At 36.7% G+C, this 70342-nt stretch overlaps 8 protein-coding genes, 1 non-coding gene and 1 pseudogene across 11 annotated transcripts; 1 reads left to right on the top strand and 9 right to left on the bottom strand.

Annotated features, from left to right (window-relative positions):
• Positions 1-3349: 3349 nt before the first annotated feature.
• PNSB1 (NDH-dependent cyclic electron flow 1) lies at positions 3350-6723 on the bottom strand. 2 transcript variants are annotated; one of them, XM_086640642.1, is made up of 7 exons: positions 6054-6723; positions 5454-5599; positions 5325-5369; positions 4807-5064; positions 4578-4683; positions 4372-4457; positions 3350-3638 (listed from the first exon to the last, which is right to left on the bottom strand). In XM_086640642.1, the coding sequence occupies exons 1-7, from the start codon at positions 6651-6653 to the stop codon at positions 3473-3475; spliced, it is 1407 nt and encodes a 468-aa protein (XP_086496768.1). In that variant the 5' UTR covers positions 6654-6723; the 3' UTR covers positions 3350-3472. The 2 variants fall into 2 exon arrangements, with proteins under 2 accessions (XP_086496768.1, XP_086496766.1); XM_086640640.1 differs by having other exon boundaries at positions 5325-5452; positions 5537-5599.
• Positions 6724-7214: 491 nt separating this feature from the next.
• LOC147540061 (protein SMAX1-LIKE 7-like) lies at positions 7215-12930 on the bottom strand. Of its 2 annotated transcripts, none has more exons than XM_086640431.1 (3): positions 11401-12930; positions 9864-10134; positions 7215-9352 (listed from the first exon to the last, which is right to left on the bottom strand). In XM_086640431.1, the coding sequence occupies exons 1-3, from the start codon at positions 12624-12626 to the stop codon at positions 7442-7444; spliced, it is 3408 nt and encodes a 1135-aa protein (XP_086496557.1). In that variant the 5' UTR covers positions 12627-12930; the 3' UTR covers positions 7215-7441. The 2 variants fall into 2 exon arrangements, with proteins under 2 accessions (XP_086496557.1, XP_086496558.1); XM_086640432.1 differs by having other exon boundaries at positions 9864-10110; positions 11401-12880.
• A 14875-nt stretch (positions 12931-27805) lies between these two features.
• Positions 27806-37170, bottom strand: LOC147540060 (chaperone protein ClpB3, mitochondrial-like). The gene is made up of 12 exons (XM_086644755.1): positions 36529-37170; positions 34734-35372; positions 33854-34072; positions 33541-33778; positions 32786-32981; positions 32574-32628; positions 31782-31932; positions 30766-31074; positions 30222-30487; positions 29207-30136; positions 28496-28815; positions 27806-28034 (listed from the first exon to the last, which is right to left on the bottom strand). Exons 2-11 carry the CDS (start codon positions 35070-35072, stop codon positions 28522-28524), a joined length of 2997 nt encoding a protein of 998 aa, XP_086500881.1. The 5' UTR covers positions 35073-35372; positions 36529-37170; the 3' UTR covers positions 27806-28034; positions 28496-28521.
• Positions 37171-37603: 433 nt separating this feature from the next.
• FIP1[V] (FIP1[V]-like protein) lies at positions 37604-52102 on the bottom strand. Its single transcript, XM_086644754.1, has 9 exons — positions 50660-52102; positions 49307-49521; positions 45120-45246; positions 44955-45023; positions 44152-44301; positions 43842-43943; positions 43389-43735; positions 41610-43284; positions 37604-39069 (listed from the first exon to the last, which is right to left on the bottom strand). The coding sequence occupies exons 1-9, from the start codon at positions 51542-51544 to the stop codon at positions 38395-38397; spliced, it is 4245 nt and encodes a 1414-aa protein (XP_086500880.1). The 5' UTR covers positions 51545-52102; the 3' UTR covers positions 37604-38394.
• A 666-nt stretch (positions 52103-52768) lies between these two features.
• TRNAS-AGA (transfer RNA serine (anticodon AGA)) lies at positions 52769-52850 on the bottom strand. Its single transcript has one exon. It is a non-coding gene; the product is annotated as a tRNA-Ser (tRNA).
• Positions 52851-53380: 530 nt separating this feature from the next.
• LOC147540057 (PMP3 family protein At4g30650-like) lies at positions 53381-53905 on the top strand. The gene is made up of 2 exons (XM_086644100.1): positions 53381-53534; positions 53635-53905. The coding sequence occupies exons 1-2, from the start codon at positions 53448-53450 to the stop codon at positions 53764-53766; spliced, it is 219 nt and encodes a 72-aa protein (XP_086500226.1). The 5' UTR covers positions 53381-53447; the 3' UTR covers positions 53767-53905.
• A 1936-nt stretch (positions 53906-55841) lies between these two features.
• LOC147540056 (shikimate O-hydroxycinnamoyltransferase-like) lies at positions 55842-57546 on the bottom strand (annotated as a pseudogene).
• Positions 57547-58635: 1089 nt separating this feature from the next.
• Positions 58636-60832, bottom strand: LOC147540055 (shikimate O-hydroxycinnamoyltransferase-like). Its single transcript, XM_086639432.1, has 3 exons — positions 60275-60832; positions 59139-60035; positions 58636-58696 (listed from the first exon to the last, which is right to left on the bottom strand). Exons 1-2 carry the CDS (start codon positions 60680-60682, stop codon positions 59157-59159), a joined length of 1287 nt encoding a protein of 428 aa, XP_086495558.1. The 5' UTR covers positions 60683-60832; the 3' UTR covers positions 58636-58696; positions 59139-59156.
• A 1817-nt stretch (positions 60833-62649) lies between these two features.
• Positions 62650-64734, bottom strand: LOC147540054 (shikimate O-hydroxycinnamoyltransferase-like). Its single transcript, XM_086641399.1, has 2 exons — positions 64244-64734; positions 62650-63664 (listed from the first exon to the last, which is right to left on the bottom strand). The coding sequence occupies exons 1-2, from the start codon at positions 64649-64651 to the stop codon at positions 62786-62788; spliced, it is 1287 nt and encodes a 428-aa protein (XP_086497525.1). The 5' UTR covers positions 64652-64734; the 3' UTR covers positions 62650-62785.
• Positions 64735-65989: 1255 nt separating this feature from the next.
• On the bottom strand, positions 65990-69976 carry LOC147540053 (shikimate O-hydroxycinnamoyltransferase-like). Its single transcript, XM_086642445.1, has 3 exons — positions 69756-69976; positions 67764-68195; positions 65990-67002 (listed from the first exon to the last, which is right to left on the bottom strand). The coding sequence occupies exons 2-3, from the start codon at positions 68169-68171 to the stop codon at positions 66121-66123; spliced, it is 1290 nt and encodes a 429-aa protein (XP_086498571.1). The 5' UTR covers positions 68172-68195; positions 69756-69976; the 3' UTR covers positions 65990-66120.
• Positions 69977-70342: the final 366 nt, after the last annotated feature.

Genomic DNA, 70342 nt, shown 5'->3' with positions numbered 1-70342 from the left:
ACTCGTGCATAGCTATCCACCTGGTTAGAAAAGTACCTGTTTACCTCCATGCGAAAATACGTATAATCGACCCAACTATGTACAAATCAAATAGATTTTACACTTACAACCTAATGGTATTTAAGAGGCAATAACAACTCTAACCAAGAAAATGAACACTACAATTAGTAGATAATAAGAAAATGTGGAGTACATCTTTTATTTTAACAAGAAAAGGAAATAATTAATCTTTTAATAGAAAGAAAGGGCTACCAATAAGACAGATCATATCATGTTTAGGTTGAGGTAATGTGGTCTATATAGTTTCTGCTTTTTACTCGTACTAGTTGTGTACGTAACACTAAATTTTTAAAAGATTCCAGTTCTGTATAGCGAAATATCTATATTAAAAATTAACAATAAATTGATATCCTTAACCTTGAGGCCAAGAGTATGCAAAAAATTAATCTCTCAAATCCCACCATGTTATAGTCATTGTCGGTAATCAATGTTTTTTTTTTTTTTTTTTTGGAAGTCGACTACGATCAACGTATGTCGTTACATCTGGCATTGATACATCAAAGATGTGATACGCTCAATAACTGCCCACTCAAACTGAAACAAGACCGGGCCTATAGCCCAACAAGATAATGGCCTAAAGCCCAACTACATTATTTACACCCTAATAATCCCAAAATTAAATACCAAAGATTCCACCTTCTCTGGGGATTCGAACCTGAGACCTCCAGGGATTTCTGGAGTTTATGTCAACACCTTGGAACCACTTGGGCTGCCAACCGTTGACATCGGTAATCAATGTTAGACCTACAAATGACTAGGGATTACATCAACTTTTGAAACAAGGAAGTTTTTCTTCCCAAATTTACAAAAGATCCAAAGTATATTTATCCCTCATTTAATATTTTCATTAGCATGGATGAGAGGAAAAGTCATATATGAGGGTGGATCGACTTTATTACACAGTATAGTATTTGCAAACTACTTGGTTATAACTTAGTCAAGGTGTCAACACCATTGAAGAAAACACAATCAAATAGCCAACCAACATTCCAATTTCCACATCATGGTTCAATGCTAGAAATCTTCCAAAGTTGAAATCGAATAGATATCACATATTACCATATTGGGACAGGACTGGACAAAGTACACACGTCCCATATTGGGGCAAAAAATTATCTACGACCTTTTGTAGAGAAAAAATATTTACGTTTCTTCGCATAATAGAGTGTTTAGTTTTGACCATTAAAACTTGCCCACAATTAGTTGAGGTGTGACCCACAAAGAGATTTTGTTTGGACCAAACCACAACTTAGAAATTCCTTATGAAGAATCACAAATAATTTATAAAGTCTCATCTCGTTATTAAATAGGAGCGCAAACGACATTGTTTATGTGATTTTACAATTAATAATATGAATTCTAGTATCTAGGTTATATTTTGTTTACAAAATGGCTATTGTTTTGATACCTTTTAGATGTGATGTCGTAGAAAGATCAAGAAAACAAGTTGCACAAAACACATGTATATATCCTTGTGAAACATATGGGTTAATTCTTGAAGAGGAATTGCCAACCGAATCAAAATCACAACATATTTGATTTTAAAGAATTTGCATAACATTTGATTTTAAAGTTATTGTTTTCATATATACTAGTACTATATTTAGGTAGCGTGCATATTTCATGTAAATAGTAATGATTAGAATGAGCAAGCATTGTAGAAAATATGTCAAATATTGGGGTTGATGGAGAGTTTTCAGGCTATGATTGCATGGTTTTAAAATTGGTTGGTCATCTCAATTGTCTAAATCGTTTTGATTGTTCTTGCTCCTTTTCAGGACCACCAACATGAATGCTCCTAGCCTCCTGGATCCGTGTTCAACAAAAAAGCTACTACTAATATTGGGAAGGAGTTCGATTTAAAAGAATGTGCACCCATTTCAGTTGGATGGTAACATATGTATCTCTTTATCGAAAATACGTCCCGTGATAAATCTTACCTGACCTACTTAAAAGAAATAAAATCTTCGATTTAGAGTTTTTCTTTTTAGAAATTGACTTCGATCTACGATACTCACTACAATGACATTGATACATCAAAGATGTGTTAAACACGATAACTGCCGAACTCAAACTCTAACAAAGAACATGCCTATAACCCAACCAAATCATGGCCTAAAGCCCAACAACATTATTTATACCTTAATAACCTAAGTTCAATAAACCATGGAAACCACCTCCTATAAGAATCGAACCTGGGACCTCTAGGATTTAGGAGTTTATGTCAACACATTGGACCAATTGAACAACCAATTGTTGACTCGATTTTAGAGGTTGAGATAACTTTCAAGTGCTCACTTATTATTCGATTAGAGGTCATCGAGGATTTCGTGTGTGTGTGTGTGGAAATATCTTGGAATAGTGGTGACTTTATGTCATGTTGTTTTACAGGTCCTCTGTGGACTTAGAATGCAGTCTAGTCAGAAGTGATGGAGATAGTGAATACTATTTAATATCGTGTGGAATGTGATTAGGGGATAATAGTGATATTCCAAGAAAGAGAAAGAATAAAAAAGAAAATATAGACGTAAACATTTGGAGAGAACGAAAAAGTATTTTGGGAAAAAGTTTGAGAACCACATACTTCTGAACACATTACGGACTTACCGATTGAAAATGCTCTGTTTAGAGTTTCCATAATTCCATGGGTATTAATTTTTCGGTTTCGTTAGAATAAATGTAGTAGGGTTGAATCATACCCTATTTGAATCCTTATAGTTTCTATAATTCATCATGTTCTACTTATTAATTTTTCAGTAACTGTATCATACCAAATACTCCATAATAGAGCACCAACACCATACATCCTTTGCGAAGTTGTTTAACATAATTAATAAACGACATTCCTTCGGTAAATCTAAGGTGGTTTTTGTTTTTGAGTGTTTGAATTTGAATTGTCTGAGTTCGACTTCTTTTCATCTGAGTAGTCCAAGTTTGGTTTGTTTTAGTTAGTCAAACAATAGTTATTTTAGGTTATTTCAGGTAATGGAGTCTTATTTCAAACTTATTTTTATGTCTGACTGAATTAGACGCAAAATCAGTCCGAGGCAACTATTGAGATGAGTTAGACAAACAAAAACAAACTAAAGAGACATATGCATGCCATCCTCACCTTTCAAATTCTATGTCACATTCATTATCAACTTTGGTGAATCCATTTGACATATAAAATTAGGTTTTCGTGGTTTCATTTAGTTTACCCTTGCTTGTGAAGCCAATACGCATTGATCCAAATATGATGGTTTAGGGGGGATGATCTTCTTAAGTTGATCACTCTTACACAAAAAGATAGACCGAATTCATACCGATCCCAAGACCTTGATTTCACTTATGACATTGTTTAGAGAACATAGAAGTAATAGGATATACATTTTGAACATAGATAATATTCGGAAAAAAAAAACCCTCCAATTTATGCATAGGCTAATAACCCTTCAAAAATCTGAAGTGAACTTTTTACAGATTCTACGTCGATATCAATCAATTTACCTGTCTTGGATGGAATTACTACACATCTTTTCTCTGCTGCATTGGGAACAAATAGTTTCCCTTTGTCTTCAGACCCGAATAATGCAATACTGCAAAATTATATCACAAGATCTTATTATATACTCTTAATACTCAAAAAGTACTTATTATTATTGTGTTCGAGTTAAGAAGCTAAGGTAGTGTTTGTTTTTGTTTCCACGTCAGATAGTGATTCTGACTAAAGGTCTGAATTGACTGAAGCCAGATTTCATAATGTTTGTTTTTGTCTCATTCGAACTCATTTTGGGTCCATTTGGGTCAGATGAGTCATATTCAGACAACGAGCAAAAAAACAGACACTGTAGTTCCTATCGACCGATTCACCTTAATATTAGTGACTCTGAGATCAAATAGGGATTAGGGTTAGCCTGGATCAATCCCATGGCTTACACATAATTTGCTTTCTCTGTAGTACACAAATGGGTATTGTTTATGCATATTTACATATATACACACATATATGTAAGAGTTGGTGAAAACCCGACCGAGTTAATTAGAATCCGTGGTGGTGCCGTGGTGAGGGGGTCAGGGATCAGCCAATGGCCGATCCTAAGTCATCCCACCCGCAACTGCTCAGGTTGCAGATACATAATATTTCTTTTAACAACAATTGGAAACATGATTCTAGAACAAATTTTTCGTTATCATTTGTCTGTCATACAATTTCAAGCATGTTATGTGAGACTAGACATTTCTGTTAAATAGTGATCAAACTTCCTTATAATTTGGTCATATCAATTGAAGAGTTGAAGCAAATGGAGTGAAATTTGAATGTTTACATACCTTGGTTTCTCTCGTGCATTCGCAAGTTGTATGGCAGCTGTGTTAGTAGCTATAACTCCAACAGAATCATTGATCAATGCTGCCAACTGATAGAAAAGTGAAGTATAAGACATATTTTCCAAATAAGTCGCAAGAGTATATATATATATATATATATATATATATATATATATATATGAATTTGCGAGACAGAATCATCGATTAACCTGTCCAGGAGTGGTAATGAACAAAATACAGGCATCATCTCCAACTATTTCCTCCACATCGTCTCTTTCTTTCTCGTGAGGAATGACGAAGACGGGTTTCACTCCCCTGATCTCAAGATATTGACATAAGCAAACCATATAAGGCAATAAATAATCTTTAAATTGATTTAGTCTATTAAAATTTCGAAAATTCGAATATTTTGTAGTTATTAAAGAAGAATATTTCTACCTTATTGCTTCTGCTATATCTTTCCACACTTGAATTGGTAACAAACTATCAGTATCTCCCCTAGATTGCATTGAAGCTTGTGAATCTGATTCTATTCCATGAATTACAATGAATTTCCCTTTCTCTGCACCTGCATTTTTGTATTTCTTTTCTACTACTTCCTTCAATTTCCTCGAAATAGATAATTTCAATGGTGGAACTGGTTGTCTGGGTACTTTGTTCCTTGGTCTCCCTAACCAATCAAGCATCTGTTCATACCTATACATATATATATACATGATGACATTCAGTCAATTTAAAGCTGAAAAACTTAGTCCTTTTTTATGCTAAATCAGATGTGAAATCTGACTCAAGGTCTGAATTGTCTCCAGTCGCACTAATTGTTCTTTCTGACTTGTGATGTCCGACTCGTCTAGTTAGGTTATGTGGGTTGATTTTGAGTTCATTTGATTCAGAAGAGTCAGATTATGAGAATGTTTAAAAAAACAAACACGACTAAATAGGAGAAAAGAACTTACATGTTGAAACCACCCTCTGACAAGTTCAATCTCTCAGGTGTAAATGTTTCAGATAGAATTAGTCCTGCTCCTACTGCATTCACATTTGGGTAAACATAACTGACTGTATCTCGAGCAGACGTCATAAATGTTTCAGATAGAATTAGTCCTGCTCCTACTGCATTCACATTTGGGTAAACATAACTGACTGTATCTCGAGCAGACGTCATAAACAAGAATGACGCGTGCCCAAATCCAGCTAGTTTCGTTGATAAGATCATGTCATAGTAACGACCCTGTCATTTAACAAAAAAAAAAAGAACATCAATAGTGTTATAGGATTGTCTGGATCAGCCTTTCAAATTGTTAGTGACACTGTCTGCTTTCGCACTTTAGGGCCACACGAGTTTAAGATGCGTTACCAGGAAAGAGTGCCTAGTAGTATTTTATAAGGGCACCACAGTTTGTTTCCCAGCAATGTGGGATTGGTTTAGACCAGACTCTTCGAAGACTACATCACAACAGAGACTCGTGTTGATAAAGTGTTATAGGGTTGTCCAGACTAGCCTCTCGAGCTGCTAACGATATTGTTCACTTTGGCAATTCCGAGCTTCTCTGCTCCACTCACTAGCAAAAGGATCCTAATCCCTTATAAAGGTAACCGTGCTTCGTTCCCAACCGATGTGGGATTGGTTTACAATTTTGTACTAATTAAAGCGCGGAGCAAGAGCTTATAGTACTAAGACAAACCTTTAGAATTCCGATCATGTCGGTATACTCAGCCGGGTCGGGAAAATCTTCATCAGGATCATATGCATCTGCCCATCTCACATTCTTGTTTAGCTCATAAGTTTGTTTCCCTCTAGGAGAAGCAACAATATCCACTTGAACACCTGGGTATCTGTCTTTGATCAATTGAATTACAGGAAAAAACAGTAGATTTTCATAAACTCCACCAGAGATAACACAACAACATCTTCGAACATCGCCTCGAACTTTTGATCCAATTGAAGCAACTTCAGGCATGAAACCAGGTGGGAATTTGAGAAATCCATATGGGTTGTCTGGATTATCAGGTGGTCTTGAGTCTTCTTCTTGTTTTCCTTCTGTGAATAATGAACCATTTACCATGTCAGGATCATCTCCATAGTCAAATGGGTCAAGCCATGGATTCTTTTTCTTTGCATTTATTGTGAAAGTTGATCTTCTGCAACTACTCTCTAATGGATGTACCACAGAGAAGGAAAGGGTGTTCAAAAATTGCTTTGTGAGAAATGAATGTGGGGAGGAAGATGATGAAGATGAGAGAAAAGGGGAGGTGGGATTGTTAGTCAGATAAGTTGTAGCCATTAATGAGGAATTCTATTACTGTTTTTTTTGCAGTTCTCTTTATCTTTCTCTTTTCAAAATTTGGTTTATCTGGTTGTATGAATTTTGGTGTGAGAAGTCCAAGTTGTTTGGATGTTGGATGTGTGGAAGAGGGTTGGATAATGGTACTTCTCTCTCTCTCTCTCTCTCTCTCTACATGGTTACTAGAACAAAACAAGATGGTGACTGTTTTTCCTTTAACTCAGACCTGGGTTAGATTCTTCTGAATCCGACTTGTTTTACTCGATGACATCCTTTCAAAATATTTACTCTTACTTCAAACTTATTTACGTCTACAACGATGAGGTGACATAGAAAGTAAACTGAAATAATATCCCATTCTTTACTCAAATGGACTCAAAATTACACTAAATTAGTCATTCAGGCGAAGCAGAGGAATTAAACAACATTATGAAAGCAACTCAAGTAAGATCATCCAGACCATTTGTACAAGTCAGATCTGAATTAAAGAAAAAAAAAAGACATAAGAGTATAAGACTGCTTTTGGTCCTCAAATAAAAAAAAGTGAGGATGAGATAGAGAGAGGCTGAACTATGTCCATGGCAACTTTATTTATCAGTAAAAACTTGAATTACAGCTAGTCAGAAATATAAGAGAAACACAACCTTATTGCTAAAACCCAATAAAAGTATGAGACTTTAACAGTAGGCAAAAACAACACATTTACATATACATACTATAAACTACAGTTACATCTAAATATATATATATATAATTTACAAGACCAAGCAATTCCTATCCACATATAATCAGTTCAGAACAATTCTTGCAGGAAGACAAATACCAGATACTTTCTCCTCCGTCGACAGATTCTCACAAACGACAAGTTTCAAAACAGACCCGGATGGGACTTCTTGAAGGCGCTGCTTAATCTCAGCAAAGCTCCTCCCAAGGACTTGCTTTACCCAATCTTCTATTGCTTTCTTGTTCTCAGATACCCATGTTGCTGCTAATATCTGCTCCATGACTTTCAAATCAATCTCCAGTGAAGCTCCGTTGGGTTCAAATTTACTCTGAAAACTCTTGTCTATCTCGTTTAATATTTCACCTGCAAGAGCATCAAAATCAAAAGGCTTGAAAACTACGCTTCTGTCAACTTGATCGAAGAAATCTTCCCACTTAGACTCTGAGTTTTCAGACGAAGGGTTGCTCTCGACATTTACTAAACTCTCATCATTTTCTTCAATCAATTCGGCTGGTTGATTCAAATCCAGAGGCTTATTTAGTATCTTGCATGCTCGTTTAGTCATTTCGAAGATTTCAGAGTGGTGGGTGTCTTTCTCGTTGAGTGTCAGCTTTCTTTTGTTCATAAATGTTCTTGAAGTGACATAGATATTTGAATGTTTGCATATGGTGTTGGTCTCGGGAACAACTCGTTCAATCAAAATCTTCATTTGCCGATATTCGGCTCTCAGAATTTTTTCTTCAGAAAACTTCATTTGTTTGTTCGCAGAAGAAATCGTTTTACCATCATTTGAGACTTCAGATGTTACGATGAAGATTGAATTGTTGATGCCAATTTCTCTTCCATGCAAATCGGGAAATTTACCCGTCTTCATAGCTTGCACCAAGCTATTCCGAACCAGAAGATCGGCTTTATCTACATTCTCAATGAACACAACTGACGAGGGTTTCTTGCGAATTTCTTCGGCAATGTAATCGATAACTGTTTTTCCTCTGAATTTTGTATCGTACCCATTCATTTCTTGGCAACCAAAGATAGTGCTAGAACTAGTACTCCCATGTTCGGAACTCAAATCAGCAAAGATAAAATTTTCCTTGCTTCCAAAGATTATCTCTGAAAGAGCCAAAGCGATTTTTCTCTTTGCGTCTCTATCAGGACCGAGGAAACTTAACCATGTATATCTTCTCAAGCTAGTATCTCGGTGTCTTCCATTACCTATTCTGCAGTGAGAAATCGCTTCACTTATGTCATATATTACTTCATTTTGTCGACCAACCTTTTCAACCAGGTTTCTACACAGTGTCTTGAAATCACTTGAATCAAATTGACCACTTGAACGAGGAGTAGAGTAAGATAACGACCTGACTGGAACCGTTGAAATAGTTGGAGAAACCAAACCGATATGCGAAGGGGAGCAACCAGAGATATCCAGAAGACGATCTTTATGAGCTTGAGATTTTGAATTCCTAGAGTCTTTGAAGGTAGATCCGTACAGCAAGCCCAATCCCAAATCGGTTGTCACAGAAGTTGCAGGTGATGTATGGCAACTGGGAAGGCCTGAACTGGTCGGAGTGCAAGCAGCAGAACTTAGACCTAATGTCGCGAAGCATTCACTAGTTGCAGCATTTACGTTTATCTTGGTTACGAAATTATCATCTTTACCTTCAGAAACAAGTCGTAGTGGCATATTCTGGTTCGACGCGGAAAACTTCTGTAATCCCATTGGTGTGGATGATAAAACATTTTCGCCCAAGCTTTTGCTTGGAGAGGTTTTTATGCTGCTACTGCAATCGATTTTGCGCTGTCCATCTACAACAAATGGAAAGCCCTCAATGGCTGGAAGAATATCTGGTCTGAGCCGAGAAATCTCGGGTTTCGTAATCGACATGGTGTGATTAAGACGTCGGCAGATATCATTCCACTTCTTTTGTAGCCCGATTACTTTAGCATTCAATACCGCTCCATCATCTTTGACCTGCACTGAAGAGATGGATACGGTTTTTACATGAATATAGTCACATAAACTTTTCATGCATTTCTACGTTTTCATAGTGTTTGGCAATCTATATTGCAACTGTTTCATTGACAACTTGTAACGCCCCAAACCTTAGCCGTTATTGATCGTGTACCCGCTTTTGACACCCAGACCCAAGTCCGTGGGCACGGGGTTTTGTTCTTGGTGAAGGTTCTACGAGCCCACCCAAAGGGCCTTGACACTTGCTAAGCGTGAGCACGCACCTATTTCCCAGGCTCTGGAAGCCGACTCGAATCAATTCAGATCAAGAATCAGATTTCAAATCTGAAATTGAAAAAAAAAGAAAGAGAAAAGAAAAACAGAGACCACCTAAGAAGATGGGTATCATTTTTTAACCATAACATCCCTTTGCCCGCCCAAATATTGCGCATATCACTAAGCAGTTGGTATATTGACAGAAAATTTGAACTTCACTAAATATCAGATTTCCGGAGTTTCCCATGAAACGCACCTTAGACATATCAAATCCCTTGTCTGGAGTTAGCTCGTCTGTCTGCAGCCAAGATGGCAAGCTTGCGTTGTATTGATCTGCAACTGAAAGAGAGGATCCACCTTGTAGAATAGAATTAACTTCTTGTTCGTACTTTTCATTGCATAGGTTACAACAAGATATAGATTGGTCGCTGCTGCATATAGGGACCCTCATATCAGATGGTACGGAGAAAAGCCCGCCGAATGGGACAAATGATTCCATTGAACTGAAGCACCGCATAAACAGAAAACTATGAGATCAAGTGGACATAAATAACCAGAAGCTCAAGTAAGATTTAGATGTCAGTAAATAGTTAAATTAGAGAATCTTAAAACAGAGTAAGGAGTAAAGGTTACATAGAAATTGGACGCAACACAATGCAGAGTATAGGTACTATATCATTTTGTTTTGTTTCACAGCACAAGCGATTTACCATTTTATACTTGTAAAACGTATCCTTTTACTATTGGAGATGGCCCAAAAGGAACTATCTAATTTTATATTCACATGTATTATCATAACAATTCTTCTACTATTTCCCAACTTTGTCCAACAAACTGAGAGGAACATGAAGCATTCTTGGAGGTCGCATCATGTTAACAAGGATTTACACATTTGGTCATACAGAATGTAAAACTTTGTTAGTGTGACGTAACGTTTTAAAAATGGTTGGAGGCGTACACTGCGAGATTATATGGTAGGTTTTGATCTCAAGTCAAACGTATCAACACGAATAACTAAAGACTGCGAAATTTACATTTCAGACTAATGCTTTAATGCCTCGCAACTGTTTTCTCAAAGATATGCTGTGTAAGCCTCAAAATGGTACTGTCCCTTATCATTCACATCTCCCATCACATTACTGAGAGAGCCGACTAGATTTCATAGTGGTAAAACTACACAACCATACCAACAACAATTTTGGCTGTCAAGTGTGAGTGGAGTTAAATTTTCAAACCAAAAGGCAAACACACAACCCATGTTCAATGGAAGTTTAGGGTATCCTATTTAGAGTTCCTTCCTTGCATAAATCATAAATCATGATAAGAAAGATATCGAAATCCTAATTCTATTAGGAACCTTGACGAGCAAGTAAGAAAAGAAAAGACTGTTAAGTAGTACCATTCAACCAACTAAAGGAGAGCTTTCATATAGAGTTATAGCTAAACCACTTAGAGCTACCACCAATGACACAAGTATTGCTTAGGTAAGCACAAAAACAAGGAATCTTCATTTAGACACATTAAATCTATTTTATATCAAATTATCAATCAAGCCTAATTATAGTTTATTGTTTGTTCAGATTTTTACAGTTTAATATGCAATAAGAAGATAATAAGCAGGATGATTTCATTAAGATTAAAATTTAGACCAATTGAATGAACTTCAAAATCAAACAACTATATTTTTCAATTTTCTAGTACTCCAATCACAATTTCTCACTATAATAAAGTACAACAAGATATGATAATGGAGAAATTTGATAACATTAAGAGAGATAGGGATGAAAATATACCTTTGAGGAGGAGGAGAATTAAACCCTAAAGCTCCCATGGAAGAAGGTAGAAGAGATGTTATAGGCAAAAGTTGCAAATCCCACTCTTTCTCTACAGAGGGAAATCTCCTTATGAACTTCAAATACAATTCATAACTTGGAGCTGTACCAATTAACCAGAGTTTTTCATGGTGGATTTCCAACAATTTCTTAATTTGGGTAATCAAGAAATTCCCATTTTCAATAGAGTTTTCATCAATTAAACCCTTCAAATCTCCATAATTAACCACAATTCCAGGACCTGAAGAACAATTTATCAACTTTGATAACTCCTCAAACTTTGACCTCAATAAACCCTCACTTAAATTTCCATTAATGAACTCAACCACTTCATTTTCAATGGAAGTAAAATTCAAACCAGAGATCTCATCAGGTAATACATCTCCTCTTTCTCTCTCTAAAATCTCTTTAAAACATCTAAGAGCTTCATTTGCAGAAACCCCAACAAGCAATGGATTCCTTTCTTTCTTCTTAACAAGAATTCCCCCAATTCTTCTACAATTATCATCACCACCACCATCAGAACTCCCCAACCCACTACTAGAAATCCCTGAAGAAAACGGAAAGTTGAAACCTTTTTGACCTAATTCGGTACCAACCCCAGTTAAATTACAGAGGAATAAAGGAGCTGGATACCTAGAATTAAAAACCCTAGGTGGACGAACAATTGATAACTTAATATCATAACTTCTAAAACCAGCTTCACCAAAAACCCTACTAACAATTGGATCATCAAGAATTGATAAAATCAATTGTTGTAATTCAACTTTCACTATGGGTTGTTGATTTTGCTGGTTAATTTGTTGAATCTGATTAAGATGATAATTATCTGGATGTCTTCTTTGACAAGCTTGAGATCTTTTAATGGCGGCCATGAATGAATTTGAAATTGGTGGTTCATCAGGTAAATTAGAAGAAGATTTAGAAGAAGGAAGACGATCTAAAGCAACACTAAAACAAAGTTCTAGGGCTTTGAATTGAATACGAGATGAATAAACAGAGCTTCGAACACGAGAAATTGCTTCACGAAGTAGAGAGAGAGAAGGTAGAGAGAGAAAAGCTGAGAGCGCGTGAAGTGAAGTTGTCTGCGCGTGGTTACGCCGTCGTGCTACGACCACCGCTTCATCGACGGCGCGTGATGCTTCTAACGTTAAACATTCTCTCACTACACTTACCGGTGTAGGCATCCTTGCCGGCCGGTGATCATACAAAAATAATTATATTTTCTTTTTTTTTAAAAATTGAGAAAAATATATATTAAATAAATTTAAAATTATGAAATTTTATTTCCCAATGGAGATGAAGAGTGAGTTGATGATGCCTTTTATTATTTATTTGAGGCAATTGAGTTGTGGGTCCACTTTCTTTTTAGCGTAGATTCTCAATGAAAAGAAAATATCTTCAATTTTGTACCTTTGTCTATCTATGAAGAGCTAGTGTTTTTCAATCTCTTTAGCTAGTTTGTTTCTTTGGTTATTAGGGAGTGAAGATAACTTTTCTGATTCTCCAAGGACTGTCATGGTTGATAGGGTTCCCTAATGTGTCGTGTAAGATGACATGACTCGCGCTAAGTGGTTGTGGCGTGTCTGGCACACCAGATACACGTTAGGCACGATCGTTCATATTATGTCACATAGTTGACCAAGACAAAGTAGGTCGACTGTGGCAATTACGATCAAACTCTGTGCTTTTCCTACCTCATGAGTAAATATTGGGGCGTTGTGAGTTGCTCTCTGCAACCCTTTCAGGCCACGCAGTTAGAGCGACCCGTTAATAAACGGGTCGTTGGGGGTATTTTTGGCGCCACAACCCGTCGAAAAACATACTTTCACGAGACAAACATTATTTTTGTCAAGCATCTCTTCATTCTCTTTTTTGGCGCTCTTCTTTAGTCTATTTCTTCTTTCATTCTCTGAAGTCTAAGAGGATGAAGCTCTCTATTCTTTTGAGTCGGTTTTACATTGCTGCAACAAAATATAACATACTAATAAGAAGAAAAGGGATCAAGCTAAAGTTTTAAGTTATAAAGGGGTGAGCGGACCATTTTCTTTCCTCCGAGCCAACTAATGTTGGGAGGTTTGGACTCAATTCAATTCGTCTACGAACCGGCTAAAGGTGCAAACTCAAACTTCATCAGTACTAAAAAAAATTAGTCGGGCTACTAATGCTTTCGCCAATCAAATTTAGAGTTGCCCGATAACAAAACGATAATAATATCACAACTACTACGACTTAAGGCGTCACATTTACACTTTAAGGGACAAAAGAAGAAAAAAAAATTTGTGGACATACCCTCATTATTTTTAAGGGTTACATCCCGATCCCTGAATTTATTTTTCCTTGGTAAAACCCCTCCCTCCACCATCATCAGTCCACCATCAAAGTTCCAAAGAGAGAGAAAGAGCCAAAGTCATCTGTAGTTATAACTCTCTATCTCAACTTTCCTCTAGAAAATAGGTGGTGATGTTGTATCCACTTGTTTTAAATGGGCCAACAATGGGTCAACATACCACTCCTAGTGATATAGAAAGCAAAAAAGATGAAATAAAATGACATTTGGAGAGAGAAACAAGAATTTAAGAGAGAGAGAGTCAGAGAGAGAAGAGAACTCAATAGATAGATTGAAATTTAGTGGTGGGAAGAATAATAATAACCTTCCACCATCTACCACCACACACATGACACATATCAAGTATATCACATTTTTTCCCCCTATTCTTATCATCTCTTTCTCTCTCTTAAAAAGTGTTGATTGAAACTTGTGATACAGACATTATTAGATACCAATTTGCCATGCCACAATTTTACACATTAAACCGGTTCTTGAAATCAATTGGCACACTAATTATTATGTTAATTCCTACTCATACGACAAATACATCATTTTCTCCCCCACATTGTTTAATACCCATTTTAGTACCTAACTAAAAATTTCTATGGTCTTTTCCTAACGTTGATTATATTAGTATTGATTCATGTTTGTTCCTCCAATTGTAACTTTCTCATGAACGCCGGAGAGAGGTTCCCTCTTTAACTAGGATGCGGAAGAGAGAGAGGACTGAGGGAGAAATTCCCTCATTCCCCTCCTTTCTGGTTCAGATCGGTGAAAGCGAGGGGACAGAGGCTCGAGTATGGCAAATTAAACTTTTCAGGAAACGAAGGCTCACTCGTGTACGAATTTTTGTTTTAGTTGGACTTAAACTCTGGCAGTATAATAAAAGTTAATTTTAACATAGGATGGATTTTCAAAAAGAAAAAAGAAAAACATAGGATGGATTTGTGTCTTTAAAAGTAAGCTTTATAAGTACAACCAAAAAATTGTATAATAGAATAGGTAAACACACCAAATGACGAAAAGCTCTTGGGTGAAAGTATCAAGCCCTAATCGTCTAAATATATTAGATATTAAGGGGGGGGTAGTGGATCAAGACATTGGGGGACATTTTCATGTCCCCCAATGTCCGTGTTATTCGTTGGGGACATTTGAAATGTCCCCAAATGTCCGTGTTATTGGTTGGGGACATTTTAAATGTCCCGAAATGTCTGCGTTATTGGTTCGGGACATTTCAAATGTCCCGAAATGTCTCCAAATGTCCGTGTTATTGGTTGGAGACATTTCAAATGTCCCGAAATGTCCGTGTTATTGGTTGGGGACATTTTAAATGTCTCCAAATGTCCGTGTTATTCGTTTGGGACACGAATTTGGGGACATTTCAAGACAAATTAGTTTTGGGGACATTTGGAGACATTTTAGTGTAAATTTGGAGAGCTTTTGGAGAGAAAATGTCTCTCAAAATATGGAAGACATTTGAGGAAACTTGGGGACATTTCAGTGAGGAAGAAAATAAAAATAATTATTATTATCAAATTAGATTAAATAATATATAATAAATAATATATAAAATATTATCATATTATTAAATTATACTATTATTATATTATTATCTTATTATTATATTACTATATTATATTATTATTATATTCTCTTATTATATTATTGTATTATTATATAGTATTATATTATAATATTATTATTCTATTATAGTAATAATGATATTATTATCATATTACTATATTGTGCTATTATTATATTATTATAATATTACTTTATTATTATATTACTATATTTTATTATTATAATAATATAATATTATTATATTATATTTTATTATTATATTAATATTTTATTATATTATATTTTATTATCATATTATATTATATTATATTATATTATATTGTATTATTATATTATTATATTATTATATTATTATTATATTAAGTTATTTTATTATTATATTATGTTATTTTATTTTATTATATTATTATTATATTAATGTCCACAGATATCTACAGATGTCTATCAATGTCCACAGATATCTACGGATGTCTACGAAAGTCTACGAAAGTCAAAAAATATATTTCAGATTAGTGGTACAAATATATCATTTCATATGATTATATAATAATGATAATATTAAAATAATAATAAATGTCCAATTGTCCATCAATGTCCTCAGATATCCACGGTTGTCTACAAAAGTCTAAAAATATATTTTTGAAATATGAGTAAAAATATATTATTTCATAATTCATATGGTTAAACAATAATAATAAAATTAAAATAATTGTCTACCAACTGTCCTTCAATGTCCTCGGATATCCACAGATGTCCACAAATATCGAAAAATATATTTTTGAAATATGAGTACAAATATATTATTTCATATGGTTAGACAATATAAATGTCTACTAATTGTCCTTCAATGATGAGATAATAATAATAATAATAATAATAATAATAAAAATAAAGATAATAATAATAACAATAATAGTAATAATAATAATAATAATAATAATAATAATAATAATGATAATGATAATAATAATAATAATGTCCACTACACATTTGGTCCATGGATTCAGTATGTTGAAATGTCCCCGGAACATTTTGTCCGTGAACCAAATGTCTTGAAATGTCTCTTAAGACATTTTGTCTATGAATCAAATGTCTTGAAATGTCTATAAAGACATTTTGTCTACGAATCAAATGTCTTGAAATGTCTATAAAGACATTTTGTCTACAGACAAATGTCCCGAAATGTCTTGAAATGTCCACGGAACATTTTGTCTCTGATTGTCCCCTAATGTCCCCCAATGTCTTGATCCACTACCCCCCCCTAAATTAATGGAGGTGTGGATAAGTTAGTAGTTACTAAGAAAACATTGAAAAGTATACCAGAAAAAGTCAAGTGATCACATCGCATTCTTTTTCTAACCATTAAAATAAAAAATACAATATTGATAACAGTAAACTACATTTTACGATTAAACGACAAGAGATATTACCTGACGCGCATGTGCTAATTTATTCTTTACAAATCACTAGTTGAAATCTTTTCAAGACCACTAAAGTTTGTTCTCAATTACCACAATTATAAACTTAAAATACCCTTTTATGAGTGGATGTAATGTTCCTCCAAATTGAATGTAATTTGCCAAAAGAACACACTAGGATGGACCATAAAATAAGTGTGGTCCAACAAGCCAATAATGTGGGATAAGGCAAGTCGGTAGGGAATAGTTTAGGCTTATTGTGAAGTCATTTTCATCTCAAAATTAGGCTGAAGGGCCGAAGGAGTGATACCCACAAAAAGTTCATCTCTAGTGACATATTTGGACATACATATAATGCTAGGAAATTGATTCCACAAGGGAACATTATTGAGCTTGAGATTGTTAAGTAACCAAACTGCAACTACAGTTCTAGTTCCCCAACAATTTAATTGGAGAGAGAAAATGTGAAGGAAGGGTCTAAAACTTTGGCCCCAAAAACATTTCAATCTCCTTGCCTTCTCTTTTTGTTCTACCCTCTCCATAGTCCATACTCCATAGTAGAACTAGAGCCCCCACATCCATCTGCATTAACATAGTTGATTTGCAAAAATTGAAAAAACTAAGCATATGGCCTTCCCAAAAGTAGTCGGCTAGTCGAATATTAAACTACTGGAAAGTTTAGGAATAAAATACACTAGTGTGTTTTTATTGTTAATCAAGTTTTGATTGTTTTTTATTCATGGGTAAAAATTTGTGTACAAAAAATATAATGTATGTCTATAAATACATTCTTCTCACTGCATATTGTTGGCAGTTGAATCCATGGAGAACCTGCATATAATCATCTGATAGGAGAGGGTTGTGCGTACATAGAGCCTTGTTATTGTGGAACTCTAAATTCATTAATGGAGCTCATATGAAATCCGTTAATGAAGGGAATATGACAAGAGGAAGAAGGGGAGGATCAGAGGATGGTACTTTTAATGCGGGGGATGTCGAGTGTCGACTACTCCTTTGATGAAAAGTGATTTATTGGTGAAAAAAATGTAATGTTTATTTTGTTGGGTGGCTCCCAATCTCCCATAGTTGTGCATTTTATCTCTTTGGTAGCATTGATCAAGAAGGCTGGTACCCGTTCCTTTATTTGTTGGGAAATTGTGGGATATTGATTATCTATGTTTCTTCATTTTTGTTCTTCTCTCATGTCATATAAAGAAATTTTTGGTGTCCAAAAATTGTGGGCCTCAATAGCAGTAAAGTTATATGTTGTGAATCTTAGATTTAAATCACTGACTAGTATAAATAATGAACATTTTGAGAAGTTTAGAACGATCGGTCGGACAAAAAGAAGTTGTTACGGGTACTTTGGGTTTGAGTCGGGACTCGGGTAAAAGAAAGGTTGCATGAACATATATAGAGCCCTCAAAGTATGATCAATTATCGATTATAATTTTAGACTGATAGTTGTCCGCTATGATTTTTTAGAGATTGAAAAATTCCGAGTAACAATCAAACATTACGAGGCGTGTGAATTGTAAAAGCTGCAACTAAAGAAAAAGGTAAGCAAAACAACAAGCATCTGAGAAGATCAATTATGCTGGTCCTTTAAGATCTTCCCTCTCCTTTTTATTCTCCATTCACTTCCTTTCCACAAGAGGAATTCTTCCCACTTTTTTTTCTCTATTTCTTCTAAAATATCAACATGTGTAAGCTACCGTTTACAATTATAGTGAACAATACACCCAGTATATGTGAGAATAGTCTCACACAAGAGGAATGTAATAGTAACTACAAATAGGTTTTCTCCATTTATTAACAATTGATTTTGAGTTATATGACCACAAACTTAATGTGATATCAAAGCTAGGTCTACATGTGGTTTAAAAGTTACACGTCCTCTACGTCGCCCGAAAGAAAAGAAAAAAAACGCGTTTAGACTCAAAGAATCCCATACGTAAAGAGACATGTGAGAATAGTCTCACATGTAAGAAGGGTGATTTAGTAGCCGATGATATAATGACTATATAAGTTATCTCCACTGCTGACTGCCATTTGATTTTAAATTAGATAATCAAAAACTTAACAGAAGGTAATTTGAGTGGAAAAAGAAACATTTTCACTATAATGTCAGTCTTTCACGAGGTAACTTATCGCTGTTTTGATATCCATCCGAACCATAATTCGTGTACCCTTATGGCCCTAGTCTTTAGGGTGATATAGACTTTCTGAAGAGGACAATGCCAGTTCTATTTTAATTAGATTATTTTATGCTTATCTTAAATACCAAATGAGTCACACTCAAAATGTTCTAATCGAGGAAGATTATATAAATATTCGTATTTAGGGTTCAGGCCAATTTGCAAAGTGTGGTCACAATCATAGAATGAATGCATGAGGTAGATGAAAACACCCGTCCCCCACAAATCATAAGATGAAATTCTATTATTGGTAAATCCCAAAGATACATATTGCTTTCACTTCCAATATGGCCATTTCTACATGAAAAACAAAGTACCACCAAGTTAATTTCTACCACATAAATGGAGGAAAATATTTTCACGGAATCTAAGATCGTTTATGCTTTCACTTTTTCAAGCAGTGGGGAAAAGCATCTTCAAAGGGAACTTTCAAAAGAAAATGTTGCATACTTGGTAAAAATGGACAAAATCTAGAGATTTCTATGTATACAAGACTAAAAGTAAAAACGCGGATCATAGGCCTATCTATAAGACTAGAATTATTCTCTTGTTGACTTGGTGATGGAAAGTGTTGTTGATTCCAGTATGATTGAAACTGGAAAGATTGATGCTTCGGGGGGACGAAAAACTCTCAAGGTAAAAAGTTTCATACAGTGAGAAAATTAAAATTTTCTTCCAATTACACCCTTCTTGTCAGCCAACAACGGCTATTTCCTCTCGTCTTCAGCTTCTCTCCCCCTCCCTCCATCCCCCCTCTCCCTCCCTCACTCCCCCCTTTCTCTTTCTTACCTATCAACCGAAATCTAAGGGTGCGTTTGATATCACTTATATCCATAAAAATAAAAGATTTTTCGTGGAAATAGGTGTTTCTGCCATTTGATACGAATCATATTTTCATGACTTTAATTTCCTCGAGAATCTATTTCCACGATATACTCTATTTCTAATTCTTTCCTTCCTTTTAAGAATTAGTTTCCCTGAAAAGTTAGAATTTAAAAAAGTATTTTCGGGCTTATAGCCCAAAAAACGAATCCTAATAGCAGATATAGTCCTCTCTAATCCTATAAAGGGTTTCAAAACCAAAAAATAATATAAATGGATATCTAGTCCATTTGGTCTCATCTAGAGAGAAAACACAAATCCCTAGATTACATATTAATTTATAATACTTATACTAACCTTCTTTATATATAAAATCTGATCTACATTCTAAAATTCAAAATATTTTTTTTTTCCATTTTTATCTCCACATTCTCTCTCCAATCACATTTAAATTCAAAGTAACCACTATCTTCAATATCTTCCGTAACTGAAATCTGGAAACTTTTCCTCTCTCTAAAAACGAAAGCTCCTATAAACCTCCATTAAACTCATCAGCAGCAGTACAAACCTCCATTGTTTCATCTTCATTACAGCAGCAGTCTAAAAACCTCTATTGTTTATCAGGTTTTAAACTGTGAAACTCTTTGTTCAAACCATTGATAAGATCTAATATTGCTTCTCAGGTTAAAGAATCATATTCTCTCTCTCTCTCTAAAAACCTCAGATTTTGACAGAAATCTTGTTTGAATCTGTTTAACTTTGATTACTATTTCATTTTAACATACTCGATTTGCTGTTTATTTTCTCTCTCTAAGATATTCCTAACTGTTTATAATCTTGATGTTTAATCCTTCTTTACTGATTCCTTCAAATCGATTATTTGTTTTCATCCGAGTATTATATCATTTTTCATTAGATTTTTGTTTAAGCTTCTTGATTTTCTGATATTTTTTCACCTCAGATCTTTGGTTTCGTACAATTTTATGAACCAGGTGTTATTCCCTACGTTTATCATAACAGAATATACAATATAGGTAATTTACAGTTAATTTTCATACTTTCTAGTACATTACGCAAACATCTTCCGAACCATATTTTTGTAAGACTATGTAAAATACGCGTAATTTGTTATACATTATATATAATTTATGATAAATTCTAAAACATCGTATAAGTGCACATAAATTATGTATTATTTATTTACCATTGCGCGTACTTTTCACACAAAACAATAGCCTTGTTAAGCTTACCAAACTACTCAAAACCTTCAAATATTGTCAAAATTTGACAAACATTATACATAATTTACGGAAACTGTACATGTAGTTTATAATACAATATATGATTGTTTTTTTTTAATGTATGTGCATTTATGTGTGTAGATATGATATAACAGATGTAATTTCAAACAGAATCATCAAATCAAAGTAAGTCAACGAAACTAAAACCTGATGGCTCGGATAAAATATTTACTGAAGTTGGTCAGTTGTTTCCTGGTGGTGCAAAAACATTTGGATATGCTCTTCGACAATATAGTGTAACTGTTGTTTGTCCTGCTCAAGAATACAAATGGAGAGTACATAGATGAGCACCATTTTTGAACCAGAGAAGATTTTGTACGTTTTTTTAGTAACAGAATGTAAACGATGTGTAATGTAAAAGAAATTATGTGTAATTTATTGAACAAGACCCACATACATTTGATAAATTACGTTGTATACATGACAAATGATGGTTTCCTCGTCATAAATAACACATAATTTACGTATTTGTTCATAATTTGTATTCGATGTGTATTTATGTATGAGTAAAAACGAAAATAAATGCTGCTTTAATGTTCCCAGAAAAATATACTATTTTCAAATCTAAAGTTAAGTGAGAGAAAGTGATATATATGTTTTGTATATTAACCCCCAAATCACGCTAAATTGATCTTAGAAAATATACTCTTTCCAAATATGAAAGTTAAGTAGAGAAAATTGATTTGAATCGAAAAAAAATTTACATAGTAAAATAGAGAAAATTGATTTGGAAATATCCGTGGTGATGGCGTTTTGTTTTAGTTAGGATTTTGGTTTCTGATTGATTCGGATAATAGAAAAGAGAAAATTTAATTTCCAAATCTGTTTAGAGGAGAGAGAAATTATGATTTGTTTCAATCCATTTTTTGCTAATAAATCCCCCAAATCACGTCCAAATCTATCTTTCCAAAACGCGCAAAATTTGAGCGTGGGACATTGACGGTTCTATGTTTAGAAAGTGAGGGTTTTTATGTCCATAATGTAAAAGGACTAAATATCCATATTTTGGGAAGATTGGATCATAAACTTTTTTTGAACATTATTTTGGTCTATATACCCATGGACCCTTTAAAAAAGAATTATTTTAATATTTTGGATACTTCAAACTTAATATTTACCTCTATATATGTTTAAAATGATATTTTTATCCTTCAATATTAGCAAAATACACTCTTACCTATATATTATTAAATGACATTTTTGTCCTTCTATAATACTAAAATGACATGTTTACTTTTATGTTGTCAAAATGACATTTTAACCTTTGCTAAATTATACTTTCACCCTTTCATAATACCAAACTGATATAAGTATAAATATATCATTTTGATAACATAAGGGTGAACATTGTAAGTTTGGCAACATAAAGATAAAAATGTTATTTTGACTGCATAAGGGGTAAATAAATTTTTTATTGAATATTATGTCCATGAAAATTAATTGATAGACAAATAACAAAATTTGTGATTCCACAAAATAATAAAAGACAACCAAATGAAAAAACTCTTATTTCCACGAAATATATTCTATGGAAGACTTTTATTTCCATGAAATTATTTCTCTGGTATTAAATACAACCTAACATTTCAGTCGAGATACAAGGAAAGGAGAAAGACATTAGAGATAGGGAGAGAAAGATCTCAGAAACAAAGATTAGAGCAACACAAGTAGAAACCCTAAGATTTCAATCGAGATACAACTAGAGGAGAAAGAGATCAAAGAAAGGAAGAGAAAGACCTCAGAAAGAGAAATTCGAGAGAGATAGAAAGAGTAATTACTCTAAGAGAGAAATCAAACAGAGAAAGAAGAAAACGATAGATAAGCAAACTAATAGTGGCTGGAGGTGGGGCGGAGGTAGGGGTGGGAAACGGGCGGGCTCAGACGGGCTCGGGCAAGAATGAGCCGGACTCGGGCGGATCGGGCTTTGGATAAGCCGAGCCCGCAGTAGGGAGTCGGGCCGGACAAAACACGCCATATTGGTGCCCATAGCCCGTCCGAACCCGCCTGCCCGAGCGGGTTCCAACGGGCTCGGGCCGGACGGGCTCGGGTTTTTGAGACTTAAAAAATATTTTAAAAAAAAAAACAATTTTTTAATAAAAAGAAATTTGGTTGGTACTAGTAAAGTTCTTGATTTTGAACTTTTTCTATTATAAGAAACAAAACCCAGTTTGGGTATTGATTTTCCATTAAAATTTGACCTAAGAAAACCTAATCAATTTGGAGTGATGAGTGTGAGATTTCCAGGTCCATTAAGAAGTATTGTTGAAGAAGCCATTAAATAAAAAAATAAACAAAACCCACAACAAGAAACTACTAATAAAATCTTTAGATTGAGTGATTGAAACCCTAAAAATCAAAACTCAGGATCAATTTTTTACTGAAACTCAACTATATGGGAGAGAAGGAGAGAGATTATCATAGGGTGAAACCCTAAACTACAAATTTTGGAAAACTACTATAAAAAGATTCAAAAAGATCTTAAACCCTAAATCTTTATACTAACAGATCTGATTTATAAAACCCTAGAACAAACCCTAAATCTCCATAATAACACATCTTCAAAAAGAGATTAAACCCTAGATTAACATTACTGTCAAAATAATAAACAAAATTACAACCTTAAAAATAAAAAAAATTCATATCATCATCATCATTTAACTATATACACCCATTTGAATCTCATATAAGAAAAAAGAAAAACAAACTACACAATCTTTTATTGTCTTTACTCATACCCCACATGAGGAAGAAGAACAGTAGAAGCAGATACAGATTAGAGAAACAACTTTACCAACCATATTCGTCATCACTCTTAACCCACATGAAGAAGTAATTGTAGGATGATAAATTAAATAATGAGATGAGTGTTCAATGGTTAAGGATTTAGGGTTCATTGTGGTTTATGTTTTAGTTAGAGAGAGAGAGAGGCGGACAGAGAGAGAGAAAGAGAGAGGCGGACAGAGAGAAAGATGTAGGTTAGCTTTTTTAGGGTTTCTGCTTTTGGGGAGGGTTTTATAGGAAAAGAATGGGCAACCTGTTTAGATCCAACGACTGATATCTAATTTTAAGAGATAGCCGTTGGATCTAAACAATTCATGGATCGTGAGAGTAGGGTTGCCGGGCTTATCTTTAATCGGGCTCGGGTAGCGGGCGGACTCCATCGGGCGGGTAGCGGGCGGGCTTTTTGGGCCGGGACTCGGATTTGAGAGCAGGTCCGAGTCCCGGCCCTATAAACCCGAGCCATCGGGCCGGGTAAGCCCGACTCGGGTTGGCTTCGGTCTTCGGTCTCTCGCGGTTCGGGCCGAGCGGGCCGGATCGCGGGGTTCCGGACCGTTTTCCCAGCCCTAGGCGGAGGTGGGCAAGAGGTTGGAGGATGAACAAAAAGTGAAAAGAAAAAGGGACACTAATGGTGAATGCTTGGTTCGAAGAAAACAAAAGATTACAATTTTTTATTTAGTAAATATGTATCAAACAAATTTCTTATTTCCCAAAACATGAGAGGGAACAAATATTTTGATGATACAAAAGTTTCCGGTTCCGCAATCAAGATAGGAATTTAATGTTTAATTCATCTCTTATATTTGTGAAGCAAGAAATGGATACGTTCCCACTTCATGGATAGAGCTGAAGATCAAGTCTTCAGCCGTTTGTATCAACAAAAAAAAAAAAGTCTTAAGCCACTTCTAAAGCGAAAAATAGCGAGTCTAACATTCGATAACCAGCTAGACAAGGACAGAGGAAAACTTATCACTTTCGTGATCTCTAACGACGGTTTTCCTGATGGGAAAAGCCTAAAAGAAAAATGAGAATAACAATCAGGCAAGAAAATTTTTGTGGATTCTCTCTCCATAACCGTCTCTCTCTACAAACTTCTCAGATCTGCTTTTTGTTCTTCCGCTTCCCCAGATCCCTTTTTCTTTCGTTTGTTGTTAATTTTCCCTCCATTAATAGTTTCTAGGGTCAGATTCATAGTCTTCCTTCTCCTTCCATCCCAAAATATCAATAGTTATCTGCCTCTTTCTCTGTCTCCATATAAATCCAAGCGATGAAGAACAACCATCTTTCAAGTACACTATCAAGAAATAACAATCTCTAAGTTTCAAACAATAATAGGCCCAACAACTTACTCTAGAACGAATTTCATTTAAAGAGAGAATGTTTAGAGATGGGTTCTCTCCCTCGGAATATGGAGTTCTCAAAGTGACAAATTCAACTGAAATTTGAAAAAGTTTCTTAATCTTCTTGAGTAATAATAATATCAAGAATGTAAGATCTAAGATCGATACAAAACAGAGGAGGAGTTGAAGGAATTGGTGGTAAAATCTTTGGAGGAAGTGAAAGAAGATTATTATTAAGACCATCATTTCAAAATCAATCACTAAAATGTCCTTGTTGTGATTCATTTAACACAAAATTCTGTTACTACAACAATTACAATCTCTCCAAACCTCGCCATTTTTGTAAAGATTGCAGACGTTGTTGGACGATAGGCGGTGGTTCTTCGAAATGTTCCCGTTGGTGGTGGTTGTTGTAAATCAAAGAAATCGAAACAAAAAGCAGAGTATAATAATGATAATCATGATCTTGTTGATGAAAGGTAAGTACTTAGAAATTGCTACTTTTGGTTCTCCGGTGATGGCAGCGATTTTTCGGTGACGGGGGCGATTTTTTGGTGACGGTTGCGGTTTTCCGATGCCAGTGGTGGTTCTTTTAGTTTTTTTCCAGTTATGTTGTTGACCTTTAGGGTCTTTTCATCTTTGATCTTTATGATATTTTCATCTTTCTTCTTTCTTATTTTCGTCAATGTCTAGTCAGCTTCTCTCAATACATGAGGCACTTTACATTCGAAGTTCTGCGCACTTACTTATGTAACTCTCAAGTATCTTGCCGAGAGGAATAACATTTTATCCCTGTAAATTTGTGATTGCATCTCTTATGAATGAAATATGGTTTCGAGGTTTAAAAAAAAAAAAAAACTCTTCAGGCGAGTAGCTGACTTAACCAAACCCTTGGATGGCGTTGTATGTTATTATTAATCCACCCGGGGAAATTATCCTTCGTAAATGCCTTGCAGCTGATCTAACCAAACCCCTGGATTCACATATGTTACTGAGAATCCACGCGTCGAAATTATCCTTCGTAGGGCAGCATTTTCTTCCCTTTTCCACTTGTTTGGGACTCTTTACATGAAATAACCCTTACATATAAGTATATTGATTAAGTCCACCACGGTTTCGAATTTCGGTGAAAGCAATTTGACATCAAAACTTATTTCATGTAATTTAGACTATATATAAAGAAAATTTTATAATAAATTTGCCAGACTTTAAACCTCTTTTATTACAGTATAAATTAATCGATTATCGTGCCCATGACATCTTGGTGATGTAGTCGATTTCTTAAAAAAAACAATATATTGACTAAATGGTGACACATCCTTTTTTTTTTTTTTTTTTTTTGTTGAAAGTTGCTGACACATACTTAGAGCAGACATATGCTAGAACCACATGGTATTATAAAGCAAGCCCCATTGTCTCTTTGGAAAAATAGCAGAAAAACTATGTGGTTATATTTTATGTGGGTATGGTTAAGCCATATCTGCGACAACAACAGATAAGGAAATAATCTAGACCATTAAAACATGTCTATAGTACATTATGATTAACATTGTATAATTTTGTTAAGATAAACATCATCACATGGATTATGACCATTAGTTTATCCTCTTTCAACAACAAAAAAAAGGAAGTTTATCCTTAGATGATGGTAACCCAATAAATATATAAAATCTTCCAACTTGACACCATCCCCGCTTCATAATCGGCGGAATCATAACCGACTAAAGATGTCATATCTTAGAACATTTGAAGTTACGTGTAAATGCAGACAAGACATAAATCAAGTAAATCACAATGTTCAAAGCGAAGACGAAGACTTCACATAATATCAAATTAAATTTTTTATTAGAGAGTTCCTTCCAACATAATCATAGAGATTATGACATCTCCAAACCATTTTAGACATCCTAATAACAAATTACACATTTTAAAACAAAGTAGGTCCAAAAGCTGTCCTGGTCTAACCAAGTATGTAGTGTCACATAGATATCTTGCCCTAGATAATATCTTTTACTTGTCTAAATCATATAAAAGCAAGTTGAAAAATGTAAAGCTGAAATTAAATATTTCACAACTTTGGATCCAAAGATGATTTGACAAGGACCTGGCTCCTTGTCCAAAGATATGAAAATGTGGGTGCACATGTTTATAATGTTGTCTGTACTTGGAATAAAAATAAAAATAAAATTATAAGAATAAGAATAACCCCCAACCTAACTTTAAAGTTTTGGCAGTATAAGGCCAAATTGTATGCTCAATGAAAATAGACAATTTAGGCGGCAATACAGGAATACTTAGATGGTTCGACTACTTCAATCTCTGAGGCATTCATCTATCAATCTCAATTGATCTTTCTACAAGTGGCTCATTGTCAGGTCTGTAAGCATACAGTGATACAACCACAAGTGGCAATTTCGGAACACTGAGATCTTTTGATAGAACAATTCATCTATCAATCTTGGTTATCTTCCTTAGACATAAAAGCTAGTGGCTCAGACTGAACCGTCGTAAACCTATAAAAGTATGTATAGAACTAAAAGTTTGAATATAAGACCTTTTGTACACAATCACAAACACAAACACAAACACAAGATTATGATAACATAGATTCTTATCATTTCACTTTATGAAGATGCACATTTCTCTTGGTCTTGGATCCTCACTCTCAAAATCTGTTTTTTTTTTTGTTTAAACATCAAATCTACAAAGACAAGAAGTTAGAATCTTATCTACCTTGGAAAGGAAACTGTGGGAGATCTTGTATGTGATTGAAAAGCTTGCATTGTCCCTGCTGCCTTACAACTGTGTCTTAGATGCACAACCTGTTCACATGTATTAAGATGTAAAATCTTGTTAATATCTCCATTTTAGATATGAAATTTGCCAAAGATTCAGTGAACTCAAGTCAGATTACACAATTGTTTGTTTCCATTATGTACGTCTTACTACGCCTATCGGCTAGCTTTGGATTCATTTGAGTCTGCAAGTTTGAATTAGAGAGCAGACTGTCTAAAATAACCTAACAAGGTTATCGTACAATTTGCACATCTAATCAAAACAAATCAAACCCAAACAACTCAAATCTAGACAAATCGGACTCAAGCGATCAGATCAAAACTACTAAAGATAATAATCACCACCTAAGACTTAGTTTTGGATTAAATATTTTATTTGAAATTTGCTTGGCAAACAGTAATGAAGTACTCAGCTTCTGGACATGAAGCAGCTCAAGAAATTGTCTCTAAACATTTCAAGGATGAAGTTAATTTTACCATTTTAGTACCTTCGGGGTAAAGTAATACCAGTCTGTCATTGTTGGGCAGCAATAGCATCTACAGGGGAACTCTCAAGTTTTTTAACAATCAAACTGTTCTGAGAACGATCTGTTGAAACAGCATCAACTAAAACACCGTCATCTTCCTTAAAATCTCCCCTCAGAACGCCCATCGCTATTTCGTTTTCCACCATCTGCTGTATCACCCTCTTTACTGGCCGTGCTCCAAAATTTGGATCAAAACCTAGTACACCTAGAAGATCAACTGCTTCTTTCGTGTAGTGAAGATCAATCTTCCTTTGCTTGAGCCTGTCCTTCAACCGGTTCAACTGCAATGAGCAAAGTGAAATGTTATCAGAACTGGAAAAGAACTTGCATAAAGAATTACATGGTTTCCTGTTCATCAGAATGCCTTAGCTAGATGCCGAAATGATGTAACACTTCTCCTGTCCTAGGATTGGATATTTGGAGGGTTGTAATCGGGGTAATCCATTTTAACTCTGATATTCAATTTTCCATACACAACGAAATTTAAAAGTTATAGAAAATAAAAATATGTTGATTCTAGTTTCCATCAGTTCACTACAAGTTCGGAACAAAACAGAAAGCAGTCACAGGTCCAAGGTTTCTGGTTCCTAGCAGTTATAGTTCAACTCTACTTCCTCTAATAAATTCAATTTAGAATTTATCTTACTTACTCAGGGCAGGAGAAATAATTACCTGAATCTCCACAATTCGATTGATTTCTTTGTTGTCGAGTGGTTGGAAAACGATGTACTCATCAATACGATTCATGAACTCCGGGCGGAAAGTTTGTCTTGCCAACTCCACAACCTGCCTCTTCATCAGTTCGTATACGGCATCCTTGCTATCATGTGTGTTTCGAAGAGTTTCAAGTACATAATGAGACCCAAGATTTGATGTCATTATCACAACACAATTTGTAAAACTAACTGTCCTGCCTTGTGAATCTGTTATCCTTCCATCATCTAGAAGCTGCAATAGAATGTTGAATACATCGTGGTGTGCTTTCTCTATCTCATCAAATAAAACAACAGAATAAGGTCTTCGTCGAACTACTTCAGTCAACTGTCCACCTTCTTCATAACCCACATAACCAGGCGGAGCACCAACCAAGCGTGAAACAGCATGCTTCTCCATGTACTCGCTCATGTCGATTCTTACTAATGCATTCTCAGTGTTGAAAAGGTAACCAGCAAGAGCTTTAGCAAGCTCAGTTTTCCCAACTCCAGTGGGACCCATAAACATGAAACTTGCTATTGGTCGATTTGGGTCGGAAAGTCCTGCTCTAGAACGTCGGATGGCGTCTGCTACAGATTTGACTGCAATATCCTGGCCAACAACTCTTTTGTGGAGGACTTCTTCAAGCAAAACTAGTTTGTCTCTTTCAGATTGTTGTAAGTTTGATAATGGAATACCAGTCCACTTGCTAACAATTTCTGTAATATCTAGGTCAGTGACCTCCTCTCGAAGTAAAGAATTACCAGAACTTTGGAACTCGGCCAGTTTATTCTCAGCCTCAATAAGCTGTTTTTGAAGAGATATTAAGGTTCCGTACTTGAGCTCCGCGGCACGACTCAAGTCGTATTCACGCTCAGCAGCCTCCATCTCTAGGTTTACTCTATCAACCTGCGAGAGATTTCCACGGCCTTTGTTAGATGTAAAGCAGCATTAGTAAGATGTACAGATTGAGACAAGCTACAAGAAGTTGTACCTCTTCCTTGATTGATCGAATTCGAGTCATGAGACTCTTTTCTAGCTCCCAATGTTCTGCAAGTTTTTTCTGCTTTTCTTTAAGCAGCGCAAGATCAGTTTCTAGCTTGCTTAATCGCTCTTTGGATGCTTTATCAGTGTCATTCTTCAGAGACAATTTCTCCATCTCTAACTTCAACACTGCTCTATCCATCTCATCCAACTCTGTTGGCTTTGAAGTGATCTCCATTTTCAGTTTTGCTGCCGCCTCATCAACAAGATCAATCGCTGCAAACAACGAAATCATCAATTCCAAGATTCTTACCCGAAGATGACTCTTAACTTGCATGAACAACACACGAGAATCGAGGCATAAAAAGGATTACAGACATAAAAAAGCAACAGGATAGACAATTAACAAGGATCATAGGATTGGACCACTTCTAAGTCTATGTGTGTAGGCTTCTGCATGACTAATCCTCAACATTGTTCCAACATTGACCTAATGGTTACAGTAGCTAAATGATATCTGACATTTTCTAGCATTGGCTCGAACAGTTCTTTACCTTTGTCAGGCAAAAACCGCTCGGTGATGTAACGATCTGCAAGAACTGCAGCTGAAACAAGGGCACTGTCCGATATTTTTACACCATGATGCAGCTCATAACGTTCACGCAGTCCACGAAGAATGGATATTGTGTCTCCAACAGATGGTTGACCGCAGAAAACTTGCTGGAACCTGCGCTCAAGAGCAGGATCTTTTTCGATGTATTTCCTGTACTCGTTTAATGTGGTTGCTCCTATGCAACGGAGCTCGCCTCGACCAAGCATCGGTTTCAACAAATTGCCAGCATCCATTGCTCCACTTGTAGCCCCTGCATTTTATTATTAACAAACAAAAAAAAAATCACCAAAATGGCTTTATGTACAAGTTTAAGGAAGTCCTGCAACAAAAAGCGTCTTCGGCATTTATTCCTCTTGGGTTTAGTTTGGATCCTTTTCATGATACATCAGTTGGAATCACAGACAATTTAACGAAAATACAAATGGTAATTTCTTGGGTAAACCTTCATCTAGAATCATGGCTTAAGATATCTACAAAGAGTCTCAAAATCTTTGGAAATCGTGGTTCAATAAATTTGGTGTCCCCTGATTTCAGCTATCAGAAGGTTTAAGAACAATTGAAGGGATGACCCGTAGAAAACACCAAGCTAAAAGGCTATTATCAATGTTTTCTAGGCGATAAGATAACTAAAGCCATAAGTCATGAAATCCTCTCAAAGATGACATGTTCTGATGAGGCGAAGTGGACCTTGATACCAAACATCCTTTGGCTTAAGATCAATATAAGATGAACTTTATTATCAGTTCTTAGTTCGAGGGTAACTATAAATATATGTAACTATCAGTGACCAAAAAAGTCGCGTAGCTTCATCGAAGTCATTTGTCAAGGATCCCGACGACCCGACCCATGTAGAATATGCTAGTTCAGATGACACTAACTTTCAATATGCCATGTTCTCCAACTATAAATAATAGGAAGGAGATAGACCATCAAAGATGTTCCAAGCAGAGTACAGACCTGCACCAACAACAGTGTGGATCTCATCAATGAATAAGATTATCTGCCCATTGGAAGCCGTCACTTCCTTTAAGACGGCTTTCAGTCTTTCCTCAAAATCTCCACGAAATTTTGCTCCAGCAACTAATGAACCCATATCCAATGATATTAACTGCAAAAGTGCACATAAGGTATACAGGTTCAATGGTAAGTTCAATATTGAGTAATATCAAATATGGAAATGATATGCATCTAAATTTCAAAAGATATAAATAACAGCCTACTTCAGTTATATTAGCAAATCAACACATCAGTTAGCAGAAGCATTAACTATTGTTTGCTAAAATCATGGGGTCTAAAATATGGCTCATGCCATTAGATTGCTTACAGATATCTGAAACCTAAACAACCAGATCACAACTCAAATTAAATATGCACAGAATTCATAATACCTAAGGCTGAAAACACTCACATACGCAAGTAACAACAAGCTTGTCTTACCACATCAAAGCAAAGTAATTGAAAATGCGTCAACAATGAAAACTGAGAAGGAACAAAAAAAAAGTGGCCTTTCTAAGAAGAGCATAAGGCAAGCCATGGAAATGATTATTAATGGATCAAAAGGATCAAACTCGTGCCACAACGGGTACCAAATATAACATAATCAATTAAGCAACACATAACAATCCCTAGATCAACCAGCAACACTAATTCAAAATTTTTAGCTACATTCCATGCAGAACTGGTGACCAAATATCAGGTTCTCTTCCAGACAAACCTAATTGACTTAGATGAAAGAAAGAAGCTAACAACCTTCCTGTTCATTAAAGGTTCTGGAACATCTCCCCGCACAATTCTTTGAGCCAACCTGTGACAAATATAAAATTTCAGTTAGAGACTATTTTCCAAGCTCTATCTATAGAAGGAGAAATCACCAGTGCAGAAAGAAATCCTGCTGTCTGACCACATAAATCTAATCATAAGGTTTTGCTACTTCTGAAACATTAAAAACTCATTAGATGTACCCTTCAGCAATTGCCGTTTTGCCAACTCCAGGTTCACCAATGATAACAGGATTATTTTTTGTCCTCCTAGACAATATTTGGATGCAACGCCGAATTTCATCATCCCTTCCTATAACAGGATCAAGTTTACCCCGTCTAGCAAGTTCTGTCAAGTCATTCCCATATTTGTCCAGTGCCTCAAACTTTCCTTCAGGATCTACAAGTAGCAACCAGTCAGAGTTAGTGGATGAAACTCATTAACATAACAAAATAACTCAACACAGGCAACATACAAATTACTAAACTAACTGAAATCGCTGTTTGGAATTCAAGCAGTAAATTAGAATAACCTTCCAAGGTTCCGACTGACTGGTGCTTAAGTATGTCAGACACATGCTTATAGTAATATATAAATATCAGGTATCTATTGTGTAGAAAGCCTGTATTAACAGACAAGACATTAAGCTACAAAGTACGTCCCTTGGAGGCAGGAACTTTATAGAAGACCTTCCTATGACCTAACTATATAATATCACCAACTGATCAAAACACTCATAGCATATCACTAGGTATGTCTTTTAGACCAAGCACAGATAAGTAAATAACAACAGTTTCACGGAAACATCACTAACGCCATATCAGGAAGATGAGCTACAATAGAATGTGTGTGATGTTATAGATCCACATCACACAATTCAGATTGCATACGGAGATGACATAGTATTTCCAGAATTATCAGTGACTAAACACATTGAACGGAGCGGGTAGGTACATACTTTGATCGGTGACTCTCTGGTTTCCACGTACTCCTTTAATGGCCTCTTTCAGTTCTTTCTCACCCAGTTGCAGGTTTTTGAATAGCTGTTGACCAAACCTCTTATCAGAAGTAAACGCCAACACCAGGTGCTCCACTGATAAGAAATCATCCCCAAACTCTTTCTTATGTCTCCTGGCATTGTCCAAAAGAGACTGAAAATGTGAACCCAGTATTGGCCTGCTAGTGTCACCTTCCACCTGCCACATTTAATCTATCATCAACTGTTTTCTACTGAAATCAGTCAACATTCCACTCAGATAAGTAACTCATACTTTCGGCTGTCGGGAAATAAATTCATCTGTAGCTTGCAAAACTGATGTATTATCCAGTCCGGCCTTTGTGAATATTCTGCGAGCCAATCCGTCCTTTTGCTCTACCAGAGCTTTCATTAAATGCTCAGACTCCACGACTTGTTGCCTGCTAAGCCGTGCCGCATCCACTGCTCCAACAATTCCCTCCCATGCCATCTCAGTGTAGTCTGACGGATTTACCTGGTAAAAACAAACTATTAAATCACAAAACTAGCTAGAACTTCTAAATGAGGCCATGTTCTGAATACACATAGATTATATTCTTCAAGATACAACTTCATTGCTCAAAACTTGCATTTCATAAAGTGTCGTTTAAGCGGGTAGGGTTGTTTTGGTTTAAAACCATGCTTAACTTCATCTCCACTGAGGGCTCTTTCAGCTCGAAAATATTTCAAATTAACCATCAACACAATCTTTAATCATTCCTCCAGAGTCCAAACAATTCGAACTTTGTAGGCCTAAAATTGCCAATAAGCAATAAACAATTCTCACCCATGAGGGTAAGCGAAAATTTGCAAACAAACATTATGTCTCTATCTATTATGCTAGTTTGAGTCAAAAATCATATTGAAAGAACTATTTCTGTGCAAGTATGGCGATCAAATGAAGCCCACAAACTCCAACTTTCTTTGTGAACAATTTCAAACTCAATTCAACTGATTTTAACTTGCAAACGATGATTACATGAGATTGATCAAGAAAATAACTTCCTTTTATCTAGAACATAGTCCATAGTTAACCCTAAATCAAGATTAAAGTACTCAGCTGCCAAAAAATATCATACAGAAATAGAAACATAAAGGAGATTGAAGAACTGAAACGACAAATATATAAATCAAACCTGAGAAGATGAAGTAGAAGGAGAATATGAAGGATTCGAAGAGTGAAAATGGCGTCTTTGAAAACATTTATCATTTCCAATACTAAAAAACTTGAGAGACAACAATCCTCTTGATCCTCCATTTACGATTCCTTTTATTTGCGATGAGGAAATAACAGAAGAGATATCACTAGGGCAAAATAAGTTCGAACTCGGATTTTCAGTAACGTTAGAGGAGCGAGAACGTTGAGGAGAGAGAAAATGAGAGAATGATGACAAAGACGAAGAAGAGAGGTTTCTTTTGGCATTTGACACTAAAAATGCTGATCTTGCAAGCTTATTAGCTCTTCTAGTAGCCATGGATGAAGGTAAAGATGAAATGAATCAAACTGAATATAGTAAGGAGTTCAGGAAACTAGGGTTTGTTTTTTGAATTCAAGATGAAGAAGAAGAGGGCTTGGGGAAGGGGAAATGAGTTTGTTAGGTATTATTAGCAGTTGATACACAGAATACCAGAAGCTAGTAGAAGGATTGAGAAGTTTTCCAGGGAAATTTTACTTCCACCCCCTTCATTTTCCATATATAAGCCATTTTAAGGAGGAGCAAAAATCGATTTGGTACATTTTAAATCGGCTCAAATTGAAGTGACCGAGGGCGCGTCTATAGGCGCCTCTTCAAAATGCTGTAGGGGCCTCCCGGGAGGGATTGACTATAGTCAATTTCGTGGTCAACCCCGACACCTATAGGCGCCTCTCTTGACATCTATTTGGAGGCGCCTACAGAAATTTAAAGAGGCGCCTCCTTCTTCCGAAATTACAGTAATGAAGTGATTACTTGAACAAGCAATTGAGATTGCATATTGAATTGAGCAGCAGCAGCTGCTGCTTGCCCAGGCAAGATTGGAAGATGACCAGTAACTTGCCCAGTTTGCCCAATCAAAGCTGATCGAGATAAACCCCCATTACCCATCTGCTGTTGTTGTTGTTGTTGTTGTTGTTGTTGCTGCTGTTGAAGATTGTTAGCTCCAAAGTTCATTTGTGAGTAAATGCCTGCTTGTTGTAACATAGTACCAGTAGGCATACCGTACGTCTGTTGTTGTTGCATTTGATTCATCCTTGAAATTGATGATCGTTGTAATGTCTGTGGGATTTGCAAATTCCTTTGGGAAATCAAATTCTGGTGTTGTTGTTGATGCTGCTGCTGCAATTGTTGTTGTTGTTGTTGTTGTTGTTGAAGTTGAGATTGCTGAAATTGGGATTGATTTTGTTGTAATCCTACTAAGGTGGAGTTAGGGTCAATTTGTTGTTGAGATTGAATTAAAGGGGATTGAATTGAAGCAGAAGCAGAAATTGAAGAAGGAGTTTGAGGGAGAGGAGGAAGTTGAGGAGAAGAGATTTGTTGTTGTTGTTGTTGTTGAGGAAGAAGATGATGATGATGATCCATGGAAGAAGGAGAAGGAGAGATGTTATTAGAAGAAGAAAGTGGAGGAGGTGAAGGAGAAGGAAGATGAGAATTAGGGTTTTGAGAGCGTGATAGAATTGATGAAGAAGAATCAATAGAATTTGTTGGCGTTGTTGATCGAATTGGTATTGGAATTTGGTTTTTACTAAAAAAAACTGCTGCCTATGATGCCCTAATAATGGTCAAGGAGAGGGGGGGCGCTTAGAGGCGCCTAAAACAACAAACATGTCCGTATGGGGTGCGCCTATAGAGGGAGGCCCCTACAGCATTTTGAAGAGGCGCCTATAGACGCGCCCAGTGACCGATTATACAATGAAATATTTCAAATTTTGTAATGAAATTAAACTGTCTGTACATTTTACGAATTTTGTAATGAAATTAAACTGTCTGTACATTTTACGTGTATATCATGTTTTTTAGAAGGCCAATGTTTTGCGGAAATAAGAAAGTTTTGCGGGGTACAAAGTTTTGGGTGGAAACAAATAATTTTTGTTTCTTCCAAACGAGTTTTGTGGAAATACAAAAAATTTCTTCTTCCTCCAACTTCCCTTCAAACAACCGTTAACTCCGGCGACCATAAACTCCGGCGACCATAAACTCCAGCGACCCTCAACCCTATTTCCGGCAGACTGTCTTCTTCTTTCTCTCTTCATCCCTTTCTCCCTCTCTCTCTCTCGGCTGGATCTGGAGGCCAGATCCAGACGAAGGTTTCGGCGAAGGGACCATTCCCTTCGCCGGAATTTAGAGAAAAAAGGAGAGAAGAGAGAGAGAGGGCCAGAAGAGAGAGAGAGAGAGAGAGAGAGAGAGGCAGAAGAGAGAGAGAAAGGGAGAGAGAGAGAAAGGGGAGAGATAGAAGATGATGAAGTCGTCGGTGACTTATAAAATGCGTTTGGTTTGAGTGTTTTTAGTTTTCCACCGTCTACCCCGAAAACTTTTCTGCTTTCCCAAAAACGGTGGCCTTTCGGGAACAATAGAAACTGGCTATACGAAGAAAGTCGAATTCACAATAATTATTTTATGAATTTAAAATCAGTTAGACTGAACAACCAAATCCAACTCGACAAAGCAAACTAGATTGAATTTTCGCGATAATTATTTTATGAATTTAAAATCAATTAGACTGAACAACCAAATCTAACTCGACAAAGCAAACTAAACTGAATTCAATCGACCGAAACCTTAATGGCTGCGGGCGACTCCAAACCAGTCTGCAACCCTCCCAATTTACTTTCATCTTTCAATTCATGAATGAGATATGTGAACAATATTAGACTGAGAGGAGATCCGACATTCAAGAAGAATCTAAAAGGTTTGGAGATACTTGGGACAAAGAAGACACTGAATTGTTTGCTTCTCTGACAAAAAAAAATTCTAGGGTACTGCCAATCGGATTTTCAAGTGAAATACAAATTCAACCAAGTCCTTTGTCCTGTCAGACTAATACCAAAATTTTCCATTATCTTCTTCAAAGAATCCAAGGTTCTAAGAGACAAGTATAACCATCTCAATCCTCTTTTTTTCTTGTTTGCTAATAGCCTATTTCGACTTTCATCAAAACATACAAGGGAATTCATAAAATGTATCATCTTCTGTTAGGAATCTAGAGGTAAAGAATACAAAAAATATGTAACACAAACAACAAAAGCCAGACCACCATGGGAAGGCTTTCAAGCTTCGACGAGCCTCAAAACGAAGAAACCGTCTTCTAGCCTCCATCTATTCGGGCTCTCGAACTAGAACTTGTCTCTGCAGGAGTTTTTTTTGCAAAGAATGGGCTCAAAACAATCTTTGGGCTCGCAACAATCTTTCGCCCATGCCACTTTTTTCTTCTGATCAATTCAAGAGCATTAGGTTTGCCCTTGTTCTGGATTATAACTATTTTTGCAGGGTTATCCAGACCATTTTCCTGCACAATACAAAATGATTCCACAACCACAATACAAGATGCCACTATTACAACTATTGAGTCGTTCAATGTTTCAACGTTTACATTTTTCAGCACACAAGATCTGCATTTTAAGAAAAACATATAATTTTAGCAGTTCTTTTGTGTGTTTGGAACCAGATTATTGCTCAACCGAGCGATGATTCATGACTAGCAGGGAATGGGCATGACGGAGTTATAGATCATACATTTAAGTTGTGATGGTCACTAATGAAGCCCAGACAAAAGCGGAAACAAAATTCAGAATCTGTTTCCAGAGTTTGGTCTCTTAGCTATCTAGCCACTGATCCATCTACGTTTCCGAGCTGGTCGCTCTGGCTTGATCTCTGCAGCATCAGTTGGAGTTTCACTCTGAGCTATTACTGCTTCATTATTAATCTTCTCGTTTCCTGGTGCAGCGGTCTCTTTTTCACTTGGCATTGGAAGCTTAAATCTTTCACTTCGCTTTTTTAGCCTTGCTACAGTGTCAAGATGGTCACGGTCCTCTCGAGTTTTTCCCGAATCCAAGTCCTTTCTACTCGCTAGAGATCTTGGGACATCTGTGTCGCCACTAGCTTTCTTATCTGCTGAGTTACGTTGGATTTGATTATCAACAGCCTCAACTTTCTTTCCTGAATCATCTGGTTGCGCAGTGGTCAAGGAAGGTCGATTGTTGTTCTTGGAATCATCTTTGGTTTTCGTGTTTGTACGACTCTTCGCTTTGTCGTTCATAACCATCTCTTGTTTAGGTTGACGTCTCCTAGAATTTCTTCGTTCATCATCTGAAGACGCATCCTCCCTGTGGTTTCTAAGGTGCTGGTCTTGTAGTGGAATCTCATGCTCCTGGCGAGTTTTCTTCGAGGGTGGAGAGGAGGCGGATAATGTCCTCGAGTGTCCAGGAAGACGGTAATCAGTAGGACCTGACGCCAATATATTGCCACTTGCCTGTTCTCTGTCACCTTTTGGGCTAACCTGGAACAATGATAAGAAACATTAATAAGTTTTGCAGAAGAAAATGCTCCTAACGAGCAACTACAGCTAGTCAGCATTGGTTGGTTCAAACCTCAATTGAGGTACGAACTCTAGATGATCGAGACGGATGAATAGAAGGATTGGAAGAAAACCAATCCAACTAAATGAAGAAAATTGAAAATGGTATAATTATATCTGCATGTTCTATAACGTAAAATATCAATTTTACCTTCTCAAATTGTAAATACTATCAAATTTGGTGTTTGCAACTATCATTATTAACTAATGACAGAGAACAAAATAATTCTGTCATAGTAAATAATGGATCAGGTCTATGAAGAAAAAGTCGGGATTAATCCCCGAGTACACCCCGACTACTCCTCAGTCCCCATCTTGCCGACTCGACTAGGAGCCAAAACCCTAGTCCCGTGGAATTCCGAGTAAATCCCCGACTCGGTCCGACTAGGACCGAGTCGACTAGTCGGGCCAGTCGGGATTATTTAGCTGAGCCTTTTTTTTCTTTTGCTAAAATCGACAAAGGTGGTTTAGGATTTGCTCATTCGGCTTTTCACCCTTCCTCTCACCTCCAATATCATTATAACCAGATTGAAGTAATTTTGAAGTTTTCTTCCTCTCCAAACAAGATTCCAAGTTTCTCTATCTTCTCAATCTTTTTTTATTATTTCTTTTTAGAACCCTTATTCTACTCTTTTTCTCTATAAACTCAAATAAATGTTAGTTGTTAGTGTTTTATACTTCATTAATGTTGTAGAACTTGTTGATAATTAGATGTGTGCTTCTTAGGGTTGAATTTTTAGTGTTTATACTTCATCAAGACCAAATACTTATATTTATACCTATATATAATTATATATTTATATTCTACGACTAGTCCTGTGTAAATACGACTAGTAGCGACTATGCCTAGTCCCAAGTCGGCCGACTAGTCCCCCTTGCCGACTTTTCCAACATAGGATCAGGTATTCGCTGCATCAGTTGTAGAAACGACTGAAAAAGCTTCATGCCACTAGCAAGTCAAACATATGGTATGTCATGAGATTTATCAAACTCACAGGAACAGTTTAACAAGTTACCACTGTGTATACTGGTCATGAGACACGATCGACAAAATCATGTCCACAAATCTAATCATGGCAAAGAACTCTTTACCGTCGCAGTGGAGAAAATCCAACATTCATAACTGAGAAACTACTGTTAGATAACAAGATTTAAGAAGAGAAGTTTATCTCTCATCTGGCAAAATCATCCACTAAAATCAAAATGGAGTCTACAATAGAAGTTATGTTTTAAGTTCTTTCATGTTCTCGCCCAATCACTTCCGAGAAATTGTATTGCAAAACAATTTTCAAATGCGAAGTTTAAAAGTTTTCCATTACAATTAACAAACGAAAGTTTATCCCTCAAACTTCATTCTTTGTTCACATATCCATATGTCCTCCCAAACTTATGGAACTGACGAAATGGAAGGTGGGAAATGGACAAAGAATAAAGTTTTGGGAGGACATGTGGATATCCCCCATAAGTTTGCAGGATATGTTCCCGGCTATGTATCACTTGGCAGATTCGAAAGGAAAACCTATAGCACAGATTTACAACCAACAACTAGAGATCTGGGAGTTGCAAATCGGAAGGAACTTAAACTATTGGGAAGTCCCAATTCTAGGTGACTTGCTAGGGAGATTACAAGGGATATCATTATCAGAACCCTCGTACACCAGAGTTTGGAAAGACAAAGAAGAGGACAAGCTAGGTGCAGAACTTATACACAAAGGATCCCAGGGAGACCAAGCAACCATTATGGAATATAATTATATAACAAATCTTTATGGAGAAAACCAATCCCTTCGAGGATAGAGTTTCACCGTATGGGAAGCATACATCCAGAAATTACCCACTGTAGATCAACTAAACAAGAGAGGTTTCAATATAGTCAACAGATGCGTGTTATGTACAAAGGAATTGGAATCTATAGACCATATTTTTGTACACTCCCCAGTGGCAGATGATATTTAAATTTAAACCTAGTTCACAGGATCTCTCAAAGTTAACTGGTGCAAGGCAAAATCGATAGCTTATAACTTTAAGCAATGGGAAGGGACTCCGGAAAAAGAAGAAGTATAGAGACATCTAGAACATGGTTCCTATAGCCATTATATGGAGTATTTAGGAAGATAAAAACGGTAAAATCTTGAAGGAGGAAATTTAAATACCATACTACACTAGAAAATGTCAAAGGGATTCTATTTCACTGGTCAAGGATGATACGAAACAATAGTACGATCCCGTATTATGACTGTACGATTGGGATACATGGATATCGTAACATATCATGTAACATACCTTTGCTGTGATTTTTTGTTTATCCTGATTGTACATTGTATTTCTATTTTTTCAAAAAAGAAAAGAAAAATGGTAAGTAAGACCAATGTTCTATGATTCTATCTGGAAAATCTGTTAGCTCTGACTGCAAACTGGAAGGATTATCTCTAATGGCTCTGTGGTAAAGATATGGATCATACCTTCACACTTTGGTGAGCACTTTCTTCATGCTTTCTTTTGCTACGTGTCACTGTAGTTTGGTCACCAACATCAGATTCTTTGCTCCTTGGTTTCTCTTTTGTTCTCTCCTTCTCCGACAATTGCCTATTGTTGACATAGTGGTCACTGTTTTTGCTTAACCTTTCATGCCTTGGGTTCCTGTCCTCGTTATTGGTATAAGTTTCAACTGTACATACATTATTGTGTCCCCTATTATGTGAAGGAGTGCCAACCTCTTCTTTCTCTTTCTTCTTAGGCTGTTCATTTCGATGCTTTTTATCTTTAGATTGGTATTCCTTCTCATAATTTAGACCTCTAGACTCGTCCTTAACCCTACCATTCCCCATGTAAGGCTCGTCTTCTTGTCTTCGTGGATTTTTGGCTGCTCTCTTTCCTTCTTCTCTATCTCTGTTTGAGAAAGTATCTTCCTGAGGTTGTTTAAGTCTCTGCCAGTCATCCCTCTCCTTTGATCGCCAACTCTCTTCTCGGTGCCTAATTAGATTTTGGTTATCAGGCTTCTCCCTCATTCTTGGTCTCTCATCCCTCCTCTGTTCCTCCATATAATTGTCGGTGTCCTGCTTTTTCCTGCCGTTACCTTCTCTAGTTCTGACCCCGTGTAAATATTCTTCCTTGTCAACCACTTCTCTCCGTCGATGCTCCTCATCTTTTCGTCTTTTCATGGGAAAATTGTTCAAGATCTCATGACTATTTGAAATATCATCCTTCTCCCTCTCGCTGTATGGAACAACTTTTTCATGACGACGAGTCCATTCACTATTCTCCAACCGTTTTCTCGAATGATGATGCTCATCTCTTTCGATGCTCTCACTTTCACGAACCTTACCACCATGCCTGGAAATAATGTCTCCGACACGCTCCCTCCTCCTTGGGCCTTCATCATTTACCCTCATCCCATTTGTATCTCCATCTCTCCTTTGCCGAGTTGCAATAGGATTAATCTCCCTTCGCATCTCAAAATCCGTGGCCTTACTGCGTTGGTGGTGAGCCGGACTAGGTTCGGAATCTCTGTGAGAGTAGTAAGAATCTTCCCTCCTTTTTACAACCATTTGGTTTCTGTCACTCTCTTGTCTTCCATCTCGATCACTATTACCTATCTTTCTAAAGCTATGTTCAGCTTCATCACGACGTCTGGTGACATCACCCAAAGGCCTAACATGCTCTTTTTGCATAACTTCCTCGCCACCGTCACGTTTCTTATGATAATCTCTGCTGCTCTCTGATCTTGCTCTGCTGTTGTCGCTGCTCTGTGTTACCCTTAATTCATACCCCTCATCAATGTCTTGCTCAACAGGTGAAATCAAATTATTCTTAAGAGAACGACTTGAGCCTCCATCTACAGAATTATTACTCGTGGTTATCACATCCCTCCCCATTTCATCCACATTAACTCTACCACTGCTATCCTCCTTTGCAAGTTCACCTTGCATATCATCTTTCTTTTCTGCAATCCTAATCCTAGAAGCATTAATTTGGATTGAGGAAGTTGATCCTGGGGTCCGACTTCCACCAGGAGTTCTACCAGATTTCTCCTTGTTACTATCATCGGATCCGTTTATTGATGTACCTCGATTATTAATGATTCCATCCTCAGTATTTAAGCGGGGGTACCTATCATGTACTGTTCCTTGTCGCGGCCTGAACATTCATAAGTTCATATAAAATGTTAAGTAAGATAGTTTGAGAATTCCTAGTACATTCTTAAAATGTGAAACTTTAAATCTTCTCCAACGAAGTTTTACCTTCCTTCATGAGGAGCACCCAGTATTCCACCAGGATTTGGGCTACGCCCCTTAGAACCAGGATGATAGTGAAGAGGTACATCTGCAGGAAAGGGCAAAATTCCGTCTCCTTCACGAATATTATATGGAGCACACCCCGCCATGAGATGTCCTCTACCCATCATCTTCTTCTTCAAACCATCATCATATGGAGAACAGTTCAAAGATTCACGGTCAGCCTGTTCCATAACCTCTTCCATACCATTCTCTTCTTTGACATCATCCTCTCCTCGTAACTCATTGTCTAGTTGCTCATGGGTATCGTTATCTGCGCAAGAATCATCATCCATGGAGTCCTGCAATACTATCTGCTCACCCAAAAACCATTAGTATGTGCAGTGCATAAAAAACCTACATCTATATCGCACCAAATGAACTCTTCAGTATAAAATGGAAAGGGAAGGGTCTGGCCACCTCTATGATCGCATCTGAATCTCGCATCCGTGCTTGCCTCGTATCAATGGATGGAAGTCGCTCACCATAACCAACTTCTACTGGTATGGTTCGCCCAGTTGGCTGTTTTTTTAAGAACAGAATTAGTAGAATCACAAAGATCAGAAGTCAAGGCAAATAAGGTAGAAATATGAAAGAGGAAAGTTCGTAAGAAGATGAGAGAAGTTGAAATACCAAAAAAAATGAAAATAAAAAATACAATAATAAAAATTAGGTCTGCTTTCTGAAAGATAGTAAAGCTAAAAGTCTGAGAGATGAGCAAAAGACATACTATAATTGTCCGTGCATTTACAGTTGCTCTGCCTTCGCCTGTTAAGTCACCTTGCCCACTGTCTGTCTTTTTCATATGTGGATTTTCAGCAGTAAAATCATGAACACCTGCTGCAGCAGCAAGTTCAGGGGGAAGATCTGGATCATAGTTCTGCAAAATGATGGAAACAAGAAAACTTCTGTTCAATGTTAAAACCCTCGAGACATACCAAGGTCATCATTGGTTCTCCCATCTTCGGGCATTTATATTGTTGCCTTCCCCCTCCAAAACTAAATCAGATCGATATTTACATTTGAACTGTCCTCTGTGGATTAAACGTAACTCGGATTTTCTCTCGTTGCTCACCTTTACAACAACATTTGATCAACCATGATCATTCATGATTTCTTATATTTAATTTAATTTCTCTGCTGTGTTATACAGCGACTCGGTATTATGGACGCATCTAGCAATTTTTAAAAAGATAAGAGAACGTATTTCCATATTTATCAATTGGTAGAGCTACTAATTGGAGTCAATTGCATGTTCTCAGCTTGTATTTACTCTCTCTTTCTCTCTCTCTCTCTCTCTCTCTTATCAAGCTTTACATACCAGATATCTATCCATACATGATACATACATATATATAAGGAAAATTTTGTCTTAGGATTTGTAATCCTAATCTACCATACGAACTTTTAAAACGAAAAGCATTTCAATATATGATTAACGATTCGACAAACTAGTCCGCAAGTAAGTCCACATTTCAGGGAAGTAGCAAACAAGAGACGATGGAAACCACTTCCCATTGGCACAAATCATACCTGCATAGATCTCCCACTTTCATAAACACGGATTTTAGACTGCATAGTAGCTTCTAGACGTAGTTGCCCCTGCAAAAATGAGCATCAGCAACCCGAGTAGTTGATATATGTTGATGTTCATAACAGTTATTTCAGTTAACAAGTAACTATGCAGAGAAAACTTGCCAGCTGTTTACAATATTCTTTCCACGGATCTTCAGTAAATCCGAAATTGAAAAAATCTGATACATCGACACCAGCATGTCTCCATGGTTTCTCCTCAAAGCTGTCAATGTCGACTTCAAAAACTGTCCTGAAAAAAGATAACGAAGTGAAAAATGGTTATCAGTGGACCAATCCAACAAATGAACATAGAGAAGTTCTATCACTATATCAAACAAACAGATTCCATTGTTGCAAGATCCAAAGATTAAATAACCTTCTAATCCATCTTAAGCGTAAATAAAATTTTATTCGCGTACATGCAGATAAGAGAATTCCTTTTCTTTAGGATAGACTAATAGTATAAGCCAGAAAATGGAGATGGAAGCCTGCACATGTATTTCTTTTCTGTCCCTTCATAGTCTACTTCTTTTTAACTTTTGGATCAACCATTGTTACATTAGACACGATATATAATAGGTCGTTAAGCGCATGGTTCATAATCCTTGTGCAATTGCGTCCAAGTACACATGAGATGTACATACAAAATCTTAACTATCGACGTGATTGCGAGTATCGCAAATCAGTATCAAAGTGTCCACAACGGTACAGACATAGCATAAAAATTTCTAAAAATGCGTAGTCATGTTACAGTGTTACACATTAATTCTAATATAGATTTTGCTGGTAACATTTCATTTTCGTTATACTGCTACATTAAAATGATTACAGAGTTTAAGAATGTATCCTACCTAGATGTTGACATTGAAGACGTTAAAGGGACTATTTTCTCGTGGATTGGGAGAATTGATAAGTTTAAGAATGTATCCTACCTAGATGTTGTAGTTCAGTGGGAGGCTTGGATGTCGTGAGACGTTTGCTCTAAGCCTCCTATCTCTCTGTATATAGTTTTTTCCTCCTTTAATATATTCATTCTAAGTTTCAAAAAAAAAATGATTACAGAGTTCTACATTAATGCTGTCAAGAAAAGAAGAGCCGTATTTTGAAGTTTAACAAAAATACCAGCATACAATCAAAACCGTTGAGTTACCAGAAGTAACCAACTACAACTATACATGTAGGAAACAAGATATCCACAAAGTTACCAAGAATCCAACTAAAAGGTAGTTGACCTTGTGAAGTGCTAAAGCAGGCAGCGGATAAAAGAAGCAAGTAAACTTAGTCTTGCCAATAAATAATCTAAGCTTTCATGAAGTTCACATTAATGAAAAGGAACAGTTATCTTGCAAATACTAACACAAGTTTTTGAACTCCTAAAAAAATCTAAGGAATATGTACGACGCATTACTGTCGAAATGGCTTTGGCGATTCCGTACTGAGAGGGAAGCAGGGAGTTCTGTGGGAAAAGATTATATAAGAAAATAGTGGTGAAACACGAGGTTGCGAGGAACCCAAGAAATATCTACAACCTTACGGCTGTAGGGTGTGGAGACTGGAGAGGGAAACCAATAGGTTAGATAAGCTGAACAACATCACTAAATGGAGTTTAAGCAATAGAGACCAGGTGAATTCTGGAATATAGATGGTGTTTCAATTACACTTCGAGAGATAAATTCCAAACCTTGTTTCAGCTCTGCGCGAAGGAGACCTAATTGTGAAATTCTACAGCAGATCTAGAGCTGGTATAGAACAGAACCTTCACATAAAGAGAAATCTAAACGACTGGGAGATGCCACTGGTGACACAACTACTTAAAACCCTCAATTACTTGACTTTTTGCGGAGAGGAAGACAAAGTAGTAGAGAAACAAGGAGGAGGGGCTAACAGTCAGAGTTAGTTATAAGTTACTAAATGAAGCAGAAGGACAACCACTCTCAAGTTTCAAAAAATATAGCTTGGTTCTTCAATATATTCATTAAAAGTTTCAAAAAAAAAAAAAAATCACTCTCAAGTTTTTGCAGCTTGATGGAGAAGACCAATTCCTACAAGAATCAATTCAACATACGGGCAGCCTACTAGGAAAACTGCCACCTTCGGTGAACTCGGGAAGAGGGAGTGCTATAGAATTAGCAGATGCGAGTTGTACAAAGGAATGGGGGTCCACTGACCACCTATTCCTGCATTGCAAGCAAAGAGGTTTTGTATTATTTCACTAATTCCATATCATTTGGTGTCAACTAAAAACCGTCTACGAGAGAGTTTGGACCAGTGGAGGGACTAAAATTGCTTAAAGGGGGGAGGATCCAGTTGGTGTCAACTGAAAACCGTCTTCGAGAGTTTGGACCAATGGGAGGGACTAAGATTGCTGAAAGGGGGGGGGGGAGGATCAAGTCGCAATCCTGTGGTCCATCTGGAAAGAGAAAAACATCAAAATATTCAAGGAAAAGTCAAGCAAAAAAGAGGATATCATTTTGGTTGTGAAAGGACTTTTTTTCCTTCGGAGCAGGATTCAAGCTTGGGCAAAGTTTATAACTTTTCAAGGTTTTGCTTTCAATGGGAGGCTATGGTTCATGTCATGTAAATTTAGTCTTGCTTTCATGGTTATTTATCAGAGCCCATACCATTGTAAAAACTTTTCATTCTCATTTATATTAGTTCAAAGTTCCAAAAAAAGAACTCATAATAGTTCTTGTTTTAGTTATACTGTATCAGTACATTCCTCAAAATTTAATATTTATTTTAAGAGCATTGTTGCTATATCTACATACTGACACTATAATTGGTGATATCTTAAGCTGCAAGTAGTAATGTAGCTATAAATATCACCAAGCACAAGAACACAAAGTAGAGAATAATCAACCTACATTACCAACTACAATTTTCTATTCACGGTTAATTAATACATATTGTTGAAACAAAGTAAAAAAATTCGTTAATAATACTTCGTCACTACATCGAAAAAACAGATAACTTCAAGTTTCTATATTAGATGTTGATGAATTATAAATACAAAGTTCTTAAGCGTGGCAGGAGGGAAATGATCTAAGCAGGATGCAAGAACACCAAACTTGTCAGCAAAACCATTGTATGACCCGACCTAACCCAAGAATCAAAATGTTCTACATGGAAATACGAACACAAGAGCATGTGTTGCTAGGAGGAAAAAATTATTAACTCATGAAAATTTTGGGGTCTGACTAGACAATAAATGAATACGTCTCAGACCCACATTTCAATCAAATAGTCGCTTTATTTTTCAGGAGTGCTGTCTAAACATGGATAGACTCCTAAATAACACACCACTTCTAGAACTTAATAACTCTACAGAAATAAATCCCAGATTGTTTTTGTACGTTGGGTTCAATTTTGGTAAGATAAGATATGTAGGATTTATTGCTGTAAAATGATCCACACGGTAAGGATGATTTAACCAGGTATCTCTTCCAAACGAACTAATGAGTGAGTTTTTAGAGATTTAATAGGTTTAACCCAGAAGGATATACGTGTAATCTGAGCAATGAAACTGGTATTTCTTGTCAAGTAAAGGAGCATACAAATTTAAGTGAAAGAAGAAATGGAAGTTCATCTGCCCAAACAGACAAGACAAGCTTGATTCCAATTAAACAACTTAGGCAATGTTACAAGAGATTGAATCAAGCAGAGTCAACTTCAAACTTGGACATCCACAGATCATTTGGAAGGCGAAGATCCCTCCAAGAGTCAGTTTTGTGATATGGGCTGCAAGAAAGAACAAGGTTCCAACTGTGGACACTCTTAAGAGACGACGGATTCAGAATAGGTGCATTAGATGCAGAAATGCGGAAGAAACAGCGGAGCACTTATTTCTTCACAGTGGCGAGGCTAGCGTCTTGTGGGATTTCTTCACAGTTACATTAGGTAATCATTGGTGTATCCCCAACTCATTATCACAAACTGTTTTGAAAACTATGACAAACTGTTGAGCAGTGGCGACACTTAAAAGTTAAAAAGGCGAAAAAAGAATTTTGCTATCTCATCCCATCAGCAACTATCTGGGCAATATGAAAGGACAGATATGCTAAAACTTTCAGAGATTCTAACATCAACAGCGTCCTAGAGGTGTAAGACATTTTGATGCTTAAGTGGGAGGACTTGATGACGTAACATTTTACTTTTTTCTACATTTAAACTCTTGTTCATCCTTTTCTTCTTCTAATATTAATTCAAAGGTTTTAAAAAAAAATTAAACACCTTAGTCAATCACAAAAGATGTGTACCAAGAAGTAAAAGTAGTACTGACAAAGAAATTATATGTGAATGCAAAAGATTACTTGTGAGAAGGAAGCGTGAAATCTAATCCTCTTCCAAAACCATTGAATCCTGGCTGAAAATTTTTATGCATGGCAGGAGCAGTATTCATCCCAACAGGTCTCCAATCACCTCTACCAACTCCAACAAGAGGGCCATTGCTAGGAGGCCGAACTTGGCTTTGGACTCCTCCAGGACCAGGTCCACCAGGCACTGGTGCTGCACCAGGTCTTACATACTACATGCACAAAGAAATTCAAGTGTAAGTTTGGGGACATACAGAGAAGAAAGTGGACAACAATTGCAAAGATTAACTAATTAATAAATAATTGCTCCACCGTTCCAAACATTCATCTGTATCTTACTGAAAGCCAAAAATAACCTAACAAAAAACGATCATAATCTTAAACTGACGTGTTATAATGTTATTCCCTAATGATTAAACGTTAGTAATCTAAGTATTTCTTTTTCTGTTCATAAAACTGGTTTATATGGCAGACTCATGCTCCAAATTTTTACAGTAGATTATGATGATAGAGTGCTTCATTAATATCAAACCAGATGCATCTGAGGTAGTACAAAAAAGAACTTCGTCATGTGAAACTTAGACTGATCCGCTGTTAGCATCAAGTATGCTAGGAATGCAACGACAATTTAATTAATCAAACCACCAGAACCAATCAAACCACCACAACCCAAGGGAGAGCTATGTGGTTATGACATCCCCACATGCTCGACAATATTTTATGACATTATCCTTTTAGGAATAAGACAGATGACTCCCTCATCTCTTTACGAGCTTGAGTGCACAAAAAATAGCAGCATCCAGACCACCAATCCAGTCACGAAGAACGCTTTTCAAGCTCCCAAAGAAATAACCCAGTAACCAAATCTCGGTAAGAGCAATGAAATGGAAGAATTCATATTCAAGTAGTTCAAGAAAATTATCGGTTTTCTACTAATGTAAGCATCGTAGAAGAAGTATCGAGCAACAAAACCTAGAGCAGACTGAGATTCCTAGTTCAATGGCCAAATTGAACTCTACTTCCAATTGAGCCAGCCACCTCTTAACATATTGAATAGAAAAGTATTACATATTTGATTCTTGGATTGACCACATTGATCTCTAACTCTTCAACTAAAACTCGTTTACCATGAAATAAACCAGAGAAACAAAGATCAAAAACCATGGATGTGGAAAAAAAAAACTTCATTAATCAAATCATATTTACATTGTACAAATTATGAAACTCAAACTTATTTGACAACAATTACATTCATAGCTCCCATAAAAAGGGGAGAAAAAAAAAAAAACAATATAGCTTATAAATAACTTTTTCTTCTTTTACATTTGATGTATATACAGAGAAACTGACCTTAAACTGAGAATGTTGAGGATGAAACCCTAGATTGTTGTAAATTGGTCTAGGTCCAACTGAATTACCAATGATCAATTCATTTGCTGTAGCTGCTTCACCAGTTTCCTTCCTCTCACCATCAGCTGGTTTTGCCAAATCCTCACCCAAATCTTGCTCCTCTATAGGTTGATGAGGAACCCCATCAGTAGAAATAATCAAATCTTCATCTTCTCCGTCCTCATTTCCCCCCATAATTCCAGGAGGCTCACTGTTCAGAACTATCTGAAGATCATCTTCACTATCACTATCACTATATTCCCAATTATCCTCTCTTTTAGAACCTCTGTTAGACTCTTCTTGTTTTTCTTCTTTCTTGTTCTCAGAAACCCTAAAAGAATCCGATATATGAGGAGGAAGAGAAGTAGATAACCCAGGAATTATCAAATTTTCATCCAATTCAACATCTTCTATCTTCTCTTTATCAAGAAAGTTCTGCTCCTCAATTTTAACATCTCTGCCAATACCAGAACTTACCTCTTCCATCTCCAATTCCGGCGAAAACCTAATTCCAGATTCTTCCTCGACCATATTTCCATCAGTTGGACTGGGCGCCGCCGCACTATCGATGCTTAAACCAAGAAGGCTCGGTTCTTGAAGATTGGAGACTAGGATTTCAGAACGAGAAGATACGTTAGGATCGGAAGCAGCGTGAAAGATTTCATTGTCATCAATATGAGGGTTGTTGAGATTGGATTGAGGTGGGGGATTTGATGGTGGTGTAGAGAGAGAAATTAGGGATTGAGATGGAGTAGTGGAAGAGATAGTAGAAGGATTAGTGAAGGGACGAAGGACGTCGGAGTAGAGATCTCCAAAGTCATCATCGTCGTCTTCCATGAAAGACATGATGAAGAAGATGGCAGATGGGAAAAGGTTTGTCAGGCGATGCTACTGTAATTGAAGTCCACACTTGTTTGGTGTTTGGCGTACGAAAATGAAGTATTTAACTGGTCCGTAGGTGGGTTTCTGATTTTCTTTTCCCCTCTATACCAAACGGTCCAGACCTAGAGAGCCGGTAACTTATGCAATTTTATTTCTCTTAGAATGGTTTAATCTATGGAGAAACAGGATGTGGATCGTCGAGGAAGTTCTATATGTACCACCACCATTTCGTAATCCAGTTTCGTTTGAAGGTCGCTTCCCACTATAAACTTTGATTTCTGACATCGTATTACACCCACGATTATATTTTGGAAAATGTTTGCCTCCAACCAGTTTTCTAACTTCCGAAGAAAATAAAGTTAGAGAGCTAACATATTTGGAGATAGATTGTTGTAGGTGGATAAAATGAAGTCCATTCATGAAAGTCCTCATCATCTCTTGCTCTACTGCTTCGTTTTAGACTTTATTCATGGACGCCCTCAATGCTAAAAATCTTCATTTAGTCGATATTTGATAAAATACAAAAGAAATTGGAACAAATAAACCACAAATACAAAAAAGAAAGAGGAAAGTCGGATGCATACCTAACAGCATATCAATGGAGCAGACTGTTTTCGGAGTTAGGGGCCAAATGGGCAAAGGGGCGAAACAACTAGGCATCCATTTAAAATGGGAAAATTCTCAATCGACTACCACTAGTTTTCTTTGCCTCATTTTTGTTCTAAACGCATGCTTCAAGGAATTTATTATTGTAGGTCGTCCTAAACCAATAAATCGGAAAGATCGCCATATTCGTGGAATATGAGTACTCCTCTCATACTGATTTCCTTCCTTGGAAAAGGAGATTACCTCTGTTGAAGGTGAAAAAACTATTTGAGGGAGAAAAGGGTTCGACGAATGAGACTTTTTCTTCGTACGAATTGAGACCTTTGTGTTTTTATGGGAGGTTCTAAAAAGAGAAGAGAAAGGATGAGAGGAGGCAAATATCAAGTAAGATAGAGTAAAATAACCAAATACAATGACACTTTTAGAAAGTTAAAATGACCTAATAACGACCAAATGAAACAGTTAGAAAAGGGGGTGTTACAGACAATTAGAAGTCAAAAAGCTAATGGTCATCAAAAAGGGGTAAAAGTAGAAAGTAGCCATTTGAAAATAAACAAGAATCTTACAAAATAGTGGAAAAATCGTGGACGGCAGGATTCGAACCTGCGCGGGCAAAGCCCACATGATTTCTAGTCATGCCCGATAACCACTCCGGCACGTCCACTTCTGTGTTTCGAATGGTACTCTTTTATTTATTATTATATTGATTGTACATTAACAAAGGGTCAAGAGTATAAGGCCAGTGCTTTGGGTAAGAATGATATAAAAAGGACTAAGTAACTAGTTTAGAGGAGCCCATATATGTTAGAAATTCCTCCTTACCAAACAGAACCTAAGGTGAGGATCACCTCTACTAATAAGTCAACTGAAAGTACGGTTATAGATGGACAGCACTTGCATCAAGATCTAAAATACCAAGTCAACAGTTTTTGTGTTAGGTGTTTACTCACCGTTAGATAATTAAATACTAATAAAATATCCAAGGAAGAGTTATTTCTACTAGTATATTGTTAGTCGGTCACATGTTTTAATTTTTTTAATTTAACAAAAAAATCAAGACCAAGTATCCCAACTATTTTTCAACACAAAGAAAAAAAGAAAAAAAAGAAAATTTCAACAAAAAAAAAAAAAAAAAAAAAGAAAAAATTTGCCCCATCTCTCTATATATATCCTCTTTCATTTCCATCACCGACTCATCATAATAACTCTCTCTCTCTAGTCTCCACTCACTCTCTCTCTCTCTAGTTTTGGGGTTATTAAGATGGGTACAGCTGCAACCATCTGTGAAATCTTGATCGCAATTTTGCTTCCACCACTAGGTGTTTGCCTCAAGAAGGGCTGCTGCACTGTAATCTCATTCTCTCTCTCTTCCTCTCTCTAGATTTGTATCTGTGATCGATGACTTTGATCTTAATTTAGTTGTTTTTTCTTGATTGATTGTTTCACAGGTGGAGTTCTTGATTTGCTTATTGTTGACGATTCTAGGTTATATTCCAGGTATTATCTATGCTATCTATGTGATCGTTGTTCATAATAAAGATCACGATCGTGATGGTGATTACTACCGCCCTGTTGCTTAATTCATCTTAGGGATATGTGTAATTGTGCTTTTTCGAATTTCCACTTCTAATTAGGGTTTGATCTGTTGTTTTTATTATTCAACTTTGATGTTTGTAATGTGATGATGTTTTTGAGTTAATAATGTTTGAGTAAATTTATAATCTTCAGATCTAATTTAGTGATAATAATAATAATTAACTAGTAAGTACATATTAAAAGGAGAATTCAACTTCTAAATTGGCCCAAATTGAACTCAACTAATTTAATACTAGTGTAATATAGGTGGATGAATGCTTTGGGCATTTGAAAGTTTAGTCTGAAAAAATCAATTGATTGTTTTTAGCCCATAATCTTCATCCACATCTTTCACCTCCTCCACCACCACAACTTCTGAATACCACCACCACCACAACTTCTGGCCAGCTGCAAAGACAGATCGTGAGATAGGGAGAGAAAGGAGATGAAGATTATGGATCAAAAATCAATCTATAATGTGTATCTACTTAAAACAAATGAAATGATTCGTGTAAAAAGACAAATTATGGATATGCTAAAAATCTAGCCAAAGTGATACAACCACATTAAAAAACATACCATGTTCCTGAATTGGAATTGGCATATCTGATTTAGAGTCGGAATTGACATATCTGATTTAGAATGAGTAAATCCATCGAGAAAAAAAAAAATACAGTGTTTGACACGAAAATGGGGGCAATTTATTCGTTAGGTGTGACGTAGGCTTTAACCTTTAAATGGTTGTATTTCGGAAGGTTTTGAGGACATCCTCAATTTGTCTCTCTAACGAAGACTTAAACGAGCGGATTTGTTATTTTCCTTGTGTCGCTTGAAGAAGAAGGGGAAGCTTCCACTTCCTCATCTTCAAGCGTTTGATTTGTTGCGTCTAAGTTAGAAAGAAACAAGAAAGAGGGAAGGAGAGAGAAATGAAGATGAGAGATTTGTTGCGTCTAAGTTAGAAAGAAACAAGAAAGAGGGAAGGAGAGAGAAATGAAGATGAGAGAGGAAGAAGTAGAGAAACAGAGATGGGAGAGAAGATATTGGTGGTGGAAGGAGAAGTAGGGAGGAGAAGAAGAAACATAACAAAAAATGAGTTCTTTCTTCAGGTGAAGTTACGTAGAGTAATTCGCCGAAAAATACACGAAGAAGTCGATGCGGCTAAAAATAAAGGCGACGAACTAAAATGACAAAAACCGAAGCTACGAGTGTCAGAATTGGGCGAAATTTGTGAGTGTTGGTGCCAAATAACATTCTGGACATTCGTTGTCGCTTACGCCACAATCGGTCCACTTTGAATTGGATTAAGTTTAAGAAACTTTAATGATATATAAATAGGATCCAGTAGTTGTTTAATTGATTCAGTTTTATCAATAAAATTAAGTATATTTTTAATCTCGTGAGTTTCGGTTCCATACGTCTTAAGACAAAGATTCACAGATTTTTTCTGAGTTTTTCGCTGTGACGGGGCGAGGTGAGATGATGACGGGGCGAGGTGAGATGATGTGGCAGAGAGAGAAAATGAGATAGAGGAGAGAGAGTAACGGTGTTATAACGGAAGGGGGCCATATGGGCATTTCTCGTAAAGTAGGGGGCCAGGCAGGAAGCTGGTCACAAAGTTGGGGGCCATTAGGGAAATAACCCTATAATATTAGGACCAATATAAAATTAATTTAAAGAATAGAAATAAAAGACGAAAATTGGGGAAAGGGGACCAAACTTGTATCGACTGGGTGATGGACAAAGCACACAACACCAGGGATGTCTCCTATGTTACGTTTAGTTTTCCCTTTATATGGATGATCCTATCCCTGACTGCAGCCAGGAGTCACACCCCCTGATTCGAGCCTTAAAGACCCTTGGACTTATTCGAGCCATCCTAAAGGCCTAAAAAGTCACCTAATCTACCTTTACTTCATTCCTACCCGAATTCAATAAATCCTGGATTTGCACGGATTTTATAATAATGAAAATCTAGGCAAATATAAACAATAGTGTGAATTAATAGAGATATCAAACTGCTTTATTTATGATAAAATGTTCTGGAAAATTTATGGGACATAACCCTAGGCCCTGGCAGTTCCTACTCAACAAGCACTAAACCATTTCCTATTTTCTTCTGTTTGAAGTCATAAAATATTTTCCCAAATGTCCTCATGTGATCAGACTGAACTCACTGAAGTGAAATTGCCAGAGACAAGCTTCCATCATTAACAGTGCTAGGTAATATGCATACAAACCCTTCAGGAGGAATCCCTCCTGGGCCCATAAATATGGGCCGGCCCCACCCAAAATCTGCATCATATATGGGCAACCTGGCCCAACTAGTAATAACAACATTCGAGCACCGAAAAGTTCATAAGCCAGGGTTGGGAGCTGTTAGATTAGTCTGGATTTCAAGAATATCAATAGCCGATCGTAAATACTCACTGTCCATCCTCCTCAATGCATCATGAATTATACCTGCGGTATAAGATAATGGCTTCGAAACAATATCGCCCGAAAGGGCAACTGGTGCAGTAGAGAACATAACGTTACCGAAATAGTTTGGTGGAAGAGTGGGTTGTAATCTTGGCCGTCCATCTGTCGGGATGCCTAACCTAGTCTTTTGATCGCCGTTTAACCCACGTGCCATACACACTGTTTTCCACACGTGTGCCGACAGAACCACATAAGAGCTATAATTGGTTGGGTTTTCATCTTCTCTGGCTTTGGTTTTAAGTATGTTGAGTTGGTCACTAGTGATCTTGAAGATGGCTACTGATGTAGGAGACGAGTCAGCTGGAACTTTCATGGACGGAGGAGACTGATACTCTATGTGCTCGAAAGTAGGACCGAAGCCACGGGCCATGTCGGACCAAGTGTTAATGAAGTGAAGCCCAGAAACTCCATCGGCTACGTAGTGATGCATTCCAACTCCTAGTGAGGCTCCTCCACACGAGCAGAGAGGAGTTTACGATTGATGTAGGGCGGGACTATCGTACCGAAGCCACGGGCCATGTCGTACCAAGTGTTAATGAAGTGAAGCCCAGAAACTCCATCGGCTATGTAATGATGCATTCCAACTCCTAGTGAGGCTCCTCCACACATGAAATGAGTAATTTAGGTTTTGTTTTATGTTCAAACAAACAAAAAACATTGTGTTAATATTAGGGGTATTGTAAGCAATATCACAAACATTTTTCTTCATGAGAAGTGGTATTTGGTTCAAAAAATGGAATAGAGCCGAAGACTGATGTGGTTGACACCCATTGGCATTTGGGCAAGCCATATCTGTCTCTCCATGGCTTTGCCCAATGAGTGCCGACCACATGAGCCTTGGACCTACGTTCGGCCCCACAACACCAACTAGTGTGCACATTTTTTTTTAAATATAAATATTACCTGCAATACAAGGAGAGGATACGTGGAGATATCACAAGAATAATCAACAACCGGAATAAGCTGATTGAGTTCAGCAGTAGGGGCAAAATCTTCTAATTCATCGGTAGTGGAACTCGTTTCAGCCTCGACAAATAAAACACCTTCTCCATTACAATCGATATCGAAACGACCATTTTCATCTCTCTTGAATCTGCCACCTATGGGATAAAAAGGAACAAGAACTTTACCCAAAGCTTCTTTAAGTATATTTGCATCAAAGAAGTTTGAAGAACCATTAGGCCTTTAAAAATAGACACTAGAAGTATGAACTTTTGGCATAAGTAGGTCAATGTTAGAGATCCATAATGTTTTGGAGTTTCTTTTGCTGGTTGTATCATTGTTGATTCCCTTATTTTTGTTTCCATTTTGTTGTCTAATCTTATGCATAGGTTAGACAACAAGATGGTGGAGAGAAGGAAGTGAGGCAGAGAGAATGGGGTGTCTTTGAGTTTAGTTTGCAAAGTAAGTTAGTATTTAAAAGGCTAATATCCAAAGGTTGAAATAAAGTATATATAGGGATCTTTGTAATCTTGTAAGAGATTTCACCTTATTTAGTTATCTTGTCCTACTATCTCTAGAGAGATATGCATCACAACATCTTCAATGCAAAACTCGAAAAAGACTTAATAAGTCTCATGTGTCAAATCTTAATTGAGATTTCTTTTCTGTGTAACTAAATTGATCCCATGTGTCAAGTCTTAACTAAGATTTTCTTTTTGTGCAGTTAAATTGAGTTTTTTATTTGTATGTCTCCAATCAAGATCTCAAAAAGAACTCTACTTGATACACATGTCATTCATTGATTCAATAAAAATAAATTAGATATGAAGAAAAGTTTCATATTGGCTTAAAATATAAAGTAGGTTAACTAAGACAATTGAGATATTCAAAAGAATACTCAAATATTGAGTTTCTTTTTGAGATATCTCAATATGAGAATTTTTTTGTTTACAAACTCAATAAATCCTAGTGGCACCACTTAGAATTTTTCAAATTAAAGCTCTTGCAGTGATGCACTTGGTAATGGTTATAACTTCAACCATTAAAACCTATATCTCTAACGGTTACTTAATGAAAAAATTTATTGGGAACTAAGGAGGATTCATATGGAGGTTTTGTATTTCTTTTTTTCTAAAGTTTTGAAAACAGATCATATGCCAAGACGACTTACATAATTTTTTTCACAACTTTATACAAAAAGCTTTGTTAATTTTCACAATTATGTGATAATGGAGGAGATAAATTGAAATGGTGACAAGATAATTTTACGTGATTCGGTTGGAAAATCACGATCTACATAACGAAGAAAGCTATTACCGACATAATGGTGGTGGGGTATTTAGGGGAAGTATAAAAAATTGGTTAAAATTTCTACTTGAATTTTTGTACCCTGAATTTATTGTTTTTTACTTTCTTAGATTATTAATCTAGCAAAAGAAAAACAATAGTTTACGTTTCAATTGCTTTATTTGGAATATTTGGTTGGAGATCTTCATGGGACATAAGTACATAACCCTAAGAGCATCTCCAGTGCAACACTTAATCTTAGAAACTACGAGTGCCACTTAGGATTTTTAGAGTTTTTTTCTTAAAAATCCTCTCCAATGCAACACTCTATTTGGATCTCTAAGATGACGTGTCGAGGGTGGAATAGAGATATCTCAAGAGGACACTCTATTTCTAGAGTGTCCTCTTGAGATATCTCTAATTGTCCAACTCATCAATATCTGATTTTCAACCAATAGAAATCGAGACTTCTATATTTTCTAAAATAACTAATTATTTATTTACAAAAATAACTATGTCACATAAGTAAATAAGATAAGTTTAGAGTTTTGCATTGGAGACAAAAAAAAAATTGAGGATTTCTATTAACGCCACCTAGGAGTGAGAATCTCAAATGGAACTTGACACATAGGATGAATAGAGATCTTTTTGAGTTTTGCATTTGGGATGCTCTAAACCATCTCTTTAATTAGAAGTCATAAAATATTTTCTTAAAGATCCTCATGTGATCAGACTGAAGTGAAATTGCCAAAGACAAGCTTCCATCATTAACAGGGCTAGGTAACATGCATGCCAACCCTTCAAAAGGAATCCATCCTGTGCCCATAAATATGGGCCGGCCCCATCCAAAATCTGCGTCATATATGGGCAGCTTAGTCCAACTAGTAATACCGATATTCGGACACTGAAAACTTTGTGGTCCACGGACTAGAGCCGTCAGATCAGCTTGGATTTCAAGATAATCAAGAGCCGACCGTAAATACTCATCATCCATCCTTTTCAACGTATCACGAATTACACCTGCAGTATAAGCTAATGGCTTCGAAACAATATCACCCGAAAGAGCAGTTGGTGTAGTACTGAACATAACATTTCCGAAATAATACGGGGAAAGAGTAGGTCGTAGTCTTGACCGTCCATCCGTTGGGATATCGAACTTTGTTTCTTGATCATTGTTTAACCCGCGCGCGATACACACGGATTTCCACACATGAGCAGAAAGAACCACATAAGAGCTATAACTGGTTGTGTTTTCACCTTCTTTGGCTTTGGTTTTAAGTATGTTGAGTTGGTCACAAGTGATCTTGAAGATGGCTACCGACGTTGGAGACGAGTCGACTAGAGTTTTCATGGACGGAGGAGACTGATACTCGATGTGCTCAAAGGTAGGAGCGGGGGGATCACGAGCTGAGAGGAGTTTACGGTTGATTAAAGGTGGAATGATTGTATCTGTGCCACGGGCCATGTCGGACCAAGTGTTGATGAAATGAAGCCCGGATAAACCATCCGCTACATAATGATGCATTCCAACTCCAAGTGAGACTCCTCCACAGATGAAATGAGTAACCTAATCCAAAAGAACCGGTAAATTTATTAGGGATATTTTAGGCATGCACTTGCAAGAAATATTTGGCAAGGGGCATAGAAATTATTACGAAATAGTCTAGATGGGTCAAAATTTGTGTCGAGGCTTTTTGAGTGGACGTATGGAGTATACGCCAAAAACAAAACTCCCTACCTGTGGGCTTGAACCTGAGGTGTCAAAAGTGGGGATAATATCTATAACCGCTAATAAGAGAGTATTACCTGTAACACAAGGAGAGGATACAAAGAGATGTCATCGGAATAATCAACAGCCGGGATAAGCTGATTGATTTCTAAAGTAGGAGCAAAATCTCCGAAATCATCGATAACGGAATTTGTTTCAGCCTCAACAAATAAAACACCTTCCCCATTACAATTGATATCGACACGACCATTTTCATCTTTCTTAAATCTGCCACCCATGGGATAAAAAGGAATAAGAACTTTACTCAAAGCTTCTTTAAGTATATTTGCATCAAAGAAGTTTGAACAACCATTAGGCCTATAGAAATAGACACTAGAAGTATGAACTTTTGGCATAAGTAGGTCAATGTTAGAGATCCATAAGCTATGTTTTGGAGTTTCCTCTGCTGGTTGTACCATTGTTGATTCCCTTATTTTGATTTTCATCTTGTTTGTTGTCCTGCCTTGTTGTGTGTTTACATAATATATACTCACAAACACACACTTATCACAAACACACACTTATCTAGATTCCCTCCAGAATCTCTATGATCCAGCCCTAATATCTTTCAAACTACAACCATTAAAACCAATATCTCTAAAGAATTATTAAATTAATGAATTTATAGGGGGCTTAATGAATCTTTAGACATGATAAAGACATAACTTTTTTCTTCTTTTAACATTCCAAACAGGATCTAAGTTTACTAAGGTCCAACAAGTCTACATAGCGGGTCTTAGAGGACCCCACTTGAACCGTCCACCTTACGTGGACACAAAAGGACTTTCCTGTCATATGACGTTAATTTTGAGCCGTCAGGTTTGCCGTTAAGTTGCGGAAGGAAAAATTCATCATCTGAAAAGATAATGGCTTATAAGAAAAGATATCATAATTTGTGGAAAGAAAAATTCATCTCTACTTCCATATTCATCCACCTGTTCTTCCATCATCATCATCATCATCATCATCATCATCATCATCTTCTTCTTCTTCTAGGATTCTACCAAAACAAATGGTTGTAAAGAAAGTAACCCATTCTTGAATAGTGCTGACAAGACATAATCACAGCAGGTTAAGCAAGGTGCAACCTTGAAGTGTTATTCTTCTTCTTTTTGGCAATTTCCTGCAAATTTTGAAGATTTTCAAGAATTATATGATCATCTTTGCATGACTATATGGATTTTGATGATCTCTTAGACAAGTCTAAGCTTGAAGACTCAGAGTGACAATGGGTTTTCATGATTTCTATACACCCATGGTGTTGGGAAAAACGGACACTTAGGCGCAGCGGAAACAAGAGTTTTTCCCTTTGTGTTAGTTACGAGGATAATACAGAAGAATATGTGGGAGCAATAAACAAAGAACTGAAAGTAAATAAGACAACGATTTTTAACGTGGAAAACCTCCTCAACGTGAGAAGTAAAAACCACGGGACTCGTAGTCCAACCAAATCAACTATGATAGCAAAGTAGTTACAGACTACGTCCAACCGAGACTCAGACCCTTCCCAAAAGAATCAATCTCAAACAGTCCAGAAATCTGCAGCCCAAAACGACCCTAAATTCACTAGGATTCCGGCGACCAATCAACGATCCCTCCGTACAAATACTAGATGAATATGTCAAGAACAGTTCTGCCAAATTTCAGCTCAATCGGAGAAGAACTCACCGTCGGATTTTCCGAAAAACGAAGACTGCGCGTGCTGAAAAAGTTCTGCCCCGCTCTTCTCGGCAACCTCCTTCTCTCCCTTCTTCTCTTGTGCGTTTCTAATTGTGTTGCCCCCTTTGGTGCTCCTCACACACACATCTAAATTAGGTTAAGGTAGTATTTATAGACTCCCCCTTAATCCTAATTCCACCGTCATAAGTAACCGACCCAAAGAAACTCGACTCAGGTCCGGGTTTGGTTTCCTAATCCAAACCCAACTAGGTTTCCCCACTAGGAGGAAAACCCAACAGCTACATCTTTATGTAATCCCTGCTCCACCAAAAATTGCGTGTATAGTATACATTAAGTTTATCTTTCTTTTGTGTTGAAAACATCCTCTTTCCTAAACTTTCAGACACTTATCTTCACTTTCGCTCGCCTTCACTGGTTTATACGCAATTTAGTTTTGTTCTTTTGTTGGCTTAACTTGAATCAATGAATGACGTGTATCAAGTAGCCCCGTGTCTCATCTTAGTCTTAGTTGTAAGAGTACTCATGGGGCCTCTCTTTTTGGAAGAGTTCAGACTGTCCAGGTTTCGATTGTATATTTGGGTGTTTTCTTTTTCGTCTATGTAGTCACATGTTGGGTGATTGTCGATAGTCTTCTTTGACTGGATGGCTCTTTTACACCGAATTACCAATCGAGATGTGGTGCGGCCACCATTAGGCTTGGGCCCGTGTTAGGCTTCAGCTCCAGCACAATAGATTTTCAGCACAAACAGTAATTCTCGTATATAATGAATAACCAAATCAACATAACATACCCGTTACGATACTAATAACATTGTTCCAAACAAAGTAAAAAGAAAATTCAAGTTCATGAAAAAGAAAAACAATTTTGATTAAAAGTCGTACAAGATCTTCTCGAAGAGTTTCATGTGATCAGATTGCAATGAAATTGCCAAAGACAAACTCCCATCATTAATAGTGCTAGGTAACATGAATGCCAATCCTTCGAAAGCAATTCCTCCTGGGCCCATATATATAGGCCGGCCCCATCCAAAATCTGCATCATATATGGGCAGCTTAGTCCAACTAGTAATACCGATATTCGGACACTGAAAACTTTGTGGTCCACGGACTAGAGTCGTTAGATCAGCTTGGACTTCAAGATAATCAAGAGCCGACTGTAAATACTCATCATTCATCCTTTTCAACGCATCACGAATTATACCTGCAGTATAAGCTAGTGGCTTCGAAACAATATCACCCGAAAGAGCAATTGGTGTAGTAGTGAAAATAACGTTTCCGAAATAATATGGGGGAAGAGTAGGTTGTAGTCTTGACCGTCCATCCGTTGGGATATCTAACTTCGTTTCTTGATCATCGTTTAACCCGCGTGCGATACACACGGATTTCCACACATGAGCAGACAGAACCACATAGGAGCTATAATTGGTTGTGTTTTCACCTTCTTTGGCTTTGGTTTTAAGTATGTTGAGTTGGTCACAAGTGATCTTGAAGATAGCTACAGATGTTGGAGACGAGTCGCCTGGAATTTTCATGGACGGAGGAGACTGATACTCGATGTGCTCAAAGGTAGGAGCGGGGGGATCACGAGCTGAGAGGAGTTTACGGTTGATGAAGGGCGGAACAATTGCATCTGTGCCACGGGCCATGTCGGACCAAGTGTTGATGAAGTGAAGCCCGGACACACCATCCGCTACATAATGATGCATCCCGACTCCAAGTGAGACTCCTCCACAGATGAAATGAGTAACCTAATCCAAAAGAACCCGTAAATTTGTTAGGGATATTTTAGGCACGCACTTGCAAAATATTTGGCAATGAGCATAGAAATTATTATGAAAAAGTCAAGATGGCTCAAAAATCATATCGAATGATGATGCTCAGGCGTATTCTGATGGTAGGGTGAATCGTTTGTTTTCACCAGTGTCGAGGCCTTTTGGGTAGGCTCATAGAGTTTTCACCAATAACTAAACCCTTTACCTGTGGGCTTGGGGCACCAGAAAATGATATGAGACCCGAAAACGGCTCTTCACTGAGGATTGAGGACTGTGATAGTCCTACATCGCTCGCGAGAGTGTCTAGAGCCTGAGTTGCTCAAGCTTAATAAGTGCTTTTTCTTTTATATAATCATCATCAATCAAATAACCTATGAACAAAACCAATCTCTGTGATTCATTCCCCCCAATCTCTAGTATTCTTAACAAACCAAATAATAAAAGCAGAGCACTGCCATCACTACGAATTACACGTGATTGCTAGTTTTGAACTTTTGATATACAGTATTTCTTTTGTGCACATCAAACATTATTGTGATAATAAGAGAGTATTACCTGTAACACAAGGAGAGGATACGAAGAGATGTCATCGGAATAATCAACAGCCGGGATAAGCTGATTGATTTCTAAAGTAGGAGCAAAATCTCTGAAATCATCAGTAACGGAATTCGTTTCAGCCTCAACAAATAAAACACCTTCCCCATTACAATTGATATCGACACGACCATTTTCATCTTTCTTAAGTCTGCCACCCATGGGATAGAAATGAACAAGAACTTTACTTAAAGCTTCTTTAAGTATATTTGCATCAAAGAAGTTTGAACAACCATTTGGCCTATAGAAATAGACACTAGAAGTATGAACTTTTGGCATAACTAGGTCAATGTTAGAGATCCATAAGCTATGTTTTGGAGTTTCCTCTGCTGGTTGTACCATTGTTGATTCCCTTATTTTGATTTTCATCTTGTTTGTTGTCTAGCCTTGTTCTATATTTACATTATATATACACTTATCTAGATTCCCTCTATAATCTTTATGATCCACCCTAATATCTTTCTAAATATAACCATTAAAACCTATATCTCTAAAGAATTATTAAACCAATGAATTTATTGGGGGGTTTCATGAATCTTTAAGTCATGATGTGAATTATTTTCTTCTTTTAGAGCATCTCCAAAGCAAAACTCAAAAGAAACTCAATGTGTCCCGTATGTGTTAAGGCTCAATTGAGTTTCTCTTTCTTAGATGTCAATAATGAGATTCTCAATTCAAAAAACGTTTCCATGCAACATTTTAAAAACTTAAAAATAACTTAGGTGTCATTATTTCCTAGATAGATAGATTTGCTTTTAATATTGAGTGGTCAATTGAGATCCTCAAAAGAAATCTCAAATATTGAGTTTCTTCTTGAGATATCTCAACATTAAATGATGGCACATCATTTTGAGATCCAAACTGAGTGTTGCATTGGAGAGAGTTTTCCCAAAAAAAACTCAAAAATCTTAGGTAACACTCTGTGAATTTTTCAATTTGAGTGTTGGATTGGAGATGCTCTTAACATATCATAAGTTGACCAGTGTTAGAAGAATCCTTTTATTAATAGTTTATATGACAGTTAGGATGGCTATAATTTTTCTTTTCTGAATATCGACTATAATGGTCATTACAAAGAAATTGATACATCGATACGATGTGGTAAGCACGATAATTGGAGAATTATTACTGGTCTAAAGTCCGACAAAATTAAATGACCTGCAACTCATAGGAACTACTTTATTTATACCTAAGTTCAATATTCCTGGATTTGCACTTCCACCGTGATTGAACCTGCGACCTCCGCAATGCAGAGTAGAGGTACTTACCCATCGGACTACCAGTTGGCACGGTTATAAATTTTACTTTGTCCCTTTCACTGTAATCTTACATTAGAGCTGAACCATGGACCGACGACTATTTAATTAAATCACATTACCAATAGAAAATACTACAATTTTGATCTTTATAATCTCTCAAAGATCGAGCCAGCTACATCTTCAAGTAATCCCCGCTCCACCAAAAATTACATGTATGGTATACGTAAAATTTATCTTTCTGGAAGAATTCAGACTGTCCAGGTTTCGATTGTATATTTGGGTTTGCTTTTTTCGTATATGTAGTCACGACTCACGAGTTGGGTGATTGTCGATTGTCTTCTTTGACTGGATGGCTCTTTTACACAGAATTAGTGAATTACCAATGGTGATGCAGCGCTGCCACCATTAGGCTTGGGACAGGGTCAGGCTTCAGCTCCGGCACAGTAGATTTTCAGCACAAACAGAAATTCTCGTGTATAATGAATAACCAAATCAACATAACATACCCGTTACGATACTGATAACATTGTTCCAAACAAAGTAAAAAAAATTCAAGTTCATTAAAAAAAACAATTTTGATTAAAAGTCGTACAAGATCTTCTCGAAGACTTTCATGTGATCAGATTGCAGTGAAATTGCCAAAGACAAACTCCCATCATTAGTAGTGCTAGGTAACATGAATGCCAATCCTTCGAAAGCAATTCCTCCTGGGCCCATGAATATGGGTCGGCCCCATCCAAAATCTGCATCATGTATGGGCAGTCTAGACCAACTAGTGATCCCAATATTCGGGCACCGAAAAGTATGTGCTCCACGAACGAGAGCCCTTAGATCTGGCTGGATTTCAAGATAATCAAGAGCAGAACGTAAATACTCATCATCCATCTTTGCTAATGCATCATGTATTCTACCAGCAGCATATGTTAATGGCTTTGAGTCGAGATCACCTGAAACGGCAATTGGTGTAGTTGTGAAAATGACATTACCAAAATACCCAGGTGGGAGAGTAGGTCGTAGTCGGGCCCGTCCATCTGTAGCGATGTATAACTTAGTCTCTTGATCATGGGCTAATCCACGGGCTCTGCAAACGGATCTCCATACGTGTCCAGATAACATCTCGTAGGAACTGTAGTTTATTGTACTATCACCTTCTTTCGACTTGGCCTTTAGGATGTTAAGTTGATCGCGAGTGATTTTGAAGATGGCTACCGAGGTTGAAGAAGTGTCGGGCTGGGGAGTTTTCAATGGTGGAGCAGGTTGATATTCAATGTGCTGAAAAGCCGGAGTAGGTGGGTCACGTGCGCGGAGAAGTGTACGGTCGATAAAAGGTGGAAGGGTTAGATCAAGGCCACGGGCCATGTCAGACCAAGTGTTGATGAAGTGAAGCCCGGAGGCTCCATCAGCTACATGGTGTTGCATTCCAACTCCTAGTGAGACTCCTCCACATTTGAAATGAGTAACCTGTAGAAAAAACAAGTTATTAGCACTACTATTAAAATAACAATCTTGATTTTAAATGCTCATATCTATGTATGTAATAATGGAGTTAAGTAATTTTATGCCGATTCAACATGTTTGCTGCAACTACGTAGGATTTTAAATAGTTCAAGAGATTCTAGAGTGAATTAACATGAATCCGTTAGTATGAGAGCCTAGAATACTTTTGTTCTATAACTTCAAGGACAAAATAGGGAACAAAATGGTTTACGATGATTTTCAGGTTTGGACAGAGTTACTCGTAAAGGGGGCTCCTGTTACGAATTCGAGGTAGCTTTGAGTTATATGAGAATAAGTTGTCAATTTCGTTTGAGTCAATCGACTTGTGTTATCTTCGACTACAAGGTTTACACCTGTTACAAAACTTTGTTCTAAAAAAGAGCGTCCCAAGTGCTATGTAGTTGGGCTCGACCGAGTTAGTTAAGGACTGGATCGACCCAAATGATGGACATGCTAAAATAATGACATCAGGTAGAATGTAGAACTGTGCTTCAACCAAACTGCAATCAGGCTAGACATTGAAGTTTAAAGGTCCTTCAATTTTCATATGAATAGGAGAAGTACAGTGATTGGTCATTAACATTGTGCTTTCAAACATGTCGAATGTATTTCATTTCAAATCCAATATAAGATTTCATGGAATATGCAGAGTTTCCCATGTTTAGTAGAGATACTAAGACCAATTAGAACAAAAAGAAACGTAAAAAGTGAGATAAGATGATCACCTGTAAAACAAGGAGAGGATATGAAGAGATATCTCCAGAGTAATCAACTGCCGGAATAAGCTGCCTGAGTTCTAAAGTAGGTGCAAAATCTCCAAAATCATCAATAACAGAATCTGTTTCAGCCTCAACAAGCAACACTCCCTTACCATTACAATCAATTTCAATACGACCATCTTCGTCTCTCTTCAATCTCCCACCCATGGGATAAAAAGGAACAAGAACCTTACTTAAAGCTTCCTTAAGTATATTTATGTCGAAGAAGTTTGAAGAACCATTAGGCCTATAAAAATACACACTAGGAGTGTGAATGCTTGGAATAACTAAATCAACATTAGAGTTCCAAAGACTTCGTTTCGGAGTTTCCTCTGCCGGGGTCACTATAGTCGACTCCCTGATGTTGATTTTCATCTTGTCTCTCACTTGCTAGTACAACTACAAGAAGAAAAATATGGTTAAGCATTCATTTCTATGTAAATGTGAGATCAAATCAAACAAATGGACTTGGTTTATGGGTAGTTCCATTTCATTTTGAGGCTCAAAACACTTAGCAAGAGAACAGAGCAAAACCTTGAACTCCTCATAAACAACAATATAAGTTCTCAATAGATTTTTGTGTTCTTGAGATTTGAAAAGGAAGTTTGTGATCATACTTCTTCCAACAAATCAAAATTTTCATTACTCTGATTAAAATACTATATTTGCTAGTATAAATATTGTTGTTCTCAAGATGAGAAAGAGATTGGATATTCAACTCAACTTTTACTAGTTTTGCAGTTATAGCTATTAAATATTTGGTATATTTATTAATAAATAAACAGACTGATATGATTCTTGATTTCTTGACTCATTTGTCAACTTTATATCTTGTACTCCAATTCTACATATTTATAAATCCAAATTTACACCCAAATTTCAAACTTAAATTCCATATGAGAAATCGTTTCTTTAAGAATATTTTTTTCCCACAAAATGATGGTTCAAAATATTATTTTTCACACAATTATTTTCAATCTTCCATCGCAAGTTTTTTTTTTACTTTTCTCTGTTGTGCTATTTTTCCGTTATGATTGTATACTATGTTATCTTTATTAGAACATTGATTAATTCAATAAGTTTTACGTCAATCTCTACATGTAATAAGACTCCGGGATAATGCTATAGTAATGAAAAGTTAATAAAAGGGCAAGAATATTGCTTAGACGATGTCTAGATCCTTGGATAGGTCCCCTTAGGTGGTATCAGAGCCAAAGATAATTCGTCTCTAAGGACAGGAATGTCATAATTTCGAGACACGTAGGTCATAATCCAGATCTTGACCTATAAGTGGGAGTCTAATACCTTTAGGATGTCAAGACATTTTGGGTGAGCTTGTCCGAACTTATGTTAGGAACAAAACCTCCAACAACACAGAAGCGTTAATCCAGACTATACTGGCAGGATGACAGGTTGTCGAGGATTAGGTGGTCGCATTGGGCATTGTGAAATATAGGATGATAATATGCCCCATAGGCTATCATCTTTGAGATCCAATAAGATAAAGTGGACACAAAATATGTGGTCTCCATTAATTAATGCCACGTCATTATGTCATTGACATATAGTAATCATAAAGAAAAATGAGTATCTGTACCTCTAAATTCTGACCGGACACATATTTTTGTAATTTTGCAGGATATTAATCATTCATGCATATTAATAAATGCACCACTTATTTGAGTAAAATGATAATTACAAAATAATCATTCAGGCATGTTAAATGAGTAATTCTGTAACAGAAATTCTACCCAAATTTTCATAATTAAACCATAAATTAAAATTGAATAATTTAATTGGAAGAATTTGATCAGAGATTTCACATGAAAAACTGGTAAATGAAAATCAAGATCTAACCAAATTGAATTTCTAAAAGAAATGAATAAGAGTGAAGAATTCGGAGTAAATAAACTCTGGATAAGAACGATAGAGAAGAGATGGATAAGAGTGAAGAATTACCTAAATGATTACGAAGAAGGGGACGAATAATCAAGCAATTCAAATCCAGAATCCTGTCCAGGAAGAAGATTATCGATTTCTAGAGAAAGAAAGAGAAGAAATTGATAAAGCTAAGACCGGAGTGCGTTTACTTATTAGCGTAGAAGAAGAAAGTAGAGAGAGAGAGAGAGAGAGAGAGAGAGAGAGAGTGGGTGAGGGGTGAGTTTTGGTTTTGAGTTGGCAGAGACATGTCCTATTTAAAACCTAGAAAAATGATTAGAGAAAAAGGGTTGATTCAGTTTTGGCCCCTCACATTGTTTACTACGTCGTTTTGGCCCCTCACATTGTTTAAAAAGTCATTTTGGCTCCCTAGCTAAGGGTTCTACCAAGGGAAATCTTTGTGTTCTAATTTTTGCCCTTATTTTAAAACAAATTTGTTTCGTTGTCTCTCTTTCCCTCCCTCTCAGTTTGATCTGGATGAAGACATAAGGGGTAAACCAACAAGTTTACTCTCTATAAGGGTGGGAAGCTCCCTTGAGAATCTAATGCCTGACATACAAAGCCTAAAACATAAAGAAATATAAGTTACTGGAAGTTTGAGATAGGTG

The sequence above is a fragment of the Eschscholzia californica genome, unplaced genomic scaffold (assembly GCF_041429995.1).
Source record: "Eschscholzia californica isolate CP2 unplaced genomic scaffold, dmEscCali1.0.p SCAF_5, whole genome shotgun sequence".
Lineage (NCBI taxonomy): Eukaryota > Viridiplantae > Streptophyta > Magnoliopsida > Ranunculales > Papaveraceae > Eschscholzia > Eschscholzia californica.
The sequence above is the reverse complement of the archived record's forward strand: the minus strand, read 5'-3'. Positions and strand labels throughout refer to the sequence as shown.

Coding starts and splice junctions, on each gene's coding strand:
- PNSB1 (XM_086640642.1), bottom strand. CDS start 6,653: ATGGCTACAACTTATCTGACTAACAATCCCACCTCCCCTTTTCTCTCA. Junction 5,065..5,324: donor TCAGAGGGTGGTTTCAACAT/GTAAGTTCTTTT, acceptor ATATATGTATAG/GTATGAACAGATGCTTGATT. Junction 3,639..4,371: donor AATGCACGAGAGAAACCAAG/GTATGTAAACAT, acceptor ATAATTTTGCAG/TATTGCATTATTCGGGTCTG.
- LOC147540061 (XM_086640431.1), bottom strand. CDS start 12,626: ATGCCTACACCGGTAAGTGTAGTGAGAGAATGTTTAACGTTAGAAGCA. Junction 10,135..11,400: donor AATTCTCCTCCTCCTCAAAG/GTATATTTTCAT, acceptor TTGATCTCATAG/TTTTCTGTTTATGCGGTGCT. Junction 9,353..9,863: donor AGGGATTTGATATGTCTAAG/GTGCGTTTCATG, acceptor TCTTCAGTGCAG/GTCAAAGATGATGGAGCGGT.
- LOC147540060 (XM_086644755.1), bottom strand. CDS start 35,072: ATGGCTACTAGAAGAGCTAATAAGCTTGCAAGATCAGCATTTTTAGTG. Junction 31,933..32,573: donor AACCTTTAATGAACAGGAAG/GTTGTTAGCTTC, acceptor GCACTTTTGCAG/TTAATATCATTGGATATGGG. Junction 28,816..29,206: donor ATCGAATTGTGGAGATTCAG/GTAATTATTTCT, acceptor TGCTCATTGCAG/TTGAACCGGTTGAAGGACAG.
- LOC147540057 (XM_086644100.1), top strand. CDS start 53,448: ATGGGTACAGCTGCAACCATCTGTGAAATCTTGATCGCAATTTTGCTT. Junction 53,535..53,634: donor TCAAGAAGGGCTGCTGCACT/GTAATCTCATTC, acceptor ATTGTTTCACAG/GTGGAGTTCTTGATTTGCTT.
- LOC147540055 (XM_086639432.1), bottom strand. CDS start 60,682: ATGAAAATCAAAATAAGGGAATCAACAATGGTACAACCAGCAGAGGAA. Junction 60,036..60,274: donor ATCCTCTCCTTGTGTTACAG/GTAATACTCTCT, acceptor CTTTTGGATTAG/GTTACTCATTTCATCTGTGG.
- LOC147540054 (XM_086641399.1), bottom strand. CDS start 64,651: ATGAAAATCAAAATAAGGGAATCAACAATGGTACAACCAGCAGAGGAA. Junction 63,665..64,243: donor ATCCTCTCCTTGTGTTACAG/GTAATACTCTCT, acceptor CTTTTGGATTAG/GTTACTCATTTCATCTGTGG.
- LOC147540053 (XM_086642445.1), bottom strand. CDS start 68,171: ATGAAAATCAACATCAGGGAGTCGACTATAGTGACCCCGGCAGAGGAA. Junction 67,003..67,763: donor ATCCTCTCCTTGTTTTACAG/GTGATCATCTTA, acceptor TTTTTTCTACAG/GTTACTCATTTCAAATGTGG.